Source organism: Somniosus microcephalus, chromosome 5 (assembly GCF_052327205.1).
Source record: "Somniosus microcephalus isolate GS21.2 chromosome 5, FLI_Smic_1.0, whole genome shotgun sequence".
Classification (NCBI taxonomy): domain Eukaryota; kingdom Metazoa; phylum Chordata; class Chondrichthyes; order Squaliformes; family Somniosidae; genus Somniosus; species Somniosus microcephalus.
In genome coordinates this window covers 5,008,520-5,080,275 of record NC_140991.1, presented here as the reverse complement: position 1 = coordinate 5,080,275, position 71,756 = coordinate 5,008,520, and the positions used below count along the sequence as shown (strand labels likewise).

General features: G+C 49.6%; 1 protein-coding gene across 1 annotated transcript; it reads right to left on the bottom strand.

The window, feature by feature from the left end:
• Positions 1–25,055: 25,055 nt before the first annotated feature.
• Positions 25,056–57,036, bottom strand: LOC147116828 (uncharacterized). The gene is made up of 16 exons (XM_085987241.1): positions 56,807–57,036; positions 56,089–56,267; positions 55,834–55,931; positions 55,625–55,758; positions 55,351–55,540; positions 54,960–55,107; positions 54,736–54,808; positions 54,017–54,127; positions 28,016–28,194; positions 27,761–27,858; positions 27,552–27,685; positions 27,278–27,467; positions 26,887–27,034; positions 26,663–26,735; positions 25,914–26,027; positions 25,056–25,842 (listed from the first exon to the last, which is right to left on the bottom strand). Exons 1-16 carry the CDS (start codon positions 57,027–57,029, stop codon positions 25,691–25,693), a joined length of 2,244 nt encoding a protein of 747 aa, XP_085843367.1. The 5' UTR covers positions 57,030–57,036; the 3' UTR covers positions 25,056–25,690.
• Between the last annotated feature and the right edge of the window lie 14,720 nt (positions 57,037–71,756).

Below are 71,756 nucleotides of genomic sequence, written 5' to 3'. Positions count from 1 at the left end.
GCCGGGGAGTCCAGAACCAGGGGTCTCAGTCTAAGGATAAGGGGTAAGCCATTTAGGACAGAGATGAGGAGGAATTTCGTCACCCAGAGAGTGGTGAACCTGTGGAATTCTCTACCAGAGAAGGCAGTGGAGGCCAATTCATTAAATATATTCAAGAAGGATTTAGATATATTTCTTAAGGCTAAAGGGATCAAGGGATATGGGGAGAAGGAAGGGACAGGGTACTGAATTTGGATGATTAGCGATGATCTCATTGAATGGCGGAGAAGGCTCGAGGGGCCGAATGGCCTACTCCTGCTCCTATCTTCTATGTTTCTATGACTGTCTGCGAGGGGCGCTGCTGTAGATGAGGCTGCAGTACCGGCGACTGTCGGCGAGGGGGCGCTGCTGAAGATCAGGCTGCAGTACCGGCGACTGTCTGCGAGGGGGGCGCTGCTGTAGATGAGGCTGCGGTACCGGCGACTATCTTTTTTTTAATTCATTGATGGGATGTGGGCGTTGTTGTGTCGGTACCTTTCTACCTAGACACAATTTAGGACTCAGAGATTCAAACATGAAGTGCTTTATTGGAAGGAAAGGAAGTTCTGGAAAGTTCCGAACAAAGAGAGCTAAACTTAACAGAGAACACCCAACCATTTATCTCCTGTGACAGCGGCACCACAGGTGGGAGGAGAACACAAAATACATAACATTTCCTCCCCTCTTAAATGGAAGGTCCACATTATTCCTCAACAGGTAAGTTACTTTCATTGCACTCAACGAACCTAGGGTAGAGGTAGACTGCCTCAACCCCTGACTTTACCCTGGGGTTTATTCTGCCCCAGTCTTGTGGGTAAGTCACTAAGCCTACAGATCCAAGCGTCTTGGAGGCCGCCGCTCTCTGACAGGATACCGGCGGTCATCGCTGGCTTCCACAGCAGTAGGCATTGACACAGGCCTGGATGGAGAAGGTGCCTGTGTCAGTCGAAAGTCAGGAGTTTGCACAGGTGGAACAGTCTCTTTGACTTCCTGTGTTGGAGAAGAGCACTGTGGCAAAGGATGCTGGTTTGCGGTATCATCCGGAAACAGTTCAGGCCAAACAGCCGTTGGAGCCTCTGTGGCTGTCTCTGCTCCTACCAACAGTTGATCTGTGTGTCTTCTCCAGACGACGTCCTCCGCAGTCTCAACCGTGTAAGACACAGGGCCCGTCTGCACGATCACCGTAGCAGGAACCCATTTCGGTCCAGTGGTGTAGTTTCGAGCTAGGACGTGCTCTCCCGGATGAAACCGTCTCTCCTTGGCTCTTTTCTCTCTCTTTTCAACTTGAGCTTGTTGTTGACGATGGACAACCTGCTCTGCCCTTGGAGGTTTGAGTAAGTCAAAACTTGTCCGCAACTGCCTCTTCATCATGAGCGAAGCGGGGGAAGTTTTGGTTGTGGCATGCGGCTCGTTCCTGTAGGACAACAGGAAGCTGTTCAGACGTTGGTGGATTGTGTCCTGACCTTGCGATGCCTTCAAGGCGTGCTTCAAAGTTTGCATGAACCTTTCTGCCTGGCCGTTAGTAGAGGGATGATAGGGCGCAGACCTGATGTGTTGGACACCATTCACATGCAGGAAGGTTGCAAACTCCTGTGATACAAATTGTGGACCGTTGTCACTTACGAGTTGTTCCAGTGAGCCATAACGGCTGAACATCTCACCAAGTTTCTCAGTTGTTTTCTCTGCCATGGTAGACCTCATTACAGCGACCTCCGGCCACTTGCTACGAGCATCTACAACCACCATAAACATCTTCTCTTCGAAAGGACCGGCGAAGTCCACATGTACTCGCTGCCACACTTCTGCAGGCCAATCCCAGGGTGTAGGGTTGCCAGCTGTGGAACATTCTGGACCCTTTGACATGGGGAACATGTTTTGGCTTTCTCCTCAATATTCCCATTGAGACCTGGCCACCAGAAGTAGCTTCTTGCCATTTCCTTCATCCGAACCATCCCACTGTGGCCTGTATGAAGTTGTTGCAGTATAGATTCCCTCAGAGGTGGCGGAATGATGACACGGCGTCCCCAAAGAAGACAACCTGCCTGGATGGAGAGCTCATTTCTTTTTGAAACGTAAGGTTTCAAACTAGGAGAATCTCCTATAGCTCTCCCTCGAATGACATCGTCCATTACCTCAGACAGGACTGGATCGTTGCGGGTGTACCTTCGCACCTGAACTGCAGTGACAGGTGCTCCCTCCACTTGTCTAAAGTAGAAGATGTCTATCTGACGAGGCTCTGGGGGAGTAACAGGCAAGGGTAGCCTCGAGAGACCGCCTGCGTTGCCGTGCAAGTCTGATTTGCGATATTTGATGTCGTATGTGTGTCCTGACAACAGTAAAGCCCACCTTTGCATCCTGCTTGCAGCGAGAGACGGAATTCCGGTGTGGGGCCCGAAGATTGAAGTCAATGGACGGTGGTCTGTCAGGAGTGTGAACCTTCTCCCAAACAGGTACTGATGAAATTTTCGAATTCCAAAAACGATTCCCAAGGCCTCGCGCTCGATCTGCGCATAGTTACTCTCGGCCTTGTTCAAGGTGCGTGATGCAGAGGCGATAGATTTCTCTTCACCCAAAGGCATGATGTGGGATTTGACTGCTCCCACACCATCTGGTGATGCATCACATGCTAGCTGCACGGGTAGCTTTGGGTCGAAGTGTGTCAGGACCTCCGATTTCAGCAATGCTTTCTTTGCTTGGGCGAAAGCTTCGTTGCACAGTTCAGTCCATTTCCATGTTTTGCCTTGACATAGCAACTGATGTAACGGCTTCAGCAATGTTGCTAAGTCTGGAATAAACTTCCCATAGTAGTTAAGTAGCCCCAGAAATGAACGTAACTGGCTCGCATTCTGGGGTGCTGGGGCCTCCACGATCGCCTTGACCTTTGATGGCGCCTTATGCAGGCCAGTAGCGTCAATCACATGCCCCAGGTACTCAACTGAAGACTGAAAGAATTCACATTTGTCTTTACGAACTCTGAGTCCGTACTCTTTCAGTCGTTGTAGTGTCGCATCCAAGTTCAGAAGATGATCCTCCTCATTTGTCCCAGTGACAAGGATGTCGTCCAGGTAGCACTGGACTCCTGGCAGTCCACTCAAAATCTGATCCATTGCCCTTTGGAATAGAGCAGGGGCCGACGTAATTCCAAACGGAAGACGGCAGTACCTGTATAGCCCTTTGTGTGTCACAATTGTCAGCAGCTCCTATGATTTGTCATCGACATGCATTTGTAGATAAGCCTGGCATAAGTCTATTTTGCTGAACTTTGGCCCTCCGGCCAGGCCTGTAAAAAGATCATCAATGAGGGGAAGAGGGTACTGTTCCGCAAACAGCACCGGGTTAATAGTCACTTTAAAATCCCCGCAGATTCGAACAGATCCATCCTTTTTCAGGACAGGAACAATGGGTGTGGCCCATTTGCTCATGCTCACAGGCTCCAGGTCTCCATTCTCGACTAAGGCCTCCAAGTTAGCCTCAACTTTTGGCCTAATTGCATAGGGTACAGGTCGGGCTTCGTGAAACTTCGGCTTGCTGTCAGGTTTAATGTCCAGTCTCACGCTGATCTTTTTCATGCTCCCAAGTTCCCCATTGAAGAGTTCTGCATGTTTGTTTAACACTGCAGTCAGACCTGACTCCCCTTTTGACATCATGCGGACTGCAGGCCAGTCCAGCGTGATTTTCTCTAGCCACGCACATCCCAGTAGCGATGGGTAATTTCCCTTTACCACATATAGTGGCAGTTTTGCAGTCTGTCCGTTCAATTTAACTGTCACCTCAATGACGCCTCTCATGGCCACAGGTTCGCCGGTATACGTCTTTAGCACAATGTTTGTCGGCTGAAGGGTAAGATGCTTTAGCATTTTGTTGTAGACAGTTTCTGAAACAAGGGACACAGCCGCGCCTGTGTCCACCTCCATCCGCACTGATTGTCCCTCCACCAGTGGTGACACCCAGTAGCCATTTGAATCACCTGCAACCATCAGTATGTGCACCTCTTCCTCCTCAGAGGTGTCGCTCCCCTCTGTTTTGCTTGTTCCATCATACTGCACTGAATGAACACTCTTTTTCCTCTCTTGTACAAATACAGACATTTTGCTTCCATGCTTCCCAGCTCTGTCTGTTCTTTTTTTACCTCTACAGGCGCGTTCAATGTGACCCTTTTTGCCACAATTTTGGCATTCCAGGTCCGTACACCAGCAGTCATTAGCGTGATGGCCCATTTTCCCACAACGGCAACATGTGCCGTTCCGCGAACCTTTAGGCTCAGACGACACCTTGTGAACTCTCCCTGTTGAACTCGACTGGTGAGCCTCCTTTTCCGCCATCTCCATGGAGACACTAACTTCAATGGCCTTTTCAAGAGTAAGGTTGTCCTCAGTAAGAAGGCGCTTCTGTGTGGCTGCATTTTGCAGACCACACACGAGTCTGTCTCTAATGGTGTCCTTCAGCACCTCCTTGAACTCGCAGTGTTCTGATAACCTTTTTAAAGCAGCAATAAACATCGTCACTGATTCCCCCTCCTCTTGATTCCGTTTGTGAAATCTAAATCTCTCAGCAATAACCAGAGGTTTTGGTGAAAAATGTGCTCCAAGAATTTCCACTAGTTGCTTATATGTTTTAGTTCCTGGCTTATCTGGCTGCACGAGGCTGCGAAGTAAATTGAATGTCTTCGGCCCGATTACACTCAAAAAGGTAGGCACGACCTTTTCATTCGCCACCGCATTCGCCAATACAAAATAGTCAAAACGTTCCGTATATGCGCTCCATTGCTCCACATTTTCATCAAAATCACCGATGTTTCCTAATATAGTAGCCATCTCACGTTTCAAATTAAAATTTCTGTTTACTCGCTGCACCCGTAACGTACACAGCTTCATCCGCTCCTCGTTGCCACTTGTTGTGTCGGTACCTTTCTACCTAGACACAATTTAGGACTCAGAGCTCAGAGATTCAAACATGAAGTGCTTTATTGGAAGGAAAGGAAGTTCTGGAAAGTTCCGAACAAAGAGAGCTAAACTTAACAGAGAACACCCAACCATTTATCTCCTGTGACAGCGCCACCACAGGTGGGAGGAGAACACAAAACACATAACAGGCGTCGCTGGCTGGCTTGGCCTGCATTTAGTGCCCATCCCTAATTGCCCTTAAGAAGATGGTGGTGAGCCACCTTCTTGAACCGCTGCAGTCCATATGGTGTAGGTACACCCACAATGCTGTTAGGAAGGGAGTTCCAGGATTTTGGCCCAGTGACAGTGACGGAACGGCAATACAGGTCCAAGTCAGGATGGTGTGTGGCTTGGAGGGGAACTTGTAGGTGGTGATGTTCCCATGCGTCTGCTGCCCTTGTCCTTCTAAGTGGTAGAGGTCGCGGGTTTGGAAGGTGCTGTTGAAGGAGCTTTGGCGAGTTGCTGCAGTGCATCTTATACATGGTACACACTGCAGCCACAGTGCACCGGTGGTGGAGGGAGTGAATGTTGAAGGTGGATGGAGAGCCAATCAAGCAGGCTGCTTTATCCTGAATGGTGTCGAGCTTCTTGAGTGTTGTTGGAGCTGCACTCATCCAGGCAAGTGGAGAGTATTCCATCACACTCCTGACTTGTGCCTTGTAGATGGTGGAAAGGCTTTGGGGAGTCAGGAGGTGAGACATTCGCCGCAGATTTCCCAGCCTCTGGCCTGCTCTTGTAGCCACAGTATTTATATGGCTGGTCCAGTTCAGTTTCTGATCAATGGTAACCCCCAGGATGTTGATAGTGGGGGATTCAGCGATGGTAATGCCATTGAATGTCAAGGGGAGATGGTTAAAGTCTCGCTTGTTGGAGATGGTCATTGCCTGGCACTTGTGTGATGCGAATGTTACTTGCCACTTGTCAGCCCAAGTCTGAATGTTGTTCAGGTCTTGCTGCATATGGACATGGATTGCGTCAGTATCTGACGAGTCTCGAATGGTGCTGCACAGTGTGCAATCATCAGCGAACATCCCCACTTCTGACCTTATGATGGTGTCGAAGTCTTGACTCCCGAGTAAGACTCTTAAACACAAAGTATCGTTAAAGACAGGCTTTATTTGCTTGCAAGGGAAGAGTTGTGTAGACAAGGGCTACATCAGACCTCTTCAAAGTACTACAGGAGTTGTAGTATATTTATACAGTACAGAAGCAAAACAGGCTTTCTATGCCACATGACATAGTATTGAATCATAACTGATTACAAAGGCACAGACCTTGCGAATTATTGAAACAACGTATTCCGGGCTGCGTTAGAATAACGAACGGAAATACCTTGGGATAAGATTAACTAATCCTTTATTATGGGATCTCTCTGTTCCCTCTGTTCTCTCACTGTACCAACTGGGCCTGTGGGCCGATGTTTACCTTATCATGTCCTTGGCTGTTTGTTTGGTAAATGAGGCTCCTTGTTAAGCTTATCACAAACAAGGAGTACGTATATAGCATTCCTAAATTATCTCGTTCCCTTGAAACATGATTAGTGAATCATGCTGTTGGCCATTTTAAAGTTTAAATGGATTTCATTCTATGCCCAGGAAGCCATTTTATGTCTAAATGAGAAACTGTACTTCCACATTGGAGGGAAGGTCATTGATGAAACAGCTGAAGATGGTTGGGCCTAGGACACTGCCCTGAGCAACTCCTGCAGTGATGTCATGTGATTGGGATGAATGACCTCCAACAACCACAGCCAACTTCCTTTGTGCTAGGTATGATTCCAACCAATGGAGAGTTTTCCCCTTGATTCCCATTGACTTCAGTTTTGCTAGAGCTCCTTGATGCCACACTCGATCAAATGCTGCCTTGATGTCAAGGGCAGTCACTGTCACCTCACCTCTTGAGTTCAGCTCTTTTGTCCATGTTTGGACCAAGGCTGTAATGAGGTCAGGAGCTGAGTGGCCCTGGCGGAACCCAAACTGGGCGTCAGTTAGCAGGTTATTGCTGAGTATGTGCCGCTTGATAGCACTGTCGACGACACCTTCCATCACTTTGCTGATGATTGAGAGTAGACTGATGGGACGGTAATTGGCCAGGTTGGATTTGTCCTGCTTTTTGTAAACAGGACATACTTGGGCAATTTTCCACATTGCCGGGTAGCTGCCAGTGTTGTAGCTGTACTGGAACAGCTTGGCTAGGGGCGCAGCTAGTTCTGAAGCACAAGTCTTCAGTACTATTGCCGGAATGTTGTCAGGGCCCATAGCCTTTGCAGTATCCAGTGTCTTCAGCCGTTTCTTGACATCACGTGGAGTGAATTGAATGGGCTGAAGACCGCCATCTGTGATGCTGGGGACCTCAGGAGGAGGCCGAGATGGATCATCCACTCGGCAATTCTGGCTGAAGGTAGTTGCAAATGCTTCAGCCTTGTCTTTTGCACTCACATGCTGGGCTCCACCATCAATGAGGATGGGGATATTTTTGGAGCCGCCTCCTCTTGTTAACTGCGAGGGGCGCTGCTGTAGATGAAGCTGCAGTACCGACGACTATCTGCGAGGGGCGCTGCTGTAGATGAGGCTGCGGTACCGGCTACTGTCTGCGAGGGGCGCTGCTGTAGATGAGGTTGCAGTACCGGCGACTGTCTGTGAGGGGCGCTGCTGTAGATGTGGCTGCGGTACCGGTGACTGCCTGCGAGGGGCGCTGCTGTAGATGAGGATGCGGTACCGGCGACTGTCTGCGAGGGGCGCTGCTGTAGATGAGGCTGCAGTACCGGCTACTGTATGCGAGGGGCGCTGCTGTAGATGAGGCTGCAGTACCGGCTACTGTCTGCGAGGGGCGCTGCGGTAGATGAGGTTGCGGTACCGGCGACTGCCTGCGAGGGGCGCTGCTGTAGAAGAGGCTGCAGTACCGGCGACTGTCTGCGAGGGGCGCTGCTGTAGATGAGGCTGCGGTACCGGCGACTGTCAGCGAGGGGCGCTGCTGTAGATGAGGCTGCGGTATCGGCGACTGTCTGCGAGGGGCGCTGCTGTAGATGAGGCTGCGGTACCGGCGACTGTCTGCGAGGGGCGCTGCCGTAGATGAGGCTGCAGTACCGGTGACTGTCTGCGAGGGGCGCTGCTGTAGATGAGGCTGCGGTACCGGTGACTGTCTGCGAGGGGCGCTGCCGTAGATGAGGCTGCTGTACCGGCGACTGTTTGCGAGGGGCGCTGCCGTAGATGAGGCTGCGGCACCGGCGACTGTCTGCGAGGGGCGCTGCTGTAGATGAGGCTGCGGTACCGGCGACTGTCTGCGAGGGAAGCTGCTGTAGAAGAGGCTGCAGTACCGGCGACTGTCTGCGAGGGGCGCTGCTGTAGTTGAGGCTGCAGTACCGGTGACTGTCTGCGAGGGGCGCTGCTGTAGATGAGGTTGCGGTACCGGTGACTGTCTGCGAGGGGCGCTGCTGTAGATGAGGCTGCGGTACCAGTGACTGTCTGCGAGAGGCGCTGCTGTAGATGAGGCTGCGGTACCGGTGACTGTCTGCGAGGGGCGCTGCTGTAGATGCGGCTGCGGTACCGGCGACTGTCTGCGAGGGGCGCTGCTGTAGATGAGGCTGCGGTACCGGCGACTGTCTGCGAGGGGCGCTGCTGTAGATGAGGCTGCGGTACCGGCGACTGTCTGCGAGGGGCGCTACTGTAGATGAGGCTGCGGTACCGGCGACTGTCTGCGAGGGGCGCTGCTGTAGAAGAGGCTGCGGTATCAGTGACTGTCTGCGAGGGGCGCTGCTGTAGATGAGGCTGCAGTACCGGTGACTGTCTGCGAGGGGCGCTGCTGTAGAAGAGGCTGCGGTACTGGTTTATTTCTGATAGCAAAATACTGCGGATGCTGGAAATCCGAAATAACAACAGAAACTGGTGGAAAAACTCAGCAGGCCAGGCATCATCCATAGAGAGAGAAACAGAGTCAACGTTTCAGATCAAAACCCTTCGACAGGACTCAGAAAAAACACAGGAAATGAAACAGATTAAAAGGCCAGTTTGGAGGCTGGGAAATGGGGATAAAGAACAAAAGAGAAGTGAAGAGACATTAAGAGATATTCAAAACCAGACGAGATGGTGATGGGACCAGTAAAGAGACAAAAGACGGCTCTAGATTAAGACATGTCGGAAGCACTGGTGTGGAAGGTGGCATCGTCGGAGCAGATGCGGCGGAGACGGAGAAACTGGGAGAATGGAATAGAGTCCTTACAGGAGGCGGGGTGGGTGGAAGTGTAGTCCAGGTAGCTGTGGGAGTCAATGGGCTTATAGTGAATGTTGGTCAGTAACCTATCCCCAGAGATGGAGACGGAGATGTCGAGGAAGGGAAGGGAAGAGTCAGAGATGGACCATGTGAAGGTGAGGGAGGGGTGGAAATTGGGGACAAAGTGAATGAAATTGTCTAGTTCAGGGCGAGAGCAGGAAACGGCACCAATACAGTCATCAATGTACCGGAAAAAGAGGTGAGGGAGGGGACCCGAGTAGGACTGGAACAAAGAGTGTTCCACATATCCCAGGAAAAGGCAGGCATAGCTAGGACCCATGCTGGTACCCATGGCAACACCTTTGATTTGGAGGAAATGAGTGGAGTCAAAGGAGAAGTTGTTCAATGTGAGAACAAGTTCAGCCAGGCAGAGGAAGGTGGTGGTGGATGGGGACTGGTTGGGCCTCTGTTCAAGGAAGAAGCGGAGCGCCCTCAGGCCATCCTGGTGGGGGATGGAGGTGTAGAGGGATTGTACGTCCATGGTGAAAAGGAAGCGGTTGGGGCCAGGAAAGTGGAAACTGTTAAAGTGGCGGAGGGTGTCAGAAGAGTCGCGGATGTAGGTGGGAAGAGACTGGACAAGGGGAGAAAAGATAGAGTCGAGATAGGAAGAGATAAGTTCCGTGGGGCAAAAACAGGCTGAAACGATGGGTCTACCGGGGCAGTCCTGTTTGTGGATCTTGGGAAGGAGGTAGAAGCGGGTTGTGTGGGGTTGGGGAACTATGAGGTTGGTGGCCACGGGGGGAAGATCTGAGGGAGTGCTGCACTGTCGGAGGATCTGTACTGAGGGAGTGCTGCACTGTCGGCAGGTCAGTACTGAGGGAGCGCTGCACTGTCGACGGGTCAGTACTGAGGGAGCGCTGCAGTGTCGGAGGGGCAGTACTGAGGGAGCGCCACACTGTCAGCGGGTCAGTACTGAGGGAGCACTGCACTGTCGGCGGGGCAGTACTGAGGGAGCGCCGCACTGTCGGAGGGACAGTACTGAGGGAGCGCCACACTGTCGGCGGGTCAGTACTGAGGGAGCACTGCACTGTCGGAGGGGCAGTACTGAGGGAGCACTGCACTGTCAGAGGGGCAGTACTGAGGGAGCGCCGCACTGTCGGAGGGACAGTACTGAGGGAGCGCTGCATTGTCGGAGGGTCATTACTGAGGGAGCGCTGCACTGTTGACGGGTCATTACTGAGGGAGCGCTGCACTGTCGACGGGTCAGTACTGAGGGAGTGCTGCATTGCCAGAGCTGCTATCTCTTTGATGAGACCGTAGCCGAAGGTTCCATTTATGGGTCAGGTAAAGGACACTATTGGAAGGATAGGGAACATTCTGCTCTCCACTACCACCAAACAAATACAGACCAACTGGTTTTACATCCCATTGTTGTCTGTGGGATCTTGCTGTACACCAATGACTGCCATGTTTAACTGCACCAGTGTCAATACTTCAAAAGTGAGCCAGTGGTTGCGATGTTGGGCTATGCTGGTGAAATCCTGGATCACTGCACATCTGTTCTTTCTTCTGGAATTGAGGAAGCCAATTCTAACGCTCTTTATTTGTTCATTTCAGATCTCGGGGTGCGATTTCTCAAAGGCAGCTGATTGGCTTGTGTTGGAAAGACCATTAACAGCAGCTACATTTACTGATGCATCGCAATGATTTAGTGTAACACTGACTAACTCTAAACTAATCCAAAATAAACTTCTTGAATGTGCTGTACGCAGACCAATCGTGTCCTAATAGTTTTATCATTAAGTCTATAATGGTTCAAAACCGCAAACAAAGGAACACTTTTCCCTGGTATAATCCCATGGAGTCCCAAGTACCCCTATTGTCAGCCTTGGTTCAGTGAGTAGCTCTCTCACCCCTGAGTCAGAGTGTTGTGGGTTCAAGCCCCGCTCCAGAGACTGAAGCCTATAATCCAGACTAACACTTCAGGGCAGTACTGAGGGGGTGCTGCACTGTGGGAGGGGCCATCTCTCTAATGGTGCCCTCTCAGGTGGGCATACAAGATCCCAGGGCACTGTCAACCAAAAGCAGGGGAGTTCACCCAGGTGTGCTGGCCACACATTTACCCCCTCGACCTACATTGTGAAAGCAGATTCTCTCATTGCTGTGTGTGGCAGCTTGCTGTGCACAAATTGGCAGCTGTGTTACCTACACTTCAACAGTGACAACACTTGAAAAATAAAAGTACTTCTCTTGGCTGTAAATCACTTGGGACATTGTGAAAGGTGCTACAGAAATGCAAGTCTGCCCCTTTCCTGCAAGGACCCTTATTGTTTGCCAGTCAGTGAGACCAGCATCAGTCCTTCACCCTGCAGCCACAGGTAGCCCCAGTCTGGGGGTTCCAGCAGTAACTTGGATGGTCAGCAGACTTTGTGGGGGGGGGTGGTTAGGGAGCAGCGGGCAGGGCGGGGGTCAATGAGTTTGCGCACCTAGCTTTCTCTTGGGGGCCCAGGACACTCAGCACCAGAGCTCTGAGGGAATTGGTTCCAGAATTATACAGCAGTGAGGCTGAAGCCCCTTCACATGGGCAAACACTGAAGGTCAAATTCTCAGCTTGAACTTTTAAATTTCATACAGACATTCTGTGCATTAACAGCATTCTCTCTGCGCTTCTCACAAGAGCTCCCCCTTGCCCACGTGTAGGGGCGTGTAGCTTCTCTCCACTACTTACACAGGTCCCATGAGAAAGATCAGGGATTTTGAGCCTGTCCCAATGGGTGCAGCAAAAACCTGGTGGCACTACAATCCTCCCTTAGGGAGACCACTAGGAACGCTGGTGTGGGAAATGGAAAGGAGGGTAGATGATGCTGAAGAAGGAGCATTAAATCAGATTTCCCATCCACTGGACACGAAATGGACAGCAAGTCCAAGTTACAAAGCCCTGTGCCATACTTGACCTGGAAGAGACTGATGGGACAGTGTAGAGAGGTTATTGGGCTGAAAGTGGCGTACTGTGGCTGCAGTGTGTACCATCTACAAGATGCACTGCAGCAACTCGCCAAGGCTTCTTTGACAGCACCTCCCAAACCCACGACCTCTTCCACCTAGAAGGACAAGGGCAGCAGGGGCATGGGAACACCACCACCTCCAAATTCCCCTCCAAGTTACACTATCCTGACTTGGAAATATATTGTCGATCCTTCATCGTCACTGGATCAAAGTCCTGGAACTCCCTAATAGCACTGTGGGAGCACTTTCACCACACGGACTGCAGTGGTTCAAGACGGCAGCTCACCACCTCCTCAAGGGCAATTAGGGATGGGCAATAAATGCCAGCCTTGCCAGTGACACCCACATCTCAAACACATTTTTAAAAACTGACCCGAGAATGCTGGCCATCAGTGTCATTTGCCATCGTCTCTCCGGCCCGTGTTCCAGTGCACCATCAGGAACCAATTAGAAATTAGTTTGCATTCCCTTCCTGGGTCCCTCTCAAGTTAGATATTTCATCAGTTTTGCACCAAAAGAGCAAATTGTATCAGTGAGTGAACACTGAACCGAGCCCATTCGATTTATATCCCTCGTTACCAGAGTTAAACCTGAAGCTCAACCTTGGCCATTCCAATTGTCCTAACATTCGCAGCCCTGGGGGCATTGGACGAAAGAAAGTTCAATGGCCTAGAAATTCAGTATCGCCACGTTTGGGGCGCTACAGCCGGGCGTTCGCTAAATTTAGCGTCCGGCGCAACTTAGCGCCACCTTCGCCGAAATTGAGTTGCATCGCCCCAAGAGGTTGCTGCTGCGCTAAAGCAGGCGATGCACGCCTATCATAAGGCGCTAAGCCGGCGAGCCGAGGTGCTAACACCGAGGGCGGGGCGCAGCGCAGGTGCGGCAAGTTGCTGATTGAAGGCAGACACGCTGGCGCCGGTCAGCTCTTAAAGGGGGAGGGTCGATTTGTTTGGCTGCCACGCCCTGCACACTGCAGCCCTGAAGCAAGGCCTGACCATTGCTGGTTCAACAGTTCAATGCCCAGGACAATGGAGATGGCTAGGAAGCGAGCGGAGCGCTTCAGCGAGGGTGCCGAGGCTACCGGTTGGCGCAGTGGAGCGCAGGCGACCTGTCCTCTTCCCTGACAGTGGGAGGAGGCTGCTTCCCAGCAAGTACCGAAAAGCCTGGAGGAAGGTGGCAAACAGGGTGACCACCAACAGCATGGTTGCCAGGACTCCAGTTCAATGCAGAAAAAATTTCAACGACCTCACTCGGGTTATCAGGGTGAGTACCCTTTCCACTATCCTCTTCATCCCGGCATGTGCACCTAAGTTTCTGGCCAAAGGGACCTGAAAACCCCAATGCCCAGCCCTCATCCAAGAGCTATGGGACTCTCATGAAAACCACTTGCACATTCAGCACTTTACACACTGTCAGGGCTATTCCACCATGGGAGGCAGTGCAGGCAAGATGAGGGCTTGACACTGTCAGGGCTATTCCACCATGGGAGGCAGTGCAGGCAAGATCAGGGCTTGACACTGTCAGGGCTATTCCACCATGGGAGGCAGTGCAGGCAAGATGAGGGCTTGACACTGTCAGGGCTATTCCACCATGGGAAGCAGTGCAGGCAAGATCAGGGCTTGACATTGTACTCAGAGGCCGTCCTTTCTCTTGCAGGGCAAGCTGGCCCACAATCCCAGGCAGCAGCTACGGACTGGGGGAGGCCATCCTGACCTCAAACAACTCAGCGACCTGGAGCAGCGTGTGGAGCGCATTATGGCAGGCCGGCTGATTGGCCCCGTCGCCAGTGGAGATGCTGACCCTGTTCTGGACAGCAATGGCAAGGTCATCACCTTTTTGACCTCTCTCTTTCCACTTGTGCCTCACACCAGCATCCTTTGCCACTATCGAACCAATGCAGTGCATAGCAGCACTCATGCCTCCCTCGCTGCCGCCCTGTCCTCACTCTAAAACAACTCTTGTGCCTCCCTGCTTTCAGATGTTGATTCGCCAGGTGAGGAGGCGGCCCCTCAAGCTGCCACTGTCAGTGATTCTGAATTCAAGGAGGAGGAAGAGGAAGCTGGCCCATCAGTGACACCCTCAGCCGAGGCAGCCCATGGCCATGATGGGGCCACGTCTTCCCTGGAGGGGAGCAGGGGGGAAGGGTCTGAGGAGAGTGAAGCTCCTGGGCCCAGCGGGCAGCAGCAACGCGGGAGCGGTGGGGAAGCTCAGCGGCCTTCTCCCCGGAGGGTGAGTGCGGCCTCCAGTCCTGCTACAGTGAGCGCAGAGGAGGTGCGGCTCCTTGGTGAAATGGGCATCCAGGCTGAGCGCAGGCACACTGAGCTCATGGCTGCAGTGGCAAGGATGCCTGACTCCGTAGAGTCACTGGCAAGGAGTGTTCAGGAATTCGGGGCAGCACAGGCCAGGAGTCTGCAGGAATTCAGGGCAGCACAGGCCAGGGGTCTGCAGAAATTCAGTGCAGCACAGGCAAGGAGTCTGCAGGACTTCGCGGCAGCACAGGCTAGGAGTCAGCAGGACTTCGCTGCATCACAGGCGGCTTCCAGCCAAGTGCTCAGTCGTGCCGTGCATTCACTGGCTGGTCTGATGCAGACACAGATCAGGGCCACACGGGCACTAACTGCTGACACCCTCGCTGGATCGGCGAGGCATCGCCGGGGTCTCGCCGTGCCGCAGAAGCCCAGCAGTCTGTGCTTCAGCAGATTGCTGCGCATGCTGCAGTGCTGGCCCGTGCGAATGCCAGTGTATCAGCCGACCAGGGAGTGCCTGTGCTCTGTCAGGTTGGCAGCATTCCTCCTCCACTGCAGCTGCCATCACCCATAGGACAGACTGCTGCCACCCAAGCAGAGTTGGAGCAGACAGCAGCCAGGCCCTCCAAGCCCAGAGCTGGTCCAGGCCGTCCCCCAAGGGCATCTGCCGTCTCACCATCTGACCCTCAGCAGCCTTCCCCCAGCCTTGCTGCAGCCACTGGGGTCCCATTGAGGAGGAGCTGCAGGGCGGGAAGGGGCCACTCGCGGAAGTGAGGCAGATCACCCTCGCAGGGAAAAAAGTAGGTGTGGCCAAATGTTGTGTTTACATATGAAGGCCGAGAATGTTCTTTTTATATATGAAGGCTGAGACTGTTGGGTTTGTTTTTTATATGAGGGCCAGGAATGTTGTGTTTGTTTTTTATATGCGGGGCAGGAATGTTTGTTTTTTATATGAAGGCCAAGGATCATGGTCATTTTTGTTTAACTGTTTTTTTGATTTTCTGAAGGTTGTGAGAGCCAGTTATGTCTCTGACTGTTTTTTGGGGGGTTTATCTGAATTAGTTTGTCATGCGGGAAGGGCACAGAGTTTACACAATAAAAAATTCCCTTTATTCACATTGTCCATGTTTGCACTTTGAACTAGTTGTTGCCTTAACCGGCTGAGGGCTTGCGGAGCAGCTCCATTCATGTTCTTTCATTGGCACAAGCCATTCCCGGAAAGGGGGCCTAGAACTGAGTTGCAATAAGCCACCGACGGACGGCCCTTGCACTTTGTGCCTCCCTGCCGTCTTGGTTCTCCTCCTCTGGTGGTCCTCCAATGTCTGCTGGCAGTGGCTGAGTCCTGAGGATAGCCAGGTTGTGCAGCATGCATCACACTACAATGAAATGGGAGACTCACTCAGGCGAGTATGGTAGGGCTCCTGTGGCACATAGAAGATAGGAGCAGGCCATTCAGCCCTTTGAGCCTGCTCCACCATTCAATGAGATCATGGCTGATCATCCAAATTCAGTACCCTGTCCCGGCCTTCTCCCCATATCCCTTTAGCCTGAATATATCCAACTACTTCTTGAATATATTTAATGAACTGGCCTCCACCACCCTCTGTGGCAGAGAATTCCACAGGTTCACCACTCTCTGGGTGAAGAAATTCCTCCTCATTTCAGTCCTAAATGGCTTACCCCTTATCCTTAGACTATGACCCCTGGTTCTGGACTCCCCGGCCATCGGGAACATCCTTCCTGCATCTAGTCTATCCAGGCCTGACAGAATTTATAGGTTTCAATGAGATCCCCTCTCAATCTTCTAAACTCCAGTGAGTATAAGCCCAATCGACACAATCTCTCCTCATAAGTCATTCCTGCCACCCCAGGTATCATCCTGATGAATCTTTGCTGCACTCCTTCCATGGCAGGAACAGTCTAGACAGTGGAACCGTTACTTGAGCGTAGCAATTGTGTGCTCAATGATGTTCCTGGTAGCTTGATGGCTGTCATTGTATCGCTCTTCAGCAGGGGTGCTAGGCGCAGGGAGCGGCGTCATCAGGCAGGTGCACAAAGGATAGCCCTTGTCCCCGAGAAGCCATCCTCATGGGTGAGCCTGGGCTTCGAAAATGTATGCCACAGAAGTCTGGCGCAGGATGAAGGCATCGTGGCTTCTGCCTGGAAAGCAGGCATTAACAGCCAGTATGAGCTGCCTGTGGTCACACACCAACTGGACGTTGAGTGAATGGTAGCCCTTGTGGTTGCGGTAATCCTCAGCATGCTGTAAAGGTGCCCGTCAAGCCACATGCGTGCAGTCAATGGTGCCCTGCACCACGGGGAATCCCGCTATTCTCCCAAATCCCATTGCACGCTCTTGCTGCTTGTCCAGGGTCATGGGGAAGGACATAAGAAGTAGGAGCAGGAGTAGGGCATACGGCCCTTCAGGCCTGCTCCGCCATTCAATAGGATCATGGCTGATCCGAATCTAGATTCACGTCCACTTCCCTGGCCTCTCCCCGTAACCCCTAATTCCCTTATCTGCTAGGAAATTGTCTATCTCCATTTTTAATTTATTTAATGTTGCAGCTTCCACAGCTCTCTGGGGTAGCAAATTCCATAGATTTCCTACCGAGTGAAGAAGTTTCTCCTGATCTCAGTTTTGAAAGCGCAGCCCCTTATTCTTAGATTATGCCCCCTAGTTCTAGTCTCACCCATCAGTGGAAACATCCTCCCCGCATCCACCCGATCAAGCCCCCTCACAATCTTATATGTTTCGATAAGATCGCCTCTCATTCTTCTGAACTCCAATGAGTAGAGTCCTAACCTACTCAACCTTTCCTCATACGTCAACCCCCTCATCTCCGGAATCAACCGAATGAACCTTCTCTGAACCGCCGCGAGAGCAAGTATATCTGTTCTTAAATATGGAAACCAAAACTGCACGCAGTATTCCAGGTGTGGCCTCAACAATACCCCGTATAACTGCAGCAAGACTTCCCTGTTTTTATACTCCATCCCCCTTGCAATAAAAGCCAAGATTCCATTGGCCTTCTTGATCACCTGCATACTAACTTTTTGTGTTTCATGCACCAGGACCCCCAGATCCCTTTGTACTGTAGCACTTTGCAGTTTCTCTCCATTTAGATAATAACTTGCTCTTTGATTTTTTCTGCCAAAGTGCATAACCTCACACTTTCCAACATTATATTGCATCTGCCAAATCTCTGCCCACTCACTTAGCCTGTCTATGTCCTTTTGCAGGTTTTTTATGTCCTCCTCACTCATTGCTTTCCCTCACATCTTTGTACCGTCGGCAAACTTGGATATGTTGCACTCGGTCCCTTCCTCCAAATCGTTAATATAGATTGTAAAGAGTTGGGGTCCCAGCACTGACCCCTGCGGAACACCACTAGTTACCGATTGCCAGCCCGAGAATGAACCATTTATCCCGACTCTTTGTTTTCTGTTAGATAGCCAATCTTCCACCTATGCCAGTATATTACCCCCAATCCCATGATTTCTTATCTTGATCAGTAATCTAGTGTGGAACCTTGTCAAATGCCTTTTGGAAGTCCAAATGGACTACATCCACTGGTTCCCCTTTATCCAACCTGTATGTTACATCCTCAAAGAATACGAGCAAATTTGTCAAACATGACTTCTGTAATGAAATGTGTTTGGCTTGCCTGTATTCGTTTTGCACTCATGTATATTACCCTCCCCCACACGGTGTATAGTTTCACTTCCTCTTTCCTGACTAACCTGGAATGTTCCAGGTCTTGGCTCTTGGCTCCGCCCCTGACTTCTCTTACATAAAGATCCCAGGATCTGTATGATTCATTCCTGCGAGCCAGTCAGTGTGTTGAGATGTTAGCTCTGATCTTAGTGATTAAAAGCCAACTTGTTAAAGTCTAAAACTTCTAGTTTTGTGGTTATTGAAGGCACATCAATTTTAATCACTGAAGAATACTAGGATGGATCGACTCCTAAAACCAGAGCGTCTGGACTTGGATCCATATTCTGCTGAAGCATCAAATCAATTTGGACACTGGCTCAAATGCTTCGAACTCTTCGCGAGGGCCTCATCCACTAGCAAGGTAGATAAACTGAGTCTACTGACTACTCGCGTTAATCATCGGATTTATTCGTCCATCCGGGACGCCACCTCTTACATGGAGGCCATCACTATCCTGAAGGCCCAATACCAGAGGCCAGTAAACGAAGTGTACGCCAGACATCTGCTGGCTACACGCAAGCAGCAACCTGAGGAATCAGTGGACGATTTCTTACAGGGCCTAAAGGACTTGGTCCGGGACTGTAACTGCAAGGCCGTGATGGCCAACGCGTACTCTGACGAATTGGTCCGCGATTCCACACCCGTTGACAAAATCCATGATGGACATACAGGTAAACGGGATATAACGAAATGTTTAATTGACTGTGGGAGTACCGAGAGTTTTATCCACCCTAGCCTGGTACGGCAGCACTCATTAATGGTAACCCCTACACGGAGCAGAATTGCTATGGCTGCTAAGCCCCACATTTCGGACATTTTGGGCTACTGTGTGGTAACACTGACTGTAAAAGGCACGGACTACAAGGATTTTAAACTCCTCGTCATGCCAGAACTCTGTGTTAATGTAATCTTGGGCCTGGACTTCCAGTGCCACCACAAAAGTGTCACGCTAGCATATGGCGGGTCCCAGCCGCCGCTCACAGTCTGTGGCCTATCAACCTTAAAAATCAGCCCGCCCTCTTTATTCGCTAATCTCGCTCCGAACTGTAGGCCCATAGCGACCAAAAGTAGACGGTACAGTCTGGAAGACAGACACTTTATCAAGGCGGAAGTGGACAGACTCCTGCGGGAAGGCATTATTGAATGCAGTACCAGTCCGTGGCGTGCCCAAGTAGTCATAGTTAAAAATAGCGAAAAGAAACGGATGGTAATTGACTACAGCCAGACTGTTAATATTTATACCCAGCTGGATGCCTACCCTTTACCCCGCATATCAGAAATGGTCAACCAGATCGCGCAATACCGAGTCTTCTCGACTATCGACCTCAAATCCGCGTATCACCAGCTCCCCATTAGAACGGAGGACCGCCCATACACCGCCTTCGAGGCGAACGGATGCCTCTACCATTTTCTCAGAGTGCCCTTCGGGGTAACAAATGGGGTCTCGGTCTTCCAACGTGAGATGGACCGCATGGTTGACGAGAATAAACTACAAGCTACCTACCCCTATCTGGAGAATGTCTCTATCTGCGGGCACAACCAGCAAGACCACGATCTAAATCTTGCGAGATTTTTAAAAACTGCCCTAAAGCTGAATCTAACCTACAACAAAGACAAATGTGTCTTCAACACAACCCGTCTCTGTATCCTCGGCTGTGTGGTGGAAGATGGTGTAATTGGACCGGACCCTGACCGATTACGGCCCCTAAAAAGAACTGCCCCTGCCACACAATCCCAAAGCTTTAAAAAGGTGCCTGGGATTTTTTTCGTATTATGCCCAATGGGTGCCCAATTACTCTGATAAGGCCCGACCCCTCATTAAATCAACGTCCTTCCCACTATCAGCTGAAGCTCGGGAGGCTTTCACCAGTATCAAACAGGACATTGAAAGGGCTGCACTGTGTGCAGTGGACGAAAGCATTCCCTTTCAAGTCGAAAGCGATGCGTCAGGCTTTGCTTTAGCTGCGACCCTCAATCAGGCTGGGAGACCTGTGGCCGCCTTCTCCTGAACCCTTCAGGGACCTGAAATCAGGCACTCTTCTGTCGAGAAGGAGGCACAGGCTATAGTGGAGGCAGTGCGGCACTGGAGACACTAACTAGACGGCAAACGTTTCACCCTGCTCACCGACCAGCGGTCAGTGGCTTTCATGTTTAATAACAAACAAAAGGGGCAAAAATCAAGAATGACAAAATACTCAGGTGGAGGATCGAACTATCCACGTTCGACTATGATATTATGTACAGGCCGGGAGCCCTTAATGAACCCCCAGATGCCCTATCACGGGGAATGTGTGCCAGCATTCATACGGAGAAATTACAGGGTCTCCACAACGACCTCTGTCACCCAGGGGGTCACCCGACTATACCATTTTATAAAGTCCCGCAATCTACCCCACTCCATCGAGGTGGTCAGGGCAATGACCAGAGCCTGCCGCATCTGTGCGGAATGCAAGCCTCGTTTCTACAGGCCTGACCGTGCACACCTTATCAAAGCCACACGGCCATTCGAGCGCCTAAGTCTGGACTTCAAGGGACCCATTCCCTCTGCCGACCGTAACGTATACTTCCTCAATATCATCGATGAATATTCCCGCTTCCCCTTCGCCATTCCCTGCCCAGACATGACCAGTGCCACGGTCATCAAGTGTCTCTGTAATCTATTCTGCATGTTTGGCATGCCGAACTACATACACAGCGATAGGGGGACGTCATTTATGAGTGACGAACTGCGCCAGTTCTTGCTCTCAAAGGGGATAGCCACTAGCAGAACCACTAGCTACAACCCCCGGGGTAATGGGCAAGTGGAAAGGGAGAATGCTACTGTTTGGAAGGCTGTCACGTTAGCCTTAAAGTCAAAAGGCCTTCCGACCTCCCGCTGGCAGGAAGTCCTCCCAGACGTGCTCCACTCCATAAGGTCTCTGTTATGTACAGCCACTAACGCTACCCCTCACGAAAAGATGTTAGTTTTGCCCCGGAAATCTACCTCGGGCATATCTCTACCCGCGTGGCTGATTTCTCCGGGGACAGTACTATTGCGGAAGCACGCGAGAGGCCATAAAACGGACCCCCTTGTGGAAAAGGTACAGCTCCTCCATACAAACCCTCAGTACGCCTATATCGAATACTCCGACGGGTGAGAGGACACTGTTTCCATAAAAGACCTCGCTCCCTCGGGGAGTGGAGAGAACGATGAGAGACTACCCGAGGAAGACCTACACCAAAGAGAGACAGGACGCCCAGAGGTATCAATACCCAACTTTAACCTGGAGGACACTGCAGATAACCTGGAAGACACTGCGGAGGCCCGGACAGCGGAGGAACCAGAATCCACTCCCCTAGAGGCACCCCAACAGGCTTTGCGCCGATCACCGAGAATCGCAAAACCTCCTGACAGACTCACTTATACCAACTTTGAAGAAACATCACCCCAATGGACTAAATCTAAAGAAGGGGTGAATGTAATGAAATGTGTTTGGCTTGCCTGTATTCGTTTTTGCACTCATGTATATTACCCTCCCCCACAGTGTATAGTTTCACTTCCTCTTTCCTGACTAACCTGGAATGTTCCAGGTCTTGGCTCCGCCCCGGACTTCTCTTACATAAAGACCCCAGGATCTGTATGACTCATTCCTGCGAGCCAGTCAGTGTGTTGAGATGTTAGTTCTGATCTTAGTGATTAATAGCCAACTTGTGAAAGTCTAAAACTTCTAGTTTTGTGGTTATTGAAGGCACATCAACTTCCCCTTCATAAAACCATGCTGACTCTGTCCTATTAAATTATGTTTATCCAAATGCTCTGTTACTGTTTCCTTAATAATGGACTGCAACATTTTGCCAACCACAGATGTTAGGCTAACTGGTCTATAGTTTCCAGCTTTTTGGTCTACTTCCCTTCTTAAATAAGGGTGTTACATTAGCAGTTTTCCAATCTGCCAGGACCTTTCCCGAGTCCAGGGAGTTCTGGAAAATAATCACCAATGCATCCACAATCCCTACCGCCACTTCTCTCAAAACCCTAGGATGCAAGCCATCAGGTCCGGGGGATTTATCCGCCTTAAGTCCCATTATTTTACTGAGAGCATCTCCTTAGTGATTTTAATCGTCTTTAGCTCCTCTCTCCCCCCTCATTGCCCCCCGTTTGTCCAGTGTTGGGATATTTAGTGCCCTCTACCATAAAGACTGATACAAAATATTTGTTCAGCATCTTTGCCATCTCCATGTTCCCCACCAGTAGTGTCCCGGTCCCATCCTCTAAGGGACCAACGTTCACTTTAGCCACCCTTTTTCTTTTTCTAAATACAGCCGTAGAATCTCTTGCTATGTTTTTATATCTTTTGCTAGTTTACTTTCATAATCTATCTTCCCTTTCTTAATTAATCTTTTAGTTATTGTTTGCTGGCTTTTAAATGCTTCCCAATCTTCTATCCTCCCACTAGATTTGGCTACTTTATATGCCCTTGTTTTCAGTTGGATACTATCCTTTATTACTTTACCAAGCCACAGATGGCTGTCTTTTCTTTTACTCCCTTTTTCCTCAGTGGAATATATTTATCTTGAAAGATGTGAAATATCTCCTTGAATGTAGACCACTGCTCTTGTACCGTCTTACACTTTAATCTGTTTTCCCTGTTTTCCCAGTCCACTTTAGTCAATTCTACTCTCATACCTTCATAGTCTCCTTTATTTAAGCTCAGTATGCTGGTTTGAGATCCAACTCACCCTCAAACGGAATTCAACCATATTATGGTCACTCATTCCAAGGGGATCCTTTACTAGGACATTTTTTATTAATCCGGTCTCATTACACAGGACCAGATCTAAGATTGCCTGCCCCCTGGTTGGTTCAGTTACATACTGCTCAAGGAACCCATCCCTAATACACTCTATGAACTCTTCCTCAAGGCTGCCATGCCCAATTTGATTAGTCCAGTCAATATGAAAGTTAAAATCCCCCATGATTATAGCTGTTCCCTTATTACAAGCCCCAACTATTTCCGGATTTATAATCCAACCCAGAGAGTTACAACTGTTAGGAGGCCTATAGACTACGCCCACTAGTGACTTTCCCCCCCCCCCCTTCTTATTCCTCATCTCCACCCAAACTATTTCACTACCCGGATCCTTTGACCCAATATCATTTCTGACTATTGCAGTGATTCCATCCTTGATTAACATAGCAACCCCACCTCCCTTTCCTTCCAGTCTGTCCTTCCTAATAGTTAAATACCCTTGTATGTTTAGTTCCCAGTCATGATTATCTTGCAGCCATGTTTCCGTAATGGCCACCAGATCATACCCATGTGTAGTTATTTGTACCGTCAACTCGTCAATTTTGTTACGAATGCTGCGTGCATTCAGATAAAGAACTTTCAAATATGTTTTGGCAATTTATTCCTGCTTTTACTACTTTACCTTTATTATACATTCTGTCCCTTCCTGACACGCTCTGGTTTTTAATTCCCCCACTGCTACCTTACTCTATTGCCTTCTCTGCTGTCATTTTTAGCTCTTAAAACCTCCCCCCCCGCCCCCCACTAATTAGTTTAAAGCCCTCTCTACAGCCCTAGTTATTCGATTCGCCAGCACTCGTCCCAGCACTGGCCAAGTGAAGTGCATCCCAACAGAACAGCTCTCTCTTGTCCCAGTACTGATGCCAGTGTCCAAGGAATCAAAACCCATTTCTCCCACACCAGGCTTTGAGCCACATATTTAACTAATTTTATTTACCCTAGCCAAATTTGCACGTGGCTCAGGTAGTATTCCAGAGATTATTACCCTTGTGGTTCTGCTTTTTAATTTGACCCCTAGCTGCTCAAACTCACTCAGCAGAACCTCGGTCTTCTGACAAGGGCATTGGTCACCTGCTGGATGCAGCAATGTACCGCGAACTGGGAGATATTGGCAATGTCCCCAATAGCAGATTGGAAGGAGCCAGTGGCATAGAAGTTGAGCCACCATCACCTTCACTGCCACCGACAGACATCCTGCTCCTCATCTGTGGCTGCAGATCTCTGCGAAGCAGGTGGCAGATCTCAGTGACCACCTCCCTTCTGCATCACAGCCTCCAAACACTACTCCTCAGACATGTTCAGATATGAGAACTGCTGGCGGTATAGCCTGGGTGGGTAAGGCCTCCTGTGCCAACACCTGTTGGCCCTGCTGTCTGGCCACGATTGGCACTCACGGCATCCGAGTCGTTTGAATGCAATGCAGAAAGCCAACGTTTCCACCCATTGCAGCCCCTATTAGATGTGGTGACTCTAGGCTGTGGCACTGAAAGTTAAATCCAAGTACAAAGCTCTGGCCTAAAGCCAGAAGTACCTGTGCGAGCACTGAGTCAAAGCAGAAAGCTCTCCCCTTGTCTCTCCCAGAAGGATTGGCACAAAATGGCTGCCACTTATAATGCAGGAGGAGTCCCCTTTAAATAGCACCCCCCGCAGCAACTGGGAACCGTTCCCCCTACCAGTCGCTGGGGCGCCAGGCGCACAGAGGGGGTGCCACTGAAGTTCCAGATCAGGGCACACCAAGGGCGTTGCACCATGAAATGACTTCAGGATCTGTGCGCGCTTCTGAGTGGGCACTGCAGTCTTGCGCTGCCGCTAAATCTTGACTGAAGTTCACGAGAGGCGCAGATCGCACCATGCCTGGGTGCTAGCTGCTTTGCGCCCCACTTCTCCGGCGCTAACAACTGAATTTCTAGCCCAATGTTTCCACTGCCACTTTAGTGAGGCCCAACCCAACCATTTATTGTAGTTTATCTGTAGAGAATGCCAGTCACATGTACCCACATCACCCCTGACCAGTGAAACAATGGGAGCCTGGAGACCTGTATCTCTGCCAGGCTCCAGTCACAGATCCAGTAATCTCCAAGCATCTGGACTTCAAGACTAAGTGTGATGGAATACTCTCCACTTGCCTGGATGAGTACAGATCCAACACCACTTGAAGCGCTACTCCATCCAGGACAAAGCAGCCCACTTGATTGGCACCCCATCCACCATCTTACACAATCACTGCCCCACCGGTGCACTGTGGACCATCTACAAGATGCACTGCAGCAACTCGCCAAGGCTGCTCCAGCAGCACCTCCCAAACCGGTGACCTCTTCCACCTAGAATGACAAGGGCAGCAAGTGCATGGGAACACCACCACCTACAAATCACAACATCCTGACTTGGTAATACAGTATCGCTATTCCTTCATCACTGGGTCAAAATCCTGAAACTCCCTCCCTAACAGCACTGGGAGTGTATCTTCACCACAGACTGTAGCAGTTCAAGAAGGCACCTCACCACCACCACAAGGGCAATAAACGCTGCCCTTGCAGTGACACCCACATCCCAGGAACGAATAGAAAACTGCTCTGGAACTCAAATTTGGCTGATTTCTTTTTGGGAGGCACAATTGTTAAGGCAGCTGAGAGAAGCGGCCCAATAGATTTCCAAAACAGGCTACCAATTAACACAAGGACAGTAAAATCCAGCCAGAACTTTGAATATAACGAGATCAGGTTTCATGTATAACAGGGGTTTATTACCCAACAGACACATCTACAATTCCACAGAGCTGCACTCGGAGCCCACCCTGCGGCGATGGTCCATTTTCCACATGGCAACAGTCCCGACCAACAGGGCCACGGAGAACAGAGCTACCCCAACCGCGACTCCAGGAAGAACACGGGAGGGGGAATCAGCAGCAGCATCTGTGGGGAGAAGGGAGGTTAGATGGGCACTAGTTACTCCATCACTAGAGTGTAGCAGGGGCCTCCTTTACCTTTCTCTTCCTGGTGGATCCCAGCAGCCAATCTCTCCTCATCTTCCAGGAAAATGATGGCTCCATCAGCAGTCACCAAGGACCCAGCCCGGTCATCGGCGCTTCTTCGCCTCTCTGGGGGAGACAAGAGGCAGAGACAAGAGTTCAAGGTGGGCGATTCAATGTGCAGCTGTCTGAAGCCCCAAATCAGATGGTCAATCCGATGGCCCAATGCAAAAACCCTCGGGCAGTGAGTACCGGAGTGAGATTGTACTAGTTAAATACGGTTCCCTCACTGTCAGACTAAGATTCACTCCCTATTCTCAGAAAGACCCGCTTCAACCCAGCAAAGTTTGCAGTCGTTGACGGGTCCAATGGCCAGTCTGGTCTCCTGGGGGCGGGGGAGGGAAAGAGACCCGTTTTAAGCACTAGTTTGACCAGCGGTTACACTGGACATACACACATTGCCCAAGTCTCCCCCAGATATTGGTTCGGTTCCAGCCTGGAACTCCCGGTGACAGCAGGATGCTAGATCAATGTGTAAGGCCAGAGGTGGATTCCATTCAGAACCAGTGCAAGATGTGCTCAGAGCCGCCGAGCCAGATTGCCATCCTGCTGTAGACTAACTGGGATAGAGTTGAGCGGGCAGATTGAGGACACTGCTCCTGTGCCCAGTGTTGGGCCCTTGCCGAGTGAGCCCAGTGTCCAGATGCCCCACACCCACCCCTCCCCATCAGGGTTCAGTTTCTAGTCAGATCCCAGCTACTTACTGGGGCTGCAGGGAGCCGTGCAGTTCTCTCGGGTGGAAGGGAAGCAAACCTCAGCACTGCAGTGGAAGTGAACCTGGAAAGAGACAGTGCGGTGTGGTCAGTGCCACAGCTCCCAGTCAGGAGATTCATGCTTCTACAGTCAAAGGGTCAACAGGGGCCTCCTCACTGTGAGCAAGACCCAGGGAACAAGTTCAACCAAGAGAGCAAGACTGAAGGAAACTCACCTCCCCGCTCAGAGCCCGGCCCGAAACTCGGTCCCAGAAAGCGAAAGTGCTGACTACAAACCGATTCTGGTGAGTTGGGAACGGCGAATGGGAAGCGGCGTCTACCGGGAGGAGGCGGGTTTTGTAATTGTCACCAGTAAAGGGGCACCTGGAACAGAGAAAGAGCGGGTTATATGGAGAGGGCACCTGGAACTCCCAACTACAGAGTTACAGCGGCACATCAAAGCAAAGTCCCGAGATTAGACGAGATAAAGGAACCAGTCCATTCAAGTCATCAATCGTCAACCTGGAGCTCAGATTGGTTTGATTATTGGCCGTTCCTTCACCCAGTCCATGTCGCCCCCCTCCCCGATCACCAGCCTGCCCCAAGGTCCCTCACTCGCTGCCTTACCTGCCCACCAGGAGGTCCCATCGGAGCCCCGAATGCGGCTCGGGGGTGGGGGTCGCCCAGCAGTCATTGAGCACCAGCACAAGGGATGGATCGTTCCGGTTCAGGACTCGAACCTCCACAAACACGGGGTCCCGGAGCACACTCAGGATCGGGTAGTCACTGGCCACGTACCAGCTCCGGTAGCCACCATCTGGAAAGAGAAGACGATGAAGGACGGCCACTATTTGGAGAGAGAGCCTGAAGTTGGACACTAACCATCAGCAGCACTCGCTACCTCTCGCTATTCTCAGCTCCAGAACCAGGATCCCGGCCTCAGTGGCAGGCAGTGGCGGAGATAGGCTGTAAACTCTGGGCTTCACCTGCAATTCAGACTCCTGGCTCCCCTTGTAACTGCACTGGACATGGAGCCTGCAAGAGAACGGACACGGCTGGAGAATTCAGCTCCTCACCTTCTCTACCCGCTCCATGTGCTCCCAGTCTCACCTGAAGGGGCTGTCCCGGGTCACCGATCCCAAAGCTCCATCCAAGATCTCAAACTGACCCAACACATCCGTTTCATAGACGGCGTTCACCCCGTCCAGCTACAAGAGACAGAAGACCATCATTACAGAGAAATTGAGCAAGTCTGCCATTGCCTTATCACATGTAGTGTCTTTAAGGGCCCCCATTGCCCTTTAGACCCCCTCTTTCCCACCCGACTGACAGCCATTGATGGGGCTCCCGGCCCACAATACCTACCCGCTGAGTAGTGCCACACTCAGTGACTGCGAACTGAAAGAGCACAGTGTCTGCAGAGGCCACGGTCGGACTGCACTCCGCTCCGTGTCCATCCTTCAGATGGACCGTTGTCAGGTTTACAGGAGGCAGCGTCAAATCCTTGGAGATGGCGATCAAGACCCGCCCATCCTTGGTGCACACTGCAGGAGAGAGTCAATGAAAGGCGGTTAGTTGCTGCACGGGGAATGGCAAGGGAACCGTTACCGGGAGGGGGAGAAACTCCGCCCAGCGCAGCACCAGCTTCTAGTTTCCTTCTCTCCCCGTCCACACCCCAATTCTCCATCTAATGGAGACGGTTCACCAACTCCATCCCTACTGGACTGGTTACACAAGACCGGCATCAAATCCACAGCCTGTCCGGTCAGTGCCAGCCAGGGACTGATCTTCACTCTGCCCTCCTATCCTGGGGCGCAATTCAACCATCAGAAGTCCCAAGTCGCATAGAGAAGGAAGGAGAGATCCTGGGTCAGGATCTCAATGATCAGACTTTCAAACTGTAGAACTGAACACGGTTCCTAAACCCGCCAGCTCCCGGACTGGGGAGGTTGGAGACTCCAGCTGATGTTTCAGGACAGGAGGAGAGAGGATACTGTCCAGGGAATCCCCAGTGCAGTTGGATTGCGGCTGGTCCTGGGAAGCCCTGGCCCAGAATATAGGCGAGCCGAGAATACACCCACCTGGCAGATTGTGGAGTGAATAGAAACACGGCGGCACATCCCGGCTCCCGGCATCAAAGCAGCAGCCTCTCCGCACACACTCACTGCCTTCAATTCCCCCAAACCCGCAGTCTTGGCGGAATTTGGGAGACAGCCAACATTGATCGGCGGGGAGAAGGAGAGAGGGCGGCTGAGATGAACAGATTGTAAGAAAGAACAAGCCCAGAACCCGCAGCCCCTCCATTCTAACAAGCAAGGCTCCCAGGTAAGTGAGGCTGTAGAGCCGACTCCCCCTTTTTATCCCCTGTTTAACCGGCAGTAAATGAATGGTCTCATTGGCCCACGGGCTCCCCATGTGAACCCGCATTCCCACGGGGCACACGGAGATATTGGGGCCTTGTGTTTTCTGCTCCTTGAGTAGAGGGAACTGTGTTTTTTAACAAAATATAGATGTGTATTTATTTGAAGTTGTAAAGTATGATTAAATTTACATCGGTTGAATACAATGTCTGTTCTTTAAGAGGCGGTACATGTTTCTTTCCTTATATTCTGTTTCAGTTCATCAATAAAGAAAGGCTGAACTTGTCTCGTTCCCATAGACCCAGATTGTCCATGTTTATACGGAGTGTGAGAGGTTGCAGTCCCGCTTCCATTATTTGAAGGGGCTGATCCTCGATTTTTGGCTGCACTTCAGTCCCACTCTCCTGAACTACGGCCACCCAGTGCGGAGGGGAGCGGGCGGGTCAGGGACCTCCTCGTGGGACTGCTCCTGGGCCTGGCCAAAGTGGCCATTAACTGGTCCAGGCAGCAGGCGGTCCAGGGGGTCATTCGGCCCACCTCTCTTCCGCGGCCACGTTCACCCCTGGGTGGCCCTGGAGATGGAGCACGCGGTGTCTGCCGGCACGCTCGAGGCCTTCCGAGACCGGTGGGCACCGCAGGCACTGGAGTGCTGCATCACCATAAGGAACAGTACTTTAATTTAATTTGTTCAATTTCCTTTTAACCTTTTTTAAAGTTACAGCACATGGTCATAGAATCATCGAATCATAGAATGGTTACAGCAGGAAAGGAGGCCATTCGGCCCGTCGAGCCCGTGCCGGCTCTCTGCAAGAGCACTTCAGCCAGTCCCACTCCCCCGCCCTTTCCCCGTAGCCCTGCACATTTCTTCCCTTCAGATACTTATCCAACTCCCTTTTCAAAGCTGTGATTGAATCTGCCTCCACCACCCTTTCAGGGAGAACATTCCAAATCTTAACCACTCGCTGCGTAAAAAAGTCTTTCTTACGTGGCCTTTGGTTCTTTTGCCAATCACCTTAAATCTCTGTCCTCCGGTTCTCCACCCTTCTGCCAATGGGAACAGTTTCTCTCTATCTACTCTGTCCACACCCCTCATGGATTTGAACACCTCTATCAAATCTCCTCTCAATTTTCTCTGCTCCAAGGAGAACAACGCCAGCTTCTTCAGTCTTTCAACATAACTGTACTCCAGACTGGGGAATGAGGTTGGTCAGGTGGAGCAAGTTTCAATAGGTGAACATTTAGGGAACAGTAATCATAGTATCAGAAGGATTTGGTTAGCTATGAAAAAGGACAGGGAGCAATCTGGAGTAAAAATGTTTAACAGGGGGAAATGCAATTTCAGTGGGATGAGAACGGATCTGGCCCGGGTAAACTGGAATCAAAGATTGGCAGGCAAAACTGTAATGAACAATAGGCTGCCTTTAAAGAGGAAATAGTTCAGGTGCAGTTGAGGTACTTTCCAACGAGGGGGAAAGGCAGGACAACTAAAGTCAGGGCTCGCTGGATGATGAAAGAGATAGAGAATATGACGAAGCAGAAAAAGAGCGAATATGACAGATGTCAAGTTGCAAATGCATCTGAGAATCAGGCTCTATATAGAAAGTTCAGAGGAGAAGTGAAAAATCAAATAAGACGGGCAAAGAGAGGGTATGAGAATAGAATTGCAGCCAACATAAAAGGTAATCCAAAAGTCTTCTATAGGCATATAAATAGTAAAAGGGTAGTAAGAGGAGGGATGGGGATGATTAGGGACCAAAAAGGAGACCTATTCATGGAGGCAGAGGGTATGGTTGAGGTACTAAATGAGTACTATGCATCAGTCTTCACCAAGGAAGAGGATGCTGCCATAGACATTGTAAAGGAGGAGGCAGTGGAGATACTTGATAGGATATAAACTGATAAAAAGTGGCATTAGAAAGGCTGGCTGTATTTTAAGTAGATAAATCACCAGGAGCGGATGGGATGCATCCTAGGATGCTGCGGGAATTTAGGGAAGAAATCGCGGCGATACTGGCCATAATCTTCCAATCCTCCTTAGATACGGGGGCGGTGCCAGAGGACTGGAGAACTGCAAATATTATTCCCTTGTTCAAAAAAGTGTGTAAAGATAAACCCAGCAACTACAGCCCATTCAGTTTGACCTCGGTAGTGCGGAAGCTTTTAGAAACAGTAATCAGGGACAAAATTAACAGTCGCTTGGAAAGTGTGGTTTAATTAAGGAAAGCCAGCATGGATTTGTTAAAGGCAAATCATGTTTAACTAACTTGTTTGAGTTTTTTGATGAGGTAACAGGGAGGATTGATGAGGATAATGCAGTTGACGTAGTGAACATGGATTTCAAAAAGTCGTTCGAAAAAGTGCCACATAATATGCTTGCCAGCAAAGTTGAAGCCCATGGAATAAAAGGGACAGTGGACATGGATACGGAATTGGCTGAGTGACAGGAAACAGAGAGTAGTGGTGAACGGTTGTTTTTTGGACTGGAGGAAGGTATACAGTGGTGTTCCTAAGGGGTCGGTTCTAGGACCACTGCTTTTCTTGATACATATTAATGACTTGGACATGGGTGTACAGGGCACAATTTCAAAATTTGCAGATGAGACAAAACTTGGAAGTATAGTGAACAGTGAGGAGGAGAGTGACAGAAGTCAGGAAGACAGACAGGCAGGTGAAATGGGCGGACACGTGACAGATGAAATTTAGCACGGAAAATTGTGAAGTGATAGATTTTGGTAGAAAGAATGAGGAGAGGACATATAAACTAAATGGTCCAATCCTGAAGGGGGTGCAGGAACAGAGAGACCTGGGGGTATGTGTGCACAAATCGTTGAAGGTGGAAGGACAGGTTGAGAAAGCAGTTAAAAAGGCTTACAGGATTCTGGGCTTCATAAATAGCGGTGTAGAGTGCAAAAGTGTGGAAACTGTAGTTGACTTGAAATTGGCAATTGCCGGTAATAAAAAGAGTCAGCTCCACAAGTGTCCCTCTTAAGGAGGCAGCACTAATAGAATTTAGACACCGAGTCTCATTAACTCGAGAAACCTATAATTTTAAATGATAATCGTGTTGTTTGTGTCAATGAGACACTCGGTACCTTGCGGTGCAGAGAGGCAGCTTCCATCCCGTGGACATTGGGGAACATTGATTCAGCACCACACCTAACCCCTCTCAGAGACCCCATCTCCTGGAATCAGAGTGATACAGCACCGAAGGTGGCTGTTCGGCCCATCGTGTTTGTGTCGGCCTTTGAAAGAGCTATCCAATAAATCCCAGTCCCTGCTCTTTCCCCATGGCCCTGCTAATTGCTCCTGTTCAAGCACATATCCAATTACCTTGGGAGTGGTATTTCTGAATCTGCTTCCGTCATCCTTTCAGGCAGCGCATTCCAGATCACAACAACTCGCTGTGTAAACAAATTCTCCTCATCTCCCCCCTGGTCTTTGGCAATTGTTTGAAATCAGCGTCCTCTTGTTGCTGACCCTACTGCCAGTGGGAACAGTCTCTTCATATAATCTCTATGAAAACCCCTCATAATTTTGAACATCTATATTAAATCTTCCATTAACCTTCTCTGCTCTAAGGAGAAAAACCCTCAGTTTCTGCAGTCTCTCCACATAATGGAAGACTTTCATCCCTGGAACCATTCCAGTAAATCTCCTCTGCACCCTCTCGAAGGCCTGGACATCCTTCCTAAAGTGCGGTGCCCATTACTGGATGCAATACTACAGCTAAGGCCTAACCAGTGATTTTTGAAGCTTTACCATTACTTCCTTTATTTTGTCCCTTTATTTATAAAGCAAAGGATTTTTAAGAGCCATATGAACTTCAAAGATTCGTGTACGTACACCCCCAGATCTCTCTGTTCCTGCATTCCTTTAAAACGATACCATTTAGTCCATATTGCCTCTGCTCATTTTTCCTCCTAAAATGAAACACTTCACACTTCTCTGCATTAAATGTCATCTGCCATGTGTCTGCCCATTTCACCAATCTCTCTCTGTCCTCCTGAAGTCTGTCACTATCCTCCTCACAGTTTGCTACATTTCTGAGTTTGGTGTCATCTGCAAACTCTGAAATGATGCCTCCTTTACCCAAGTCCAGGTCAGTAATAGATCTCAAGAAGAGCAGTGGTCCCAATACCGACCCCTGGGGGACACCACTGTAAACCTCCCTCCAGTCTGATAAGTATCCCTTCACCACTACTCTCTGCTTTCTGTCTCATAGCCAATTTAGTTTCCAAGCTGTCACTGCCCCTTTAATCCCACTGTCTCCTTATAACCCCTGTAATGATATCAGCAAATAGTGATGATATTTGTCTGTGTTTGATTACTTATGCCTTACAGCATATTTGTCTGTGTTTTTGATTACTTGAGCCTGACCAGCAGAGGTCATGTGAGGGACAAGCAGTCCAGAGGAGTTTTACTTTCAGTTTCATTCTAGATGCATCACAGCATAGTGTGTTCTGTAAAAAGCTGTAGCAAGTCTTGAACAAGACTTTAGATTAAACAACATTCTCTTTCAGAAATGAGTCTTTATTGAACCCAAAAAGAAATCAAAACATGATGTCAGAAGTGGCTGAAAGAGAAAAAATCTGAAGTTAGCAACTTGATGGGACAGTGAAAGCAGTTGTGGCAAGTAAGCGAAATCAGCTCTCCACATATTAGCAAGCCAGAAGAGAACATCGTTGCTTACCATTAGAGAATAGCTAACGAAGTAAAAAATGGAAGGTTTACTCCCACCGGCGATGCTTCAATTGTCAGGTAATGTGGCTGAAAATTGGAGAAGGTTCAAACAACGTTTAGAGTTGTATTTAGCGGCAATCGGAGCTGACGAGAAAAGTGATAAACAAAAATCGTCCGTGTTCTTACATGTCGTGGGTGATGCAGCGCTGGAGGTATATAATAATTTCATATTTGCTGTTGATGGAGACAAAATGAAGCTAGATAAAATAATGGAACAGTTTGAGGCCTACTGCATACCTAAACGCAACGTGACCTTTGAGAGGCACAAATTTTTCACATGTGTACAGAAAATCGGTGAGACTATTGATCAGTATGTGACTGAACTGAGAAACCGGAGCAAATCGTGTGAATTTGGGGGACTCATAGACTCGCTGATAAAAGACAGACTGGTGTGTGGTATTCGAGATAATGGTCTAAGGGAAAGACTGCTAAGAGAGCAAGATCTAGACCTGGGAAAAGCCATAGCACTGTGTAGGGTTACAGAGACTGTGAAGTTGCAGGCAAAGGAGCTGTTCAGTGACAGTAGCTGCAACGTGGATGCAGTGAGACAGAACGGATACAAACCGTTTAACAAAGAGAGCGCCAATGTGAAAAAAGAGACGTGGCCAGCAAACGAAAATGAAAGAGACAATCGGAAGTCATGTAGTCGATGCGGTACACAGCATCCACCAAGAAAGTGTCCAGCATATGGTAAAACATGCAATAGATGCAACAAAAACAACCATTATGCCCGTTGCTGTAAGAACCAAGCGCAACAAAGCAAGGTCCATACAGTAGATGAAAGCGAGATAGAGGAATTCAATGTAGATGTTGTGTCTGAAAACAAAAAAGAAAGAGACTGGATGTTGACACTAAAAGTGAATGACATACACATTCCATTTAAATTGGATACTGGAGCACAAGTTAATGTGATATCAGAGACCGATTTTAAGAGAATTAGACCCAGACCAAAGTTACATGGAATACAAGTGAAAATGACCGGATACTCAGGTACTGATATACCAGTGAAAGGAAAATGCATTGTCAAAGTAACACACAAGGACAAAGAGCACACGCTAGCATTAATCGTGGTGCCAGAGGATGTGCAAGCCATATTAGGTTTAAAAGCCTGTGAGAGACTGAACCTGGTAAAGAGAGTCCTCGTTGTGGAAAGTGAAAGAGAGACAGTCTATGATGAACTGAATGTTGCGTAAACACCGGGTAAGCTGATGTATACAGCAGACACGTTGTCCAGAGCTGTTGACCCAAGTGAGCCCGCAAACACCACAATGGATGAAAAAGTGAACGCCTACGTGGACATGATCACAAGTGCGCTGCCCATAGCAGATGCAAAAATGGAGCTCATAAAGACTGAGACAAACAAAGATGAAACAATGAGACGACTGAGAAAAAGCATCTTGAATGGATGGCCCAACATGAAGCAAGACTGCTCACCTGATATAGCAGAGTGCTGGAACTGCAGGGCGGAACTATCAGTGGTCGAAGACATCATCTACAAAGGAAGTAAAATAGTTATCCCAAAGAGTCTGAGAAGAGAGATGCTAAAAAAGACCCATGGAGGACATCTGGGAATCGAAAAGTGTAAGAAAAGAGCACGAGAGGTGATGTACTGGCCACGAATCAACTAAGATGTGACAAATGAGGTGTCAAACTGCACAATATGCCTGAAATATCGAGCAAGCAATCCGGTAGAACCACTAAAGCCACACCCAGCACCAGACAGACCTTACCAGAAGGTAGGCGCTGACCTATTCGTATGTCAAGGGAAGGACTATCTTGTCGTCACAGACTATTACTCCCTGTATCCAGAGGTTTGTAGACTGTACACCACCACTGCAGAAGCTGTGATAAGTATGAAAGCCATATTCTCCAGACATGGCGTGGCAAGCGAGGTCTTCACAGACAACGGACCCCAGTTTAACAATGCAAATTTCCGACACTTTGCCAAAGAGTGGGACTTTGTCCACACAATGTCAAGTCCTCACTATCCACAGTCCAATGGACTAGTGGAAAAATCGGTCCAGACAGTGAAAAGACTGATGTACAAGGCAAAAGACAGTGGAACTGACTTCTACCAAAGCATGCTTGTATACCGCACAACGCCGCTCGAGTGTGGTATGTCACCAGCCCAACTCCTGATGGGACGTCGGATAAGGTCAAACCTACCCATCCCGGAGAACCTCCTGAAAACAAAAGAGGGGGAGAAAGTGAGGAAGTTCAAAGAGCAACAGAAAGAAAAGCAAAAGTACTACTATGACAGAGGAACACAAAACCTACCTGAACTACACACTGGTGACCAAGTAAGGTTGAAAGACAAAACAAACACATGGACTCAGAAGGGAACTGTCCTGAGTGAAGTTCAACCAAGATCATACACCATTCAGACAGATGAGGGTGCTGTTCTGAGAAGAAATCGTCGAGATCTTCTCATGGGACCAGCCACAGCAGGTCAAGAGACTGATACTGGTGAACAACCTGATCACACAGCCGAGAACCAATCATCTGAGGCAACAACTCAGATTCAAGGACAATCAATCAGAAAATCCTCAAGACACGTGAAGCCTCCTGAGAGACTCATTGAGCAAATTTAAGGACTATTGTTAAAGAAGGAAGTAATGTTATCTTATTCTTTCTTCAAGTTCTAGTGTATTGACATATTTCATGTGAACACACAAAGCAAGGGTAAAAAACCTTGCTCATGATAATGATAATGTAAGTTCATTAAATGTTGTTAGTTAAAAGTAAAATACTTTTGTTTTAAGAAAGGGAGATGTAATGATATCAGCAAATAGTGATGATATTTGTCTGTGTTTGATTACTTATGCCTTACAGCATATTTGTCTGTGTTTTTGATTACTTGTGCCTGACCAGCAGAGGTCATGTGAGAGACAAGCAGTCCAGAGGAGTTTTACTTTCAGTTTCATTCTAGATGCATCACAGCATAGTGTGTTCTGTAAATAGCTGTAGAAAGTCTTGAACAAGACTTTAGATTAAACAACATTCTCTTTCAGAAATGAGTCTTTATTGAACCCAAAAAGAAATCAAAACAACCCCAGTGTAGTGGAAGGATATCTTTTCAAACTCCCCCAGAGATCCCATCTCCTGGAATGGTCTCGGAGTGATCCCTGTAGTGGACAGATCCCTGGTCAAACTCCTCCTGTTAAAGGCTCTGAGAATCAGAGGGTGCATCACTTGTCCAAATGGAAATGACAATGTCAGCAACACCTGCCATGGCACAAGCCCTGGCCCTTGGCTGAATGGGATTCCAGCCGTGGCCAGAATGTGGTCGATGCAATGTTCATTCTGAAATGTAGGACTGAAACTTGTAGACCCCGGAAAATGTAACAGAGCACGGCGGGGACCCTGGGTTTACTGCCACCTCCCAATAACCTATTATACGGTTTACAGTCATTTGTGTCCGTAGATTTTGAATGATGTCCTCTGTACAAGAGACCTGGTTTGGAGAAATTTACAGAACACAACATCCACTTTACAACAACAACTTGCATTTATATAGCACCTTAACGCAGCAACACGTCCCAAGGCCCTTCCCAAAGTTATCACACAGCAGGCCTTTGACCGTGTGTGGCGAGAAGGTCTCTGGCATGTCTTGTGGATGTTCGGTGTTCCTGAGAAACTTGTCAGACTGCTGGAGAACATTTCCCAGAAGTCCCTGTGTGCGCTGGAGTGGACAGGGAACTAGCGGAATGGTTTGGATCAACAGTTAGAGTGAGATAAGGGTGCTCATTGTCACCTGATAGATTTAGGGGGAGAAATTTGGTGTCGCCCCGTTTGGGGCTCAATTATCGGCCGGGCCCAAAGTTTAGCGCCTGGCGCTGATTATCACCGCCGACTGCAAACTTGGCGTTTATCATCCCTGGAGGTGATTGGAGCGCTAAATCAGGTGCTACACATCTGTCTTAAGGCGCAAAGGCCGAGGAGCGAGGCGCTAACTCAGAGTGCGGGTGAAGCGCAGGTGATGTCAGGTAGCAATGGAACACAGACACACTGGCACCGGCCAGTTCTTAAAGGGGAGGGTGGATCTTGCTCTCCAGAAACACCCTGCTCATTGCAGGCTTGAATCTCGGCCTGGACAGACCTGTGCCTAAATTTTCCAGCCAAGGACTATGGAAAGGGTGAGAGAATGAGCTCAGCACTTCAGTGACCGGGCCTTGGAGGCTCTGGTTGGCACGGTGGAGCGCAGAAGAGCTATACTGCAGCCTGAGAGTGGCAGGAGGCCATTGCCACGTGACTACAGAAGAGTCTGGAGGGAGGTGGCTCATCACGTCTCCTCCGGGAGCATGGTGCCCAGGACCCACAACCAATGTCGCAAAAAGTTCAACGACTTCACTCGGGTGGTCAGGGTGAGTGGCTGTTGTTCAATACCTCTCCATCCCTCCATCTCAACCTCACTTTATGGCCAGAGGGTCTTAAAACCCCAATGCCCAACACTCATCCAACACCTATGGCCATTTAATAAAACACACACGCACATTTCACACCTTGCATACATTAAGGGCTATTCAACTATGGGAGGCACATCAGGAAAGACCATGGCTGCACATTTACTCAGACACCATCCTTTTTCTTGCAGGCCAAGCTATCTCATAACAGGAGACAGCAGCAACAGACGGGTGGAGGGCCGCCTCAGCTGCAACCCCTCAGCGATCTTGAGGCGCACGTCCACAGGATTGTGGCAATCCAGGTGATCAGTCCCGTCGCCCCTGGAGAGGTCGAACACGTTCGGGACAGCAATGGTATGGTCATCAGCTTTCTCTCCTCTCTCATTCCACTTGTCCCTCACAACACCAGCCTTTTACACTTTCAATCGAACTTACTAAATCGCTGCACTCCTTCCTCCCTTACTGCCCCCCTGTCCTCACGCTAAAGCCACTCTTGTACCTCCCTGCTTTCAGCTGCTGATTCACCAGCTGAGGAGACGAGCCCTCAATCTGCCAGTGGGAGTGAAGCCACAGGCGAGGAGGAAGAGGAAGCCGGAGCTTCAGCGAACCCTCTCCTGAGGAAGTCCATGTCCACACTGGGGCCACATCTTCCCTGGAGGGGAGCAGGGGGGAATGGCCTGATGAAGGTGAAGCTCCGGGACCCAGCGGGTTGCAGCAACGCGATGGGGGTAGGGAAGCTCACGGGCCCTCTCCCCAGAGGGAGAGTAGGCCAGTGAGTCCTGCTGCACTGGACACAGAGGAGGAGCGGCTCATCTCTGAAATGAACACCCAGGCGATGGACAGGCACACTCAGCTCATGGGTGCTGTGGGAAGGGTGCCCAAAAGCATTGATGCACTGGCAAGGAGTGTGGAGCACAAAGCTGCAGCACAGGTGGACACCACGTAAATGCTCAGTGCTGCAATTCAGTCACTGGCTGCCGTGATCCAATCTCGGACTGTTCTCGTGCAGTCCCAGATTGAGGCAACGCAAGCACTGACTGCTGCCATCATCACTGCTTTGGTCACATTGCCCCGGGGCTCTCACGGTACCCAGGCCAGCAATCTGTGCTCCAGCAGATTGCTCCAGAAGCTGAGGTACTGCCCCGTGGGAGTGCCAGTGTGTCGGCCGAGCAGAGAGGTGCTGTCCTCTCTCAGGATGACAGCATTCCTGCTCTCACCACTGGCACTTCCCCATTGCACTTGCCACCACCTGTAGCCCAGACTGCTGCTGCCCATGCAGAGTTGGTGCAGTCTGCAGCCGGGCCCTCCAGGCCCAGAGCTGGTCAAGGGCGTCCTTCAAGGGCATCTGTAGTCACAGGATCTGACATTCAGCAGCCTTCCACCAGCGTGCTGCAGCCACTGGGGCCCCATTATGGAGGAGCAGTAGAGTGGGAAGGGGGCAAGTGGCCAAGGGAAGGAGATCACCCTCGAATGGCAAACAGCAGGAGGTCTGACAAAATGTTAGTAATGTTTTTATTAAAGGCCGAGGTTTGTGTAATTCCTTTTGTTTAGTGTTTTGGCCATTATCTCCAGGTTGTGAGAACCAGTTATGTTAATTGATGATTTGTTGTGTTTGTTTCTATTAGTTTGTCATGAATAAATGACACACACAGAGTTTGTAAAATAAAAAAGATGTTGTATTCAAAATGTACATGTTTGGCCTTTGGAAACATTGCTGCCTCTTCTTCCTCCTCTTCCTCCTCCTCATCTGCTGGTGCACCAAGGCCCGGTGGCATTGGCTGGGTCCTGAGGATTGCCAGGTTATGAAGGATGCAGCACACAACTATGAAGAGGGAGACTCACTCAGGCGAGTACTGCAGGGCTCCTCCTGTGTGGTCCAGACAGCGGAACCGTTGCTTAAGGATGCCGATCGTCTGCTCAATGATGTTCCTGGTGGCGAGATGGCTCTCATTGTACTGCAGCTCAGTAAGGGTGTTGTGGTAATGGAGCCGTGTCATCAGCCAGGTGCAGAGTGGATAACCCTTGTCCCCGAGGAGCCAACCAGCTGGCTGTTGCATTGCCTGGAAAAGCTCTGGCACACCAGTCTGGCGCAGGATGGAAGCATCATGGCTGCTGCCAGGATAGCGGGCATTGACAGCGACTATCAGCTTACTGTGGTCACACACCAACTGGACATTTAAGGAGTTGAACCCCTTGCGGTTTCAGAAAACCTCTGCATTTTCATGCGGTGCCCCCAATGCCATATGCGTGCAGTCAATCGCGCCCTGCACCATGGGGAAGCCCGCTATCCTCGCAAAGCACAATGCGGGTTCATGCTGTTTCACCTGGTTCATCGGGAAAGAGATGTACTGGCGTCTCCTTTTATAGATGGTATTTCTGACCTGCCGGATACAGCAATGGACCGCGAACTGGGAGATATTGGCAATGTCCCCAGTAGCAGCTTCAAAGAAGCCGGTGGCATAAAAATTCAGAGCCACTGAGACCTTCACTGCCACCGACAGAGACGTCCTGGTCCTCAGTTGAGGCTGCAGATCTGGCTGCAGCAGGTGGCAGAGCTCAGTGACCACCTCCTTGCTGAAGCGCAGCCTGCACATGCACTGCTCCTCAGACAAATGAATGTAGGAGAATTGTTCCCGGAATATCCTGGGAGGGTAAGGTCTCCTGTGCACAGGCCTGTTGGCCCTCCTCCCTCTGGCCATGATTGCCACCCTCTCTCTGTGTCTCTGATGCCTCCGAATCTGCAGGTGCAGGACGACGCCCCGAATCAGTGCAGCCCCCAAAGTCTCTTGACAGTTGAAGTAATGAAGGTCAAATTCAAAAGAACCTGTAAAGTGCTGCTCAGTAGCCGAAACTACTTCACCCAGCGTTGACTCTCTGCAGAAGTTTCTCTCTCTCTCAGAATCTCTCTCTCTCTGTCAGAAGGAGTGGTGCAAAAATGTCTCCCACAAAAAAAGGCAGGAAGAGGGTGCTTTTAAATACTGCTCCCCCAGTCCCTTACCGACTGGAAAACGTTCCAGTCTCCCTGTCGATGCTTGCAGCAGGCGGAAAGGAGGGGGGAGCCACGCAATATCCGGTCCGGGGCGCCACCGGGGCGTTGCACGCTGGACTGACGTCAGGATCTGCGGGCGCAGGAGATCGGGGCGGTAGAGTTTAGCGCTGCCGCAAAAACTCAGGTCAATTTCGCGAGCGGCGCAAACATCGCCGTGCCCGAGCACTAGTTGCGTTGCGCCCCATTTGTGCACTCTTAGGGTGCTAACGGGAGGCGCTAAGCAACTGAATTGTTCCCCCTTTATCTATTACTGGAAGCAGTAATGACACTTTCACTAAAAGATAATATTGGAGGAGGCTCATTATGGGGCAAGATTTTAAACAATCTCAAATTCGCTAATCATTGACTTGATGCAACATCTAAGACAGATTAGCAGAGATTGACTGATAAGGTGTTTGTGGAGAGTAGAATATATGGATTACCGATTCACAAAAAGACAAAGGTGATGTCATTTGGGAGGCATCGGGAAGATACTGAGATTACAATTGGAGGGGCAGCAGTTGAACAGGTGGAAAAGGTTGTACACCTTGGTGGGTTAGTGTGCTCCTCTAATTCTGGTGCACCCTCGGAGGTCAAACTCCAAACCATCGTCAACTAAGGGAGTTAGGAGGTAAATTAAAAAATAGGACCTCAAAGGAAGTAATCTCAGGATTGTTACCAGTGCCACGTGCTGGTCAGAGTAGAAATAGAAGGATATTTCAGATGAATACGTGGCTAGAGGAATGGTGCAAGGGGGAGGCATTCCAATTCCTGGGACATTGGAACCGGTTCTGGGGGAGGCGGGACCAGAACAAAATGGACGGTTTGCACCTGGGCAGGACTGGGACCGATGTCCTCGGGGGAGTGTTTGCTAGTGCTGTGGGGGAGGGTTTACGCTAAAATGGCAGGGGGTTGGGAACCTGTGCAGGGAGACAGAAGAAAGGGATACAAGGATAGAAGCAAAAGACAGGAAGGAGAAAAGCAAAAGTGGCAGTCAGAATAATCAAGGGTTTAAATCTAACATGGCCAGAGTAAATAATAATTCTTAAATGTCTAAGAGTGTTAAAAAAACAAGCCTGAAGGCTTTGTGTCTTAATGCGAGGAGCATTCATAATAAGGTGGATGAATTAGTTGTGCAAATAGATGTAAACAGATATGTTATGATTGGGATTACAGAAACATGGCTCCAGGCTGACCAAGGCTGGGAACTCAACATCCAGGAGTATTCAATATTCAGGAAAGATAGGCAAAAAGGAAAAGGAGGTGGGGTAGCATTTCTGGTTAAAGAGGAGATTAACACAATTGTAAGGAAGGATATTAGCTCTGATGATGTAGAATCTGTATGGGTAGAGCTGAGGAATACCAAGGGATAGAAAACGTTACTAGGAGATGTATACAGACCCCCAAACAGTAATGCGGAGGTTGGGGATGGCAACAAATGGGAAAATAGAGACGTGTGCAATAAGGGCACAGCAGTTATCATGGGTGACTATAATCTACATATAGATTGGGCTAACCAAATTAGTAACAATACTGTGGAGGAGGAATTCCTGGAGTGTATACGGGATGGTTTCCTGGACCAATATGTCGAGGAACCAATTAGAGATCAGGCCATCTTAGGCTGGGTATTAAGTAATGAGAAAGGATTTATTAGCAATCTTTTTGTGCGAGGCCCCTTAGGGCGGAGCGATCATAATATGATTGAATTCTTTATTAAGATGGAGAGTGAAGAATTTGACTCAGAGACTAGGGTCCTGAAATTAAACAAAGGAAACTACGATGGTATGAGGCGTGAGTTGGGTAGGATCGATTGGGGAATGTTACTCAAAGGGTTGACAGTGGATAGGCAATGGCAAACATTTAAAGATCACATGGATGAACTACAGAATTTGTTCATCCCTGTTTGGCATAAAAATAAAACAAAAAAGGTGATTCAACCTTGGCTAACAAGGGAAATTAGGGATAGCATAAGATCCAAGGAGAGGACATATAAATTGGCCAGAAAAAGCAGTAAACCTGAGGATTGGGAGCAGTTTAGGATTCAACAAAAGAGGACAAAGGGATTAATTAAGAGGGGGGAAATAGAGTATGAGAGTAAGCTTGCTTGGAACATAAAAGCTGACAGGAACAGCTTCTATAGATATGTGAAGAGAAAAAGATTGGTGAAGTCAAGCATAGGTCCCTTGCAGGCAGAATCAGGGGAATTTATAATGGGGAACAAAGAAATGGCAGACCAATTAAATACATACTTTGGTCTGTCTTCACAAAGGAGGACACAAATAACCTCCCAGAGTTGTCGGGGAACATAGGGTCTAATGAGAGTGAGGAACTGAAAGAAATCAGTATTTGTAGGGAAATGGTGATAGGGAAATTGATGGGATTGAAGGCCGATAAATCCCCAGGGCCTGATAATCTACATCCTAGGGTACTTAAGGAAGTGGCCCTAGAAATAGTAGATGCATTGCTGGTCATCTTCCAATATTCAATAGACTCTGGCACAGTTCCCATGGATTGGAGGGTAGCTAATATTACCCCACGGTTCAAAAAAGTTGGTAGAGAGAAAACAGGGAATTATAGACCGGTAAGCCTGACATCGGAAGTGGGGAAAATGCTAGAGTCCATTATAAAAGATGTAATAGCAGAGCACGTGGAAAACAGTGACAGGATCGGACAAAGTCAACATGGATTTACAAAAGGTAAATCGTGCTTGCCTAATCTACTGGAATTTTTTGAGGATATTACTGGTAAAATAGATAAGGGAGAACCAGTGGATGTGGTGTATTTGGACTTTCAGAAGGCTTTTGATAAAGTCCCGCATAAGAGATTACCGTGTAAAGTTATGGCACAGGGGATTGGGGGCAAGCTACTGACTTGGATAGAGAACTGCGTTCCTTTAATTCTGACCATGGCACATCCCCGATTTTAATCCTTCCACCATTGCTGGCCGTGCTTTCAGCTGTCTGGGCCCTAAGCTCTGGAATTCCCTTCCTAAACCTCTCCGCCTCTCTACCTCGCCCCTCCTTTAAGACGCTCCTTAAATCTATCTCTTTCACCAAGCCTTTGGTCATCTGCCCCAATATGTGGCTGGGTGGCAAATCTTGTTTGCTAACACTCCTGTGAGGCGCTCTGGGACGATTTACTACATTAAAGGTGCTATATAAATACAAGTTGTTGGCTTTGTTGTTGTGAAGAAGACAACAAAGAAGGATTGGACTTGGATCAGCAGCTTTTGGCAGACGTAGTGGGATACGGAAGGCTGAAGATATTTTGGTGAAACAAAGACGAGAGTTTATGAAGCAATATTATCCCCATATTATTGTTCAGATCAGAGAGCTGGAACATGAGAAAAGTTGATGAGCAAAAGACACCAGGAGCAGAGATGAATAGTTGGAGAGGAATAACGGGAGTTTCCGGGATGCAAAAATCAGAATGTTGCACACAGAGGCACCTGGAACAAGAAGCCGAGGAAGACCAAGGAAGACCAAGGAGGTGCTGGATAGACAATGTCAGGAGTGACTTATCACAGAAAGGGATACAGGTGAGTGGAGTGGTCAGTCTAATTTAGAACCCACAACATTGGTGTCAATAAATTCAGCCCCATTGTCGCTACTGAGCTGATGGACGAGGATTTAGTAATAATATTAAACTTGTACAGCAACAATGTTATAAACGCAGAGCAGGACTGAGCCCTTGGGCATGGTGGCAACTCCCAGTAACCTTTTATAAGGTTTAGATTCATTTGGTGCCCCGTAGTTTCTCAATTATATCCTGTGTGTGAGGAATAAACTGAACTTTTTCAGGTTGGCAGGCTGTAACTAGTGGGGTGCCGCAAGGATCAGCGTTGGGGCCTCAGCTATTTACAATATATATTAATGACCTAGATGAAGGGACCGAGTGTAATATATCCAAGTTTGCTGATGATACCAAGCTATGTGGGACAGTAAGCTGTGAGGAGAACACAAAGAGTCTGCAAAGGGATATAGGTAGACTGAGTGACTGGGTAGTAAGGCGGCAGATGAAGTATAATGTAGGGAAATGTGAGGTTATTCACTTTGGTAGGAAGAATAGAAAAACAGAATATGTTTTTAAATGGTGAGAAACTTTCAAATGTTGGTGCTCAGAGAGATTTGAATATCCTTGTGCAAGAAACACAGAAAGCTGGCATGCAGGTACAGCAAGCAATAAGGAAGGCAAATGGCATGTTGGCCTTTATTTCAAGGGGATTGGAGTATAAGAGTAAGGAGGTATTGCTACAATTGTACAGGGCATTGGTGAGACCACACCTGGAGTACTGTGCACAGTTTTGGTCTCCTTATCTAAGGAAGGATATACTTGCCTTGGAGGCAACAAAGTTTCACTAGATTGATTCCTGGGATGACAGGGCTGTCCTATGATGAGAGATTGTGTAGAATGGGCCTATACTCTCTGGAGTTTAGAAGAATGAGAGGTGATCTCATTGAAACATACAAGATTCTGACAGGGATGGACAGGGTAAATGCTGAGAGGTTGGTTCCCCTGGCTGGAGTGTCTAGAACTAGGGGGCATAGTCTCAGGATAAGAGGTAGGCCATTTTAAACTGAGATGAGGAGGAATTTCTTCACTCAGAGGGTTGTGAATCTTTGGAATTCTCTGCCCCAGAGGGCTGTACATGCTGAGTCTTTCAGTGTATTCAGATTTTGGACCCATGGGGAAGCAAGGGATATGGAGATCGGGCGGGAAAGTGGAGTTGAGGTCGATGATCAGCTGTGATCTTATTGAATGGCGGAGCAGGCTCGAGGGGCTGTGTGGCCTACTCCTGCTCTTATTTCTTATGTTCATATGAATGGGGCGGATGTCAGCTGCTGTTAGATCATTTGAGTTTTTACAAATCTATCTGGAACCATATGTCCTTCTTAGCGATCGGTACCTGTGGAGTGGCTCAGTGTAGTACGGCCCAGATGGTGCCTGCTCCAGCATATCCTGCCCTTCTCTGGCGATTGCTGTGGTCTCAGCATTGATTGATGAAGCAGTTACATTTATTGTCCATCCCTCGTTGCCCTGAGACGGTGGTGGTGATGGGTCTTCTCCTTGACCCACTGCAGTCCTTGTGGTGATGGTGCTGCCGTATTGAAGCTCAGCAGATAATTCCAAGATTTTGACCCAGGGACAATGAAGGAACTGTTCTATATAGTTTAGGCGGGGTGGTGTGTGACATGGCGTGGAACACGGAGGTGATGGTGTTCCCACACCGTTGCTGCTCTTCTCCTTTCCAATGATGGAGGTAGCAGTGGAGGGAGGTGCTGTTGAAGTGACATTGGCGAGTTGCTGCAGTGCATTGTATGGGCCATGGATACTGCAGCCACAGTGCATTGGTAATGGAGGGCTGAAGATTAAACCCAGTGGCTGTGAAGCAAACCGACCTGTGCTGGATGGTGTGGAACTGGATAATGGTTTTTAGCTGCAGCTTTATCAACCCAGGCGAGTGTTCCATCACACTCCTGCTGTGAGCGTTATACCTGGAGAGACTTTGATCGGTCAGTAGGTCAGCCAATCGTCAGAGTAGCCAGCCTGGGCCCTGCAATCCAGAGTTACTATGATTGGCCCAGTAACAATACTGGAGAATTCCTGCTGGCTGGGGTCCTGCTGAGAGTGGTACTATTGAAGGACAGAGATAGATTGCTGTGCTTTCTTACTCCAGATGATCATTAGTTGCATTTAAGGGGCATACTGTTTACAACACAGCACCTTGACAAGCTATCCAGGCACTTGAAATAGCAATATGTAGGGGGAAGCAGACAACAAAGGGATTGGTAGCTTGATCAGAATATTAATCAAGGATAGACAGATCCTAATCAACTTTCACCCCCGTCCCCCGCTACAGGCAGTGCCTGGGAGGGGGGGGGGGGCGAAGAACGATGGTTATTTGGTTTGCCAAACTGTCCCACATTAACTGGCTTAGATTAATTGAGTATTTCCACTGCCACCCCCTCATTACGATACACTGACTGACTGGATTTACTCTTGCACAAGAAACCACACAACTGAGGAATTGTTTATTAATTACATAAGCAGCACTTAATTAAATCCAGAGAGCAAAGCCATTCGACTACAGCACATTAATTCATCAGAATCCAGTTTGATTATCAATTTCCAGTTGGGATTAGTAATTTCATCTTAATAAATTGGGACAACTAGTTTACTATCAGACTCCTCAGATAGCTGACACGTTAACATCCTTTGATATTGGAGAGCTAGTCTATTGGATAGAATCGAGATTATAAAGCCACACTTGTGATCTCAGGTGAAGTGTGAGGATGGTGTAGCCTCGACAGGTCAGTGATGGACATTCAGCTGAAGGCTCGGTCTATTCTTCTTCAATGCTCTGCTGCTGGGACCATTCACTATCTACACCATTACCTGGATAAGCGGTCTTCAATCTCACTTCACTTGCTCTTCAGGAAACTCACTGACTAACTGGTGTCGTTATAAAGATTTAGCTAACGGAAGCTCTCACAGCACAAGGGGCGATTTGCCTGGAAATAAACACCACCCTCTACCTACTCTAAAGGACCCCTACAGGTAACAGGTTCATGTCACTACAATACACCCATGCACCTGCTGTAAACATACTGTAGTGTGAAAACACCAACTCACGTTTGGAAATGTCCTGCTCCATTTCACCAATAACCAATCGGAGCCACAGGCTTCAGGTGTCCCTCACTGAAGCAGTTATGTTGGTACTACAGAAGACCTCAAGCTAATGAAGAATTACAGTCCAGAATGCTCAGGTTATGTGTGCAGCCTTGGTGGCTTGAGCCGGCCACTACTGGCAAGGAATACTTTGCATACACGGGCCTGCACTAAAATTATCATCTTAACTTCCCTGAATGCTGGTGGATTTAATTCATTGCGATGACCCGTCCTGCAATTCTTGGGGCATTTTCCTCACAGAAACTATGAACAGAGATTAAGGCAGTGATCAAAACCATGGTCAAAATCAGTTGAGTGAGAAACAGAATCACCAGGGGAGCACCTCAGTGCTTTAGGGCAAGAGTTACATAAGAATTAGGAGCAAGAGTCGTCCATGTGGCCCCTCGAGCCCACTCTGCCATTCACCAAGATCATGGCTGCTCTGATCTTGGCCTCAACTCCATTTTCCTGCCTGTTCCCATAACCCTCGACTCCCCTGTAGCTCAAATATCTGTTTCTCCACCTTGAATATATTCACTGACTCAGCCTCCACAGCACTCGGATACAGAATTACAAAGATTCACAACTCCGGAAATTCCTCCTCATCAGACTTAATGGGCGACCCCTTATCCTAAAACTATGCCCCCTAGTTCTGAATTCCCCATGAGGGGAAACATCCTCTCAGCATCTACCCTGTCAAGCCCCCTCAGAATCTTATGTTTCAATAAGATGACGTCTCATTCTTCTAAACTCCAATGAATATAGGCCCAACCTACTCAACCTTCCCTCATAAGGCAACCCTTTCATCTCAGGAATCAACCTAGTGAACCTTCTCTGAACAGCCTCCAATGCAAGCATGTCCCTCCTTAAATAAGCTGATCAAAACTGTATGCAGTGCCCTAGGTGTGGTCTCACCAGTGCCCTGTACAGTTGTAGCAAGACTTCCCTACTTGTATACTCCATCCCCTTCAAATAAAGGCCAACATTCCATTTGCCTTCCTATTTACTTGCTGTACCTGCTGGCTAACTCATGTACGAGGACTCCCAGATCCTTCTGTAATGCAGCATGATGCAGTCTATCTCCATTTAAATAATATTTTACTTTTCTATTCTTCCTACTAAAGTGGATAACCTCAGTTTCCCACATTATACTCCAGCTGCCAAATCTTTGCCCACTCACTTACCTATCTATATCCCTTTGCAGACTGTCATCCTCAACTTGCTTTCCCACCTATCTTTATAGCATTACAAAGTTGACTACAGTACTGTCCCTCATCCAAGTCATTAATATAGATTGTAAATAGTTGAGACCCCAGCACTGATGCTGTGGCACCCCACCAGTTACAGTTTGCCAATTGCCAAATGACCCATAGAAACAGAGAAGATAGGAGCAGGAGTAGGCCATTCGGCCCCTCGAGCCTGCTCCACCACTCAATGCGATCATGGCTGATCATTCAAATTCAGTACTGGTCCCTGCTTTCTCCCCATATCCCTTTAGCCATAAGAAATATATCCAACTCCTTCTTGAATATATTTAGTGTATTGGCATCTACTGCCTTCTGTGGTAGAGAATTCCACAGGTTCACCACTCTCGGTGAAGAAATTCCTCCTCATTTCCGTCCTAAATGGCCTACCCCTTATCCTTAGACTGTGACCCCTGGTTCTGGTCTCCCTGACCATCAGGAACATCCTGCCTGCATCTAGTCTGTCCAGTCCTGTCAGAATTTTATAAGTTTCAATGAGATCCCCTCTCATTCTTCTAAATTCCAGTGAGTACAAGCCCAATCTCTCCTCAGAAGTCATTCCTGCCATCCCAGGTATCAGCCTGGTGACTCTTTGCTGAACTCTTTGCATGGCAAGAACATCCTTCCTCAGATAAGGCAACCAAAGCTGCACACAATAGTCAAGGTGTGGTCTCACCAAGGCCCTGTACAACTGCAGTAAGACGTCCTTGTTCCTGTACTCATACCCTCTTGCTACGAAGGCCAACATACCATTTGCCTTCTTAACCACCTGCTGCACCTGCATGCTTACCTTCAGCAACTGGTGCACAAGGACACCCAGGTCTTGTTGCACTTCCCCATCTATTGCCATTCAGATTATAATCTGCCTTTGTTTTTGCCACCAAAGTGGATAACCTCACATTTATCCACGTTATATTGCATCTGCCATGCACTTGCCCAATCATCCAACCAGATATTTCTCAGCATCCTCCTCAGCACACAACCAGCTTTGTGGCATCTGCAAATTTGGAGATATTACATCTAGTTCCCTTGTCTAGATTAATATATATCTAGATCATTAATAGATAGTGAATAGCTGGGGTCCAAGGACCGATCCCTCCAGTACCCCACTAGTCACTGCCTGCCACTCAGAAAAAGAGCCGTTTATTCCAACTCTTTGCTTTCTGTCTGCCAACCAGTTTGCTATCCAAGTCAATACCTTGCCCCCAATCCCATGTGCCTTAACTGTATACACTAATCTTATGCAGGACCTTATTAAAAGCCTCCTGAAAGTCCATTTATCCCAACTCTTTTCTGTTAGCCAATCCTCTATCCATGCTAATATTACCATCAACACTGAGCTCTTATTTTGTGCAGTAACCTTTAACGTGGCACCTTAGCGAATGACTTTTGGAAATCCAAATCACCCTGCTCATTACATACGCAAAGAATTCATATACATTTGTCAAACACTATTTCCCTTTCATAAAACAGAACATAATAGGAGCAGGAGCAAGCCATTTGGCCCTTTGGCCTGCTTTGCCATTCAATAAGATCATGGCTGATCTTCTACCTCACCTCCACTATCCCCATATCCCTTGATTCCATTGATAGTCAAAAATCCATCGATCTCAGTCTTGAATACACTGACCGACAGCCTCCACAGCCCACTGGGGTGGAGAATGCCAAAGATTCACCACCCTCAGTGAAGACATTTCTCCTCCTCAGTCCTAAAATGGCCAACCCCTTATCTTTAGACTGTGACCCTGGTTTTGGACTCCCCAGCCAGAAGAAACATCCTCCTTGCATCTAGTCTGTCAATCCCCTCAATCTACTAAACTCTAGGGTATATATTCCCAGTCTACTCATGACAAACCCATATCCTAGGAACCCATCTGCTGAACGTTCATTGCACTCCTCTATGGCAAGTACATCCTTCCTTAGGCAAGATGACCGAAGCTGTACACAATACTCCAGGTGTGGTCTCACCAGGGCCCTATTTAATTGCAGTAAGCCATCTTCACTCATACTCAAATCCTCTTGTAATAAAGGCCAACATACCATTTGCTTTCCTAATTGCTTGCAGTTCCAGCACGTTAACTGATTTGTGTATAAGGACACCCAGGTCCCTCTGAACAAACATATCCCCAATTGCTCCATTGGTTAACTTCACATTTCTCTACATTATATTCCATTTGCCATGTTCTCGCCCACTCACTAAGCCTGCCTAAATCCCCTTGAAGCCTCCTTGCATCCTCCTCAACTTAGTTCTCACCCAGCTTTAGATCAGCAAACCTGGATATATTATATTTGGTTCCTCATCCAAATCATTGATTAGATTGTGAATAGCTGAGGCCCAAGCACCGATCCTTGCGGTACCCCACTAGTTACAACCTGCCATCCCAAAAATGACCTGTTTATTGCTGTTGTTTTCTGTCCATTAACCAAGCCTCAATCCATGCTAGTATATTACCCCCAATCCCATGAGCTCTAATTTTGTTTAATAACCTACTGTGGCACCTTAGCAAATGTCTGCTGAAAAGCCAAATACACCACATCCACTGGTTCCCCCTTAACTATTCTGCTAGTTACAACCTCAAAAATCTCCAACAGATTTGTCAAACATGATTTCCTTCAAATCTGTGTTGACTCTGCCCAATCCTGTTATTATTTTCCAAGTGCCATGTTGAGTTCAATGAAGAGGGACCAAGGACCAAGGCAGCTGAATTACATTCTAACTTTGTATTTGACACCAACATTATTCTTGCTCAACCACATTTAGTGCACTCCTTCCATGTATTGAAGATGCAATACTTCACCTTTCCCTACATTGAACCCAATGTGCCACTGACCCATGATCCTGGACAATCCATGGCCCAGAACACACTACCCACAGTCCCAGTTTGGGGGGCTTGGATTGAAATTTTTCAATCTGCATCATTGCTGTGGGTCTTGCAGAAGCCCCACAGTCCCCACTATGGATCTACCGGCACCTGTCAGTGGGTGAAACATGGGGCCTCTGCCCCATTACCACTAACCATGTGCCACAGTGGCTTTGCTTCTGTAACCATCATCTTTCCATAATTCAGGTCACATCTTGAAACTAGATCAATGAAAAGCAGAGCATTTCTTTCATCAATACTCCTGTCAGAGTTCTGTGCAGCAGCTCAAGCACCACCTGGCTTTGGGAAATCTCTGCTGACTGATCATTGTTAACTCCGGATTCTCCAAAGTCAAACTCAAAATATCCTGTATTGTCAAAACTAGTTTCTCAGCAACTGAAACTAGACTAGCCAACTGATAATGACCTACCCTCAATCCCCGACTTCCTGTAGAGGTTGTCCCCACAATAAAGGCTCCTTCAGACACCAGTGATTCTGGGGAAAGCCTCTTGTGCAGGAGTTCCACTCCGCACTGTGGGCATCACACCCCACATTGAGTGGGGTGACTGGATTAGTGCTTCCTACAGTTCCAGATCAGTAAGGATAAGAAAGGCCACGACACCTCCACCTTCAATTGATGTGCTAATACTCCCCCTACTGCTTTATTGAATTGACTGGAGTTTTGATCGATACTGGAACTGGATTCCAGACGGATGCTGGAAGGCTGTTCAGAGCAGCTGCTGAAGACCAGGAGTGAGCTTCCCACTGCCGGTCTAGCGAGGCCCAAAACAACCCAACTAGTGGTTGAATAAAAGCAGGAAATAGGCAGGTCAGGCAGCCTCTGTGGAGAGAAACAGAGTTAATGTTTCAGGTCAATGACCTTTCATCAGAATGGGTAAAAGTTAGTGATGTAACAGAGTTTAAGCAAGTACAGGGGCAGGGAAAGGAGTGTGATAGACTTCAAGACAGCCAGGCTGGTGGAATGGGCAGACAGATGAAATTTAACACAAACGTGCAAAGTGAAACATTTGGTAGGAAGAACGAGGACAGGCAATATAAACTAAAGGGTACAATCCTAAAGTGGCTGCATGAACAGAGAGACCTGGGAGTATGTGTGCACAAATCATTGAAGGCGGCAGGGCAGGTTGACAAAGCAATTAAAAAAGCATATGGGATACTGGGCTTTACAAGTAGAGGCATGGAGTACAAAAATCAAGGAAATGAACTTTTAGAAAACACTGGTTTGGCCTCAACTGGAGTATTGTGTCCAATTCTGGGCAGCGCTCTTTGGGAATGATGTGACGGCCCTCGAGAGGGTGCATGGAAGAATGATTCCAGGGATGAGGAGGTCAGTTACATGGATGGCGAGAGAAGCTGGGGTTCTTAGAGCAGAGAAGGTTCAGAGAGCAGATTTGAGAGGTTTTCAAAAGCATGAGGCGTCGAGACAGTAGATAGAGGGGCACTGTCGCCATTGGCAGAACGGGCCAGAGCCAGAGGACACAGATTGAACGTTAGTTGTAAAAGATCCAAAGGAGAAATGAGGAAAATCCTTTTTTTGTTTTTTTACTCGGAGTGGTTAATAACTGGAATGCACGGTCTGAAAGGTTGGTGGAGGCCGATTAAATCGTGGATTTCAAAAGGGAATTGGATAAGTTACTGAAAGAAATAAATTGCAGGGCTACAGGGAAAGGGCCGAGGAGTGGGACTAGCTGAAGTGCTCTTGCAAACAGCAGGCACGGGCTCAATGGTGACAGCACAGAAGGAGGCCATTCTCTGATTCTATGAACACAAGATCAGGGTTCATGTATAAAAGGGTTTTATTGTCCAACAGACACATCTACAGTTCCATGGAGCTGCACTCGGAGCCCACCCTGCGGCGATGGTCCATTTTCCACATGGCAACAGTCCCGACCAACAGGGCCACGGAGAGCAGAGCTACCCCAACCGCTGCTCCAGGAAGAACACGGGAGGGGGAATCAGCAGCAGCATCTGTGGGGAGAAGGGAGGGTTAGATAGGCACCAGTTACTCCATCACTAGACAGTAGCAGGGGCCTCCTTTACCTTTCTCTTCCTGGTGGATCCCAGCAGCCAATCTCTCATCTTCCAGGAAAATGATGGCTCCATCAGAGGTCACCAAGGACCCAACCCGGTCATCGGTGCTTCTTCGCCTCTCTGGGGGAGACAAGAGACAAGAGTTCAAGGTGGGCAATTCAATGTGCAGCTGTCTGAAGCGCTGAATCAGGTGTACAATCCGATGGCCCAATGCAAAAACCCTCAGGCAGTGAGTACCGGAGAGATTGGACTGTAGTTAAACACTGTTCCCTCCCTGTCAGACTAAGATTCACTCCTGATTCTCAGAAGGAGCCGCATCAACCCGGCAAAGTTTGCAGTCGTTGACGGGTCCAATGGCCAGGCTGGTCTCCTGGGGAAAGAGACCCGTTTTAAGCACTAGTTTGACGAGCGGTTACACTGGACATACACACATTGCCCAGGTCTCCCCGCCCCCAGATATCGGTTCAGTTCCACCCTGGAACTCCTGGTGACAGCAGGATGCTGGATCAATGTTCAAGGCCAGAGGTGGAGTCCATTCAGAACCAGTGCAAGATGTGCTCAGAGCCCCTGAGCCAGATTGCTATTCTGCTGTAGACTAACTGGGATAGAGTTGAGCGGGCAGATTGAGGACACTGCTCCTGTGCCCACTGTTGGGCCCAGTGTCCAGATGCCCCACACCCACCCCTCCCCATCAGGGTTCAGTTTCTAGTCAGATCCCAGCTACTTACTGGGGCTGCAGGGAGCCGTGCAGTTCTCTCGGGTGGAAGGGAAGCAAACCTCAGCACTGCAGTGGAAGTGAACCTGGAAAGAGACAGTGCGGTGTGGTCAGTGCCACAGCTCCCAGTCAGGAGATTCATGCTTCTACAGTCAAAGGGTCAACAGGGGCCTCCTCACTGTGAGCAAGACCCAGGGAACAAGTTCAACCAAGAGAGCAAGACTGAAGGAAACTCACCTCCCCGCTCAGAGCCCGGCCCGAAACTCGGTCCCAGAAAGCGAAAGTGCTGACTACAAACCGATTCTGGTGAGTTGGGAACGGCGAATGGGAAGCGGCGTCTACCGGGAGGAGGCGGGTTTTGTAATTGTCTCCAGTAAAGGGGCACCTGGAACAGAGAAAGAGCGGGTTATATGGAGAGGGCACCTGGAACTCCCAACTACAGAGTTACAGCGGCACATCAAAGCAAAGTCCCGAGATTAGACGAGATAAAGAAACCAGTCCATTCAAGTCACCAATCGTCAACCTGGAGCTCAGATTGGTTTGATTATTGGCCGTTCCTTCACCCAGTCCATGTCGCCCCCCTCCCCGATCACCAGCCTGCCCCAAGGTCCCTCACTCGCTGCCTTACCTGCCCACCAGGAGGTCCCATCGGAGCCCCGAATGCGGCTCGGGGGTGGGGGTCGCCCAGCAGTCATTGAGCACCAGCACAAGGGACGGATCGTTCCGGTTCAGGACTCGAACCTCCACAAACACGGGGTCCCGGAGCACACTCAGGATCGGGTAGTCACTGGCCACGTACCAGCTCCGGTAGCCACCATCTGGAAAGAGAAGACGATGAAGGACGGCCACTATTTGGAGAGAGAGCCTGAAGTTGGACACTGACCATCAGCAGCACTCGCTACCTCTCGCTATTCTCAGCTCCAGAACCAGGATCCCGGCCTCAGTGGCAGGCAGTGGCGGAGAAAGGCTGTAAACTCTGGGCTTCACCTGCAGGTCAGACTCCTGGCTCCCCTTGTAACTGCACTGGACATGGAGCCTGCAAGAGAACGGACACGGCTGGAGAATTCAGCTCCTCACCTTCTCTACCCGCTCCATGTGCTCCCAGTCTCACCTGAAGGGGCTGTCCCGGGTCACCGATCCCAAAGCTCCATCCAAGATCTCAAACTGACCCAACACATCCGTTTCATAGACGGCGTTCACCCCGTCCAGCTACAAGAGACAGAAGACCATCATTACAGAGAAATTGAGCAAGTCTGCCATTGCCTTATCACATGTAGTGTCTTGAAGGGCCCCCATTGCCCTTTAGACCCCCTCTTTCCCACCCGACTGACAGCCATTGATGGGGCTCCCAGCCCACAATACCTACCCGCTGAGTAGTGCCACACTCAGTGACTGCGAACTGAAAGAGCACAGTGTCTGCAGAGGCCACGGTCGGACTGCACTCCGCTCCGTGTCCATCCTTCAGATGGACCGTTGTCAGGTCTACAGGAGGCAGCGTCAAATCCTTGGAGATGGTGATCAAGACCCGCCCATCCTTGGTGCACACTGCAAGAGAGAGTCAATGAAAGGCGGTTAGTTGCTGCACGGGGAATGGCAAGGGAACCGTTACCGGGAGGGGGAGAAACTCCGCCCAGCGCAGCACCAGCTTCTAGTTTCCTTCTCTCCCCGTCCACTCCCCAATTCTCCATCTAATGGAGACGGGTCACCAACTCCATCCCTACTGGACTGGTTACACAAGACCGGCATCAAATCCACAGCCTGTCCGGTCAGTGCCAGCCAGGGACTGATCTTCACTCTGCCCTCCTATCCTGGGGCGCAATTCAACCATCAGAAGTCCCAAGTCGCATAGAGAAGGAAGGAGAGATCCTGGGTCAGGATCTCAATGATCAGACTTTCAAACTGTAGAACTGAACACGGTTCCTAAACCCGCCAGCTCCCGGACTGGGGAGGTTGGAGACTCCAGCTGATGTTTCAGGACAGGAGGAGAGAGAGGATACTGTCCAGGGAATCCCCAGTGCAGTTGGATTGCGGCTGGTCCTGGGAAGCCCTGGCCCAGAATATAGGCGAGCCGAGAATACACCCACCTGGCAGATTGTGGAGTGAATAGAAACACGGCGGCACATCCCGGCTCCCGGCATCAAAGCAGCAGCCTCTCCGCACACACTCACTGCCTTCAATTCCCCCAAACCCGCAGTCTTGGCGGAATTTGGGAGACAGCCAACATTGATCGGCGGGGAGAAGGAGAGAGGGCGGCTGAGATGAACAGATTGTAAGAAAGAACAAGCCCAGAACCCGCAGCCCCTCCATTCTAACAAGCAAGGCTCCCAGGTAAGTGAGGCTGTAGAGCCGACTCCCCCTTTTTATCCCCTGTTTAACCGGCAGTAAATGAATGGTCTCATTGGCCCACGGGCTCCCCATGTGAACCCGCATTCCCACGGGGCACACGGAGATATTGGAGCCTTGTGTTTTCTGCTCCTTGAGTTGAGGGAACTGTGTTTTTTAACAAAATATAGATGTGTATTTATTTGAAGTTGTAAAGTATGATTAAATTTACATTGGTTGAATACAATGTCTGTTCTTTAAGAGGCGGTGCATGTTTCTTTCCTTATATTCTGTTTCAGTTCATCAATAAAGAAAGGCTGAACTTGTCTCGTTCCCATAGACCCAGATTGTCCATGTTTATACGGAGTGTGAGAGGTTGCAGTCCCTCTTCCATTATTTGAAGGGGCTGATCCTCGATTTTTGGCTGCACTTCAGTCCCACTCTCCTGATCTACGGCCACCCAGTGCGGAGGGGAGCGGGCGGGTCAGGGACCTCCTCGTGGGACTGCTCCTGGGCCTGGCCAAAGTGGCCATTAACTGGTCCAGGCAGCAGGCGGTCCAGGGGGTCATTCGGCCCACCTCTCTTCCGCGGCCACGTTCACCCCTGGGTGGCCCTGGAGATGAAGCACGCGGTGTCTGCCGGCACGCTCGAGGCCTTCCGAGACCGGTGGGCACCGCAGGCACTGGAGTGCTGCATCACCATAAGGAACAGTACTTTAATTTAATTTGTTCAATTTCCTTTTAACCTTTTTTAAAGTTACAGCACATGGTCATAGAATCATCGAATCATAGAATGGTTACAGCAGGAAAGGAGGCCATTCGGCCCGTCGAGCCCGTGCCGGCTCTCTGCAAGAGCACTTCAGCCAGTCCCACTCCCCCGCCCTTTCCCCGTAGCCCTGCACATTTCTTCCCTTCAGATACTTATCCAACTCCCTTTTCAAAGCTGTGATTGAATCTGCCTCCACCACCCTTTCAGGGAGAACATTCCAAATCTTAACCACTCGCTGCGTAAAAAAGTCTTTCTTACGTGGCCTTTGGTTCTTTTGCCAATCACCTTAAATCTCTGTCCTCCGGTTCTCCACCCTTCTGCCAATGGGAACAGTTTCTCTCTATCTACTCTGTCCACACCCCTCATGGATTTGAACACCTCTATCAAATCTCCTCTCAATTCTCTCTGCTCCAAGGAGAGCAACGCCAGCTTCTTCACTCTTTCAACGTAACTGTACTCCAGACTGGGGAATGAGGTTGGTCAGGTGGAGCAAGTTTCAATAGGTGAACATTTAGGGAACAGTGATCATAGTATCATAATGTTTTGGTTAGCTATGAAAAAGGACAGAGAGCAATCTAGAGTAAAAATGTTTAACAGGGGGAAATGCAATTTCAGTGGGATGAGAATGGATCTGGCCCGGCTAAACTGGAATCAAAGATTGGCAGGAAAAACTGTAATGAACAATAGGCTGCCTTTAAAGAGGAAATAGTTCAGGTGCAGTTGAGGTACTTTCCAACGAGGGGGGAAGGCAGGACAACTAAAGTCAGGGCTCGCTGGATGATGAAAGAGATAGAGAATATGATGAAGCAGAAAAAGAGCGAGTATGACAGATGTCAAGTTGCAAATGCATCTGAGAATCAGGCTATATATAGAAAGGTCAGAGGAGAAGTGAAAAATCAAATAAGACGGGAAAAGAGAGGGTATGAGAATAGAATGGCAGCCAACATAAAAGGTAATCCAAAAGTCTTCTATAGGCATATAAGTAGTAAAAGGGTAGTAAGAGGAGTGATGGGGCCGATTAGGGACCAAAAAGGAGACCTATTCATGGAGGCAGAAGGTATGGCTGAGGTACTAAATGAGTACTTTGCATCAGTCTTCACCAAGGAAGAGGATGCTGCCATAGGCATAGTAAAGGAGGAGGTAGTGGAGATAGTTGATAGGATAAAAATGAATAAAAAAGAGGTATTAGAAAGGCTGGCTGTATTTAAAGTAGATAAATCACCAGGAGTGGATGGGATGCATCCTAGGATGCTGCGGGAATTTAGGGAGGAAATTGTGGTGGTACTGGCCATAATCTTCCAATCCTCCTTAGATACGGGGGTGGTGCCAGAGGACTGGAGAACTGCAAATTTTATTCCCTTGTTCAAAAAAGTGTGTAAAGATAAACCCAGCAACTACAGGCCATTCAGTTTGACCTCGGTAGTGGGGAAGCTTTTAGAAACGGTAATCAGGGACAAAATTAACAGTCACTTGGACAAGTGTGGTTTAATTAAGGAAAGCCAGCACGGATTTGTTAAAGGCAAATCGTGTTTAACTAACTTCACGAGTTCTTTGATGAGGCAACAGCGAGGATTGATGAGGGTAATACAGTTGACGTAGTGAACATGGATTTCAAAAAGGCGTTCGACAAAGTGCCACATAATAGGCTTGCCAGCAAAGTTGAAGCCCATGGTATAAAAGGGACAGTGGACATGGATACAGAATTGGCTGAGTGACAGGAAACAGAGGGTAGTGGTGAACGGTTATTTTTTGGACTGGAGGAAGGTATACAGTGGTGTTCCTAAGGGGTCGGTTCTAGGACCACTGCTTTTCTTGATACATATTAATGACTTGGACGTGGGTGTACAGAGCACAATTTCAAAATATGCAGATGAGACTAAACTTGGAAGTATAGTGAACAGTGAGGAGGAGAGTGATAGAAGTCAGGAAGACATAGACAGGCAGGTGAAATGGGCGGACACGTGGCAGATGAAATTTAACGCAGAAAAGTGTGAAGTGATACATTTTGTTAGAAAGAATGAGGAGAGGACATATAAACTAACTGGTACAATCCTGAAGGGGGTGCAGGAACAGAGAGACCTGGGGGTATGTGTGCACAAATCATTGAAGGTGGAAGGACAGGTTGAGAAAGCAGTTAAAAAGGCTTACGGGATTCTGGGCTTCATAAATAGAGGTATAGAGTACAAAAGTGTGGAAATTGTAGTTGACTTTAAATTGGCAATTGCCAGTAATAAGAAGAGTCAGCTCCACAAGTGTCCCTCTTAAGGAGGCAGCACCAATAGAATTTAGACACCAAGGCCTAGAAATTCAGTATAGCCACGTTTGGGGCGCTACAGCATGGCGTTCGCTAACTTTTGCGTCCGGCGCAACTTAGCACCACCTTCGCCGATATTCAGTTGCATCGCCCCAAGAGGTTGCTGCTGCACTAAAGCAGGCGATGCATGACTATCATTAGGCGCTAAGCCGGCGATCCAGGGCGCAAACACCGAGGGTGGGCGCAGCGCAGGTGCGGCGAGTTGCTCATTGAGGGCAGACAGTCAGGCGCCGGTCAGCACTTAAAGGGGGAGGGTGGAATTGCTTGGCTGCCACGCCCTGCACACTGCAGCCCTAAGGCAAGGCCTGAACACTGCTTCTGGAACAGCTCCATGCCCAGGAGAATGCAGAAGGCCAGGGAGAGAGTGCAGCGCTTCGGCGAGGGTGACCTGAGGCTGCTGGTTGGTGCAGTGGACCGCAGGTGCCATATCCTCTTCCCTGAGGGTGGCAGGAGGCCGCTGCCCGCCGAATATCGGAAAGCATGGAGGGATGTGGCAAACAAGGTCATGTCCAACAGCGTGGTTGGCAGGACACCAACCCAGTGCCGGAAAAAATTCAACGTCCTCACTCGGGTTGTCAGGGTGAGTACCCTTTCCAGTATCCTCCTCATCCCTGCATGTGCACCTCACTTTATGGCCAAACGAGTCTGAAAGCTCTAATGGCCAGCCCTCATCCAGCAGCTATGGGACTGTCATGAAAAGCACTTGCACATTCAGGACTTTAGACACTGTCAGGGCTATTCGACCATGGGAGGCAGTGCGGGCAATATCAGGGCTTGACACTGCACTTAGAGGCGGTCCTTTCTCTTGCAGTCCAAGCTGGCGCATAACAGAAGACAGCAGCGACAGACCGGGGGAGGCCGTCCTGACCTGAAACAGCTGAGCGACCTCGAGCAGAGAGTGGAGCAGATCATGGCAGGCCGGCTGAGTGGCCCCGTCGCCACTGGAGATGCTGACCCTGTTCTGGGCACCAATGGTAAGGTCATCACCTTTTTGACCTCTCCCTTTCCACTTGCGCCTCACACCAGCATCCTTTGCCACTATCGAACCAATGCAGTGCACAGCAGCTCTCATGCCTCCCTCGCTGCCGCCCTGTCCTCACTCTAAAGCAACTCTTGTGCCTCCCTGCTTTCAGATGGTGACTCGCCAGGTGAGCAGGCGGCCCCTCAAGCTGACACTGTGTCCGAGTCAGACATAGAGGAGGAGGAAGAGGTGATTGGGCAAAAGATCCATCTGTGTGGAGTTTGCACATTCTCCCCGTGTTTGCGTGGGTTTCCTCCGGGTGCTCCGGTTTCCTCCCACAGTCCAAAGATGTGCGGGTTAGGTTGATTGGCTATGATAAATTGACCCTTATTGTTAGGGGGATTAAATACGTGGGGTTACAAGGATAGGGTGGGATATGTGTTGGTGTAGGGGTTACGGGGATCGGGTGGGATATGTGTCGGTGTAGGGGTTACGGGGATCGGGTGGGATATGTGTCGGTGCAGGCTCGATGGGCCGAAATGGCCTCTATCTGCACTGTGGGGTTTCTGTGATTCTGTGATTCTGTGAAAAGCATGGCAGATGCAGTATAATGTGGATAAATGCGAGGTTATCCACTTTGGTGGCAAAAACAGGAAGGCAGATTATTATCTGAACGGCAATAGATTGGGAGAAGGGGAAGTGCAACGAGACCTGGGTGTCCCTGTGCACCAGTCGCTGAAGGTAAGCATGCAGGTGCAGCAGGCGGTTAAGAAGGCAAATGGTATGTTGGCCTTCATAGCGAGAGGGTTCGAGTACAGGAACAAGGATGTCTTGCTGCAGTTGTACAGGGCCTTGGTGAGACCACACCTTGAGTATTGTGTGCAGTTTTGGTCGCCTTATCTGAGGGAGGATGTTCTTGCCATGGAGGGAGTGCAGTGAATATTCACCAGACTGATACCTGGGATGGCAGGAATGACATATGAGGAGAGATTGGGTCGATTGGGCTTATACTCGCTGGAGTTTAGAAGAATGAGATGGGATCTCATTGAAACTTATAGAATTATGACAGGACTAGACAGACTAGATGCAGGAAGGATGTTCCCGATGGCCGGGGAGTCCAGAACCAGGGGTCTCAGTCTAAGGATAAGGGGTAAGCCATTTAGGACAGAGATGAGGAGGAATTTCGTTACCCAGAGAGTGGTGAACCTGTGGAATTCTCTACCAGAGAAGGCAGTGGAGGCCAATTCATTAAATATATTCAAGAAGGATTTAGATATATTTCTTAAGGCTAAAGGGATCAAGGGGTATGGGGAGAAGGAAGGGACAGGGTACTTGATATACCTATCAATTCGTCCAATAAAAGGCGACGAGTTAGGAACGTAACTAAAGGTTTTTATTGACTAAATAACAGAGCCCACCCTCGTGGGTGATCGGGTCCAACAAGGAGGAATACCAGCCAGTCAACTACCTTTATACCTGGGCAGGTAGGTGGAGCCATGGGCGGAGTCGGAGGTGGTCAGCCCAGGTATAACAGCGCGACAAGAGGCGACCTCGTATCGTGATACAACAGTGATAACGGTGATAACAATACAACAGTGATAACTATAGTGTAACGATAAAAGTGGTTTACCACATTCACCCCTTGTTTAGATTTGAGTCCGGCGGGGTGAAGTGTACTACCAGTTCTGGTATGTCAGTCTGTCCGGAGGCCTCGTAAGCCTCTCCGATCGTCGCAGCGGCGGTGCTGCATTATCCGGTGTTAGTGCTGGTGTCTGCGTGGTCGGCGAAGGCTCGTGGGGTTCTGGCATGCCGTCTACCTGGGCTGGAATTGGGGGGGTGGTGGGGGGGTGTAAAGGTGGTGTCTCCGGAGTGCCCGAGGGTGCGAGGTCTCGTAAGGAGACAGTGTCCTCCCGCCCGTCTGGGTAAGCCACGTAGGCGTACTGGGGGTTGGCGTGCAGGAGGTTCACCCTCTCGACCAGGGGGTCTGTTTTATGGGCCCTCACGTGCTTTCGCAGCAAGACGGGCCCCGGAGAGGTCAGCCAGGTTGGTAGAGTGGTTCCCGTAGTCGACTTCCTGGGGAAAACAAACAATCGTTCATGGGGGGTGGCGTTAACGGCAGTGCAAAGTAATGACCGGATGGAGTGCAGCGCTGTCGGGAGGACTTCCTGCCAGCGGGAGGTTGGGAGGCCCTTAGACTTTAAGGCTAAGAGGACGGCCTTCCATACCGTCGCGTTCTCTCTTTCCACCTGGCCGTTCCCTCGGGGGTTGTAGCTGGTGGTCCTACTTGCTGCAATACCTCTCGCTAGTAGGAACTGACGGAGTTCCTCGCTCATGAAAGAGGAGCCCCGGTCACTATGTATATAGTTTGGGAACCCGAACAAGGCGAAGAGGTCATTCAGGCATTTAATGACCGTGGTACTGGTCATGTCTGGGCAGGGGAAGGCAAAGGGGAAACGGGAGTTCTCATCAACAATGTTGAGGAAGTACACATTACGGTCAGAGGACGGGAGGGGCCCCTTAAAGTCGATGCTCAGGCGCTCGAAGGGGCGGGTGGCCTTGATCAGGCTTGCTCTGTCCGGCCTAAAGAAGTGCGGTTTGCACTCGGCACAGGTCTGGCAGTTCCTGGTTATGGTCCTGACCTCCTCGATGGAGTAGGGCAGGTTGCGGGCCTTAATGAAGTGGTAAAGTCTGGTGACCCCGGGGTGGCAGAGGTCGTTGTGGAGGGTCTGAAGTCTATCACTTTGCGCGCTGGCGCATGTAATTCGTGACAGAGCATCGGGGGGTTCGTTCAGCTTACCTGGCCGGTACAAGATATCATAATCGTAGGTGGAGAGCTCGATTCTCCACCTCAAGATCTTGTCATTCTTGATTTTGCCCCTCAGCTTGTTATTAAACATAAAAGCGACCGAACGTTGGTCGGTAAGGAGGGTAAATCGTTTGCCTGCCAGGTAGTGCCTCCAGCGTCGTACCGCCTCCACAATCGCCTGGGCCTCCTTCTCGACCGACGAGTGTCGGATCTCAGGGCCCTGTAGGGTCCTTGAGAAGAAGGCCACCGGTCTCCCCTCCTGGTTAAGGGTGGCGGCTAGGGCGAAGTCGGATGCATCGCTCTCGACTTGGAAGGGGATGGACTCATCCACTGCGTGCATAGTGGCCTTGGCAATGTCTCCCTTAATGAGGGAGAAGGCTGCGCACGCTTCCTCCGTAAGGGGGAAGGATGTGGACTTCATGAGGGGTCTGGCTTTGTCCGCATAATTGGGCACCCATTGGGCATAGTAGGCGAAGAGCCCCAGGGTTCTTTTAAGTGCCTTAGGGCAGTGGGGGAGGGGTAGCTCCATGAGGGGGCACATTCTTTCGGGGTCGGGGCCGATGAGTCCGTTCTCTACCACACAGCCAAGGATGGCAAGGCGCGAGGTGTTAAACACGCATTTCTCCTTATTGTAGGTGAGGTTCAGCCGTTGGGCCGTACGGAGGAATTTCTCCAGATTCACGTCATGGTCCTGCCGGTCGCGGCCGCAGATGGTGACGTTATCTAGATAGGGGAATGTGGCCTGCAGTCCGTTCTGGTCAACCATCCGGTCCATCTCCCTTTGGAAGACCGAGACCCCGTTGGTGACACCGAAGGGGACCCTAAGGAAGTGGTATAGGCGCCCATTCGCCTCGAAGGCGGTGTACTGGCAGTCCTCGGGGTGGATAGGGAGTTGGTGGTAGGCCGACTTAAGGTCGATGGTCGAGAATACGCGGTATTGTGCAATCTGATTGACCATGTCAGATATGCGGGGAAGGGGGTATGCGTCCAGCTGGGTGTATCTGTTTATGGTCTGGCTGTAGTCGATGACCAGGCGATTTTTATCGCCGGTCTTAACGACCACGACCTGGGCACGCCAGGGGCTGTTGCTCCCCTCGATGATGCCCTCCTTCAGGAGACGCTGCACCTCAGAGCTAATGAAAGCTCTGTCCCCAGCGCTGTACCACCTGCTCTTGGTAGCGACGGGTTTGCAGTCGGGGGTGAGGTTAGCGAACAGGGAAGGTGGCGGCACCTTGAGGGTGGATAGGCTGCAGGTGTTACGCGGTGGGCGGTTTAACCTTCGCTGGTTGTCGACTGTGAGTGGGGGGAGGGGTCCACCGTATGCTAGGGTTACACTTTGGAGGTGGGATTGGAAGTCCAGCCCTAGTAGGACGGCAGCGCAGAGCTGGGGGAGGACGAGGAGTTTAACATTTTTATACTCTGTACCCTTAACCGACAAGGTCACAGCACAGTAGCCGCTAATGTCTGTGGTGTGGGACCTCGATGCCATCGAGATTCGGTTGCGCGTTGGCAGGACAGGGAGGGAGTAGTGGCTCACCGTGTCTGGTTGGATGAAGCTCTCCGTGCTTCCGCTGTCGAACAGGCAGGTCGTGGCGTGGCCGTTTACTTTGATGTCCATCATCGACTTGGACAGGTGGTGTGGGCGGGCTTGATCCAGAGTGACGGAGGCTAGTGTGTAGGTAAGCGAGTCGTTGTCGTCTGCGGGCGAGGCGGTCGTCGGGTCCGGGGGCCCGGTGGCAGTCGGGCGTGGTGGGTAAAATGGCGTCTCCCACGAGGTAGGACAAAATGGCGGAGAAGATGGCTGCCCCCATAACTCACATGAGGCACTATTGGGGTCGGTTCCCTTGATCAAAGATGGCCGCCCCCATGACTCACGTGTGGGGATGCTGGCCTCAGTTGCCGTGAAAGAAGATGGCCGCCCCCACAGTTCGCATGAGGCACTGCTGGCCTCTGAAGATCTGCTCCTGCAGGCCTTAGAGAAGTGGCCTTTCTTCCTGCAGGTTGCGCAGGTAGAGTTCCTGGCTGGGCAGCGCGACCTCGGGTGCTTCTCCTGGCCGCAAAAGAAGCAGCCGGCGGCCCGATCGCAGGTGCCCGATGTCGGAGCCGGTACCGGGGGTGGCGGGCCCGGTCGGGTCCGGGACGCCGACGCTGAGGTAGGTCCCGGGGGCGGCGCTGCGAAGGGTATTGCGGTAGGGGTCGGGCCCGAGTCCCAGGGTCGCGAGCAGTACCTGGAAAACGCCTCCTGGTCCTGATGGGCCACCTCCAGGGAGAGAGCGAGGGCTTCAGCTTTGTCCAGGTCGAGGTCTTTAGCTTCAAGCAGTCTTTGCCGTGAGTAGTCGGACCGTAGGCCTTTCACAAAGGCATCGCGGATATTATCTTCCGTATTTTCAACAGCCGTCACCGCTTTAAAGTCACAGTTCCTGCCGAGTGCTCTTAGCGCCCGTAAAAATTCAGCTACAGACTCTCCTGGCTGTTGCGGGCGGGATCTTAGGAGGTGCCTGGTGTACATGTAATATACCGGGCTGCGGTACTGCTGTTTCAGTAGGTTGATAGCGGCCTCGTATGTAGTCGTGTCCTGGATGAGTGCGTATACTCTCGGGCTCGCTTGGGCATTCAGAAGTCTTAGTTTGGATCTCTGCGGGACGCCGGATTCTTCCAGGTAGGATTCGAACCAGTCCAGCCAGTGTTTGAAGTTGAGGGCTGAGTTTGCTGCCTGTGGGTTTAGATCCAGGTATGGTGGTTTGAGGGCTTGCAGCCAAGCCGGCTGGTGTGGCTGGCATAGCCCGGAGTCTGAAAGCTGCTGTGGCTGTGCTTCTGGGAGGGCTTCTGGCTGGCCAGTAGTAGACATCTTTAAAATTTAGTCAATAAAATTGATATACCTATTAATTCGTCCAATAAAAGGCGACGAGTTAGGAATGTAACTAAAGGTTTTTATTGACTAAATAACAGAGCCCACCCTCGTGGGTGATCGGGTCCAACAAGGAGGAATACCAGCCAGTCGACTACCTTTATACCTGGGCAGGTAGGTGGAGCCATGGGCGGAGTCGGAGGTGGTCAGCCCAGGTATAACAGCGCGACAAGAGGCGACCTCGTATCGTGATACAACAGTGATAACGGTGATAACAATACAACAGTGATAACTATAGTGTAACGATAAAAGTGGTTTACCACAGTACTGAATTTGGATGATTAGCCATGATCTCATTGAATGGCGGAGAAGGCTCGAGGGGCCGAATGGCCTACTCCTGCTCCTATCTTCTATGTTTCTATGACTGTCTGCGAGGGGCGCTGCTGTAGATGAGGCTGCAGTACCGGCGACTGTCGGCGAGGGGGCGCTGCTGAAGATCAGGCTGCAGTACCGGCGATTGTCTGCGAGGGGGGCGCTGCTGTAGATGAGGCTGCGGTACCGGCGACTATCTTTTTTTTTATTCATTGATGGGATGTGGGCGTTGTTGTGTCGGTACCTTTCTACCTAGACACAATTTAGGACTCAGAGATTCAAACATGAAGTGCTTTATTGGATGGAAAGGAAGTTCTGGAAAGTTCCGAACAAAGAGAGCTAAACTTAACAGAGAACACCCAACCATTTATCTCCTGTGACAGCGGCACCACAGGTGGGAGGAGAACACAAAATACATAACATTTCCTCCCCTCTTAAATGGAAGGTCCACATTATTCCTCAACAGGTAAGTTACTTTCATTGCACTCAACGAACCTAGGGTAGAGGTAGACTGCCTCAACCCCTGACTTTACCCTGGGGTTTATTCTGCCCCAGTCTTGTGGGTAAGTCACTAAGCCTACAGATCCAAGCGTCTTGGAGGCCGCCGCTCTCTGACAGGATACCGGCGGTCATCGCTGGCTTCCACAGCAGTAGGCATTGACACAGGCCTGGATGGAGAAGGTGCCTGTGTCAGTCGAAAGTCAGGAGTTTGCACAGGTGGAACAGTCTCTTTGACTTCCTGTGTTGGAGAAGAGCACTGTGGCAAAGGATGCTGGTTTGCGGTATCATCCGGAAACAGTTCAGGCCAAACAGCCGTTGGAGCCTCTGTGGCTGTCTCTGCTCCTACCAACAGTTGATCTGTGTGTCTTCTCCAGACGACGTCCTCAGCAGTCTCAACCGTGTAAGACACAGGGCCCGTCTGCACAATCACCGTAGCAGGAACCCATTTCGGTCCAGTGTTGTAGTTTCGAGCTAGGACGTGCTCTCCCGGATGAAACCGTCTCTCCTTGGCTCTTTTCTCTCTCTTTTCAACTTGAGCTTGTTGTTGACAATGGACAACCTGCTCTGCCCTTGGAGGTTTGAGTAAGTCAAAACTTGTCCGCAACTGCCTCTTCATCATGAGCGAAGCGGGGGAAGTTTTGGTTGTGGCATGCGGCTCGTTCCTGTAGGACAACAGGAAGCTGTTCAGACGTTGGTGGATTGTGTCCTGACCTTGCGATGCCTTCAAGGCGTGCTTCAAAGTTTGCATGAACCTTTCTGCCTGGCCGTTAGTAGAGGGATGATAGGGCGCAGACCTGATGTGTTGGACACCATTCACATGCAGGAAGGTTGCAAACTCCTGTGATACAAATTGTGGACCGTTGTCACTTACGAGTTGTTCCAGTGAGCCATAACGGCTGAACATCTCACCAAGTTTCTCAATTGTTTTCTCTGCCATGGTAGACCTCATTACAGCGACCTCCGGCCACTTGCTACGAGCATCTACAACCACCATAAACATCTTCTCTTCGAAAGGACCGGCGAAGTCCACATGTACTCGCTGCCACACTTCTGCAGGCCAATCCCAGGGGTGTAGGGTTGCCAGCTGTGGAACATTCTGGACCCTTTGACATGGGGAACATGTTTTGGCTTTCTCCTCAATATTCCCATTGAGACCTGGCCACCAGAAGTAGCTTCTTGCCATTTCCTTCATCCGAACCATCCCACTGTGGCCTGTATGAAGTTGTTGCAGTATAGGTTCCCTCAGAGGTGGCGGAATGATGACACTGCGTCCCCAAAGAAGACAACCTGCCTGGACGGAGAGCTCATTTCTTTTTGAAACGTAAGGTTTCAAACTAGGAGAATCTCCTATAGCTCTCCCTCGAATGACATCGTCCATTACCTCAGACAGGACTGGATCGTTGCGGGTGTACCTTCGCACCTGAACTGCAGTGACAGGTGCTCCCTCCACTTGTCTAAAGTAGAAGATGTCTATCTGACGAGGCTCTGGGGGAGTAACAGGCAAGGGTAGCCTCGAGAGACCGCCTGCGTTGCCGTGCAAGTCTGATTTGCGATATTTGATGTCGTATGTGTGTCCTGACAACAGTAAAGCCCACCTTTGCATCCTGCTTGCAGCGAGAGACGGAATTCCGGTGTGGGGCCCGAAGATTGAAGTCAATGGACGGTGGTCTGTCAGGAGTGTGAACCTTCTCCCAAACAGGTACTGATGAAATTTTCGAATTCCAAAAACGATTCCCAAGGCCTCGCGCTCGATCTGCGCATAGTTACTCTCGGCCTTGTTCAAGGTGCGTGATGCAGAGGCGATAGATTTCTCTTCACCCAAAGGCATGATGTGGGATTTGACTGCTCCCACACCATCTGGTGATGCATCACATGCTAGCTGCACGGGTCGCTTTGGGTCGAAGTGTGTCAGGACCTCCGATTTCAGCAATGCTTTCTTTGCTTGGGCGAAAGCTTCGTTGCACAGTTCAGTCCATTTCCATGTTTTGCCTTGACATAGCAACTGATGTAACGGCTTCAGCAATGTTGCTAAGTCTGGAATAAACTTCCCATAGTAGTTAAGTAGCCCCAGAAATGAACGTAACTGGCTCGCATTCTGGGGTGCTGGGGCCTCCACGATCGCCTTGACCTTTGATGGCGCCTTATGCAGGCCAGTAGCGTCAATCACATGCCCCAGGTACTCAACTGAAGACTGAAAGAATTCACATTTGTCTTTACGAACTCTGAGTCCGTACTCTTTCAGTCGTTGTAGTGTCGCATCCAAGTTCAGAAGATGATCCTCCTCATTTGTCCCAGTGACAAGGATGTCGTCCAGGTAGCACTGGACTCCTGGCAGTCCACTCAAAATCTGATCCATTGCCCTTTGGAATAGAGCAGGGGCCGACGTAATTCCAAACGGAAGACGGCAGTACCTGTATAGCCCTTTGTGTGTCACAATTGTCAGCAGCTCCTATGATTTGTCATTGACATGCATTTGTAGATAAGCCTGGCATAAGTCTATTTTGCTGAACTTTGGCCCTCCGGCCAGGCCCGTAAAAAGATCATCAATGAGGGGAAGAGGGTACTGTTCCGCAAACAGCACCGGGTTAATAGTCACTTTAAAATCCCCGCAGATTCGAACAGATCCATCCTTTTTCAGGACAGGAACAATGGGTGTGGCCCATTTGCTCACGCTCACAGGCTCCAGGTCTCCATTCTCGACTAAGGCCTCCAAGTTAGCCTCAACTTTTGGCCTAATTGCATAGGGTACAGGTCGGGCTTTGTGAAACTTCGGCTTGCTGTCAGGTTTAATGTCCAGTCTCACGCTGATCTTTTTCATGCTCCCAAGTTCCCCATTGAAGAGTTCTGCATGTTTGTTTAACACTGCAGTCAGACCTGACTCCCCTTTTGACATCATGCGGACTGCAGGCCAGTCCAGCGTGATTTTCTCTAGCCACGCACATCCCAGTAGCGATGGGTAATTTCCCTTTACCACATATAGTGGCAGTTTTGCAGTCTGTCCGTTCAATTTAACTGTCACCTCAATGACGCCTCTCATGGCCACAGGTTCGCCGGTATACGTCTTTAGCACAATGTTTGTCGGCTGAAGGGTAAGATGCTTTAGCATTTTGTTGTAGACAGTTTCTGAAACAAGGGACACAGCCGCGCCTGTGTCCACCTCCATCCGCACTGATTGTCCCTCCACCAGTGGTGACACCCAGTAGCCATTTGAATCACCTGCAACCGTCAGTATGTGCACCTCTTCCTCCTCAGAGGTGTCGCTCCCCTCTGTTTTGCTTGTTCCATCATACTGCACTGAATGAACACTCTTTTTCCTCTCTTGTACAAATACAGACATTTTGCTTCCATGCTTCCCAGCTCTGTCTGTTCTTTTTTTTACCTCTACAGGCGCGTTCAATGTGACCCTTTTTGCCACAATTTTGGCATTCCAGGTCCGTACACCAGCAGCCATTAGCGTGATGGCCCATTTTCCCACAACGGCAACATGTGCCGTTCCGCGCACCTTTAGGCTCAGACGACACCTTGTGAACTCTCCCTGTTGAACTCGACTGGTGAGCCTCCTTTTCTGCCATCTCCATGGAGACACTAACTTCAATGGCCTTTTCAAGAGTAAGGTTGTCCTCAGTAAGAAGGCGCTTCTGTGTGGCTGCATTTTGCAGACCACACACGAGTCTGTCTCTAATGGTGTCCTTCAGCACCTCCTTGAACTCGCAGTGTTCTGATAACCTTTTTAAAGCAGCAATAAACATCGTCACTGATTCCCCCTCCTCTTGATTCCGTTTGTGAAATCTAAATCTCTCAGCAATAACCAGAGGTTTTGGTGAAAAATGTGCTCCAAGAATTTCCACTAGTTGCTTATATGTTTTAGTTCCTGGCTTATCTGGCTGCATGAGGCTGCAAAGTAAATTGAATGTCTTCGGCCCGATTACACTCAAAAAGGTAGGCACGACCTTTTCATTTGCCACCGCATTCGCCAATACAAAATAGTCAAAACGTTCCGTATATGCGCTCCATTGCTCCACATTTTCATCAAAATCACCGATGTTTCCTAATATAGTAGCCATCTCACGTTTCAAATTAAAATTTCTGTTTACTCGCTGCACCCGTAACGTACACAGATTCATCCGCTCCTCGTTGCCACT

Excerpts from the sequence above, each read along its gene's own strand:
- LOC147116828 (XM_085987241.1), bottom strand. The coding sequence starts at position 57,029 with ATGGAGGGGCTGCGGGTTCTGGGCTTGTTCTTTCTTACAATCTGTTCA. Across the intron at positions 55,759-55,833 it reads ACCCGGGACAGCCCCTTCAG|GCTCCATGTCCAGTGCAGTT; the intron begins GTGAGACTGGGA and ends GTTCTCTTGCAG. Across the intron at positions 25,843-25,913 it reads GATCCACCAGGAAGAGAAAG|ATGCTGCTGCTGATTCCCCC; the intron begins GTAAAGGAGGCC and ends TTCTCCCCACAG.